General features: G+C 40.9%; 2 protein-coding genes across 3 annotated transcripts; one reads left to right on the top strand and one right to left on the bottom strand.

The window, feature by feature from the left end:
- The first annotated feature begins 26623 nt into the window (after nucleotides 1–26623).
- On the top strand, nucleotides 26624–61144 carry cttnbp2nlb (CTTNBP2 N-terminal like b). 2 transcript variants are annotated; one of them, XM_066643558.1, is made up of 6 exons: nucleotides 26624–26751; nucleotides 36431–36538; nucleotides 53565–53807; nucleotides 55286–55393; nucleotides 57967–58923; nucleotides 59572–61144. In XM_066643558.1, exons 1-6 carry the CDS (start codon nucleotides 26746–26748, stop codon nucleotides 59902–59904), a joined length of 1755 nt encoding a protein of 584 aa, XP_066499655.1. In that variant the 5' UTR covers nucleotides 26624–26745; the 3' UTR covers nucleotides 59905–61144. The 2 variants fall into 2 exon arrangements, with proteins under 2 accessions (XP_066499655.1, XP_066499656.1); XM_066643559.1 differs by lacking the exon at nucleotides 26624–26751 and adding an exon at nucleotides 27800–27868.
- A 1689-nt stretch (nucleotides 61145–62833) lies between these two features.
- Nucleotides 62834–71133, bottom strand: capza1b (capping actin protein of muscle Z-line subunit alpha 1b). The gene is made up of 10 exons (XM_066643560.1): nucleotides 71037–71133; nucleotides 68603–68666; nucleotides 68237–68288; nucleotides 68005–68068; nucleotides 66972–67178; nucleotides 65960–66039; nucleotides 65617–65695; nucleotides 64622–64693; nucleotides 64432–64494; nucleotides 62834–64324 (listed from the first exon to the last, which is right to left on the bottom strand). Exons 1-10 carry the CDS (start codon nucleotides 71073–71075, stop codon nucleotides 64184–64186), a joined length of 861 nt encoding a protein of 286 aa, XP_066499657.1. The 5' UTR covers nucleotides 71076–71133; the 3' UTR covers nucleotides 62834–64183.
- Between the last annotated feature and the right edge of the window lie 956 nt (nucleotides 71134–72089).

Raw genomic sequence — 72089 nt, 5'->3', positions numbered from 1 at the left:
TATGAAGATGCATGTCTTTGTGTCTGTAAGTGTATGTACATGTGTGTCAGTGTCTGAATATGTTGGTGTAAGTGTGTGCATGTGTTGGGGTGTGTAGAGGTACATATTTGTGTATTGGTGTGTTGGTGTCAGTGTGTGTGTTTTGGTAGGCTGGTTGACTCACCACTGGCCTGCTGCTGCTCGCAGTTGAAGCTGAGTGTGTTGGAAGTGTGCAGATGGGAGTTAGTGTGTGTGACTTCAGAGGTGTGGAGCTCAGCTCCTGCAGAGTCACTGCATGCTTCACTGACTCAGCTCATGATGTGCTCTGTAACTCGCTGATGGATTTAATTACAGGCGCTAAAGCGGGTAAACGGCTACACTGAGCCATGTTGTGACTCTGAAGACCTGCGGGCTGACACCAGAACCAGACGTGAATACTCATCAGCAGTGAAGGTGACAGGTCCAGTAACCACATGCCTTGGTGGAATGGTGACTGTCTGTGAGGAGTTTGGTGTGTTCTCCTGTGTCCATGTGGGTTTCCTCTAGGTGCTCTGGTTTCGTTCCGTGGTCCAAAACTCAAGTAGGTAGGTGGATTGGCGACTCAAAAGTGTCCACAGGTGTGAATGTGTGAGTGTATGTTGCTCAGTGAAGGACTGGCGCCCCCTCCAGGGTCAATTCCAGGGAGGCTCTGGACCCACCACGACCCTGAACTGGATAAGCGGTTACAGACAATGAATGAATGAATTAATGAATGTTCCTTGTGTTCCCACTTTGTGTATAAGCTTCTCTTCTTCGTAATTAGAAATGTATCTGTTAGTTCAGATTTTCTATAGTTTTTCCTTCTTTATTAACCAGCTTAACATGCTTTGAGAAGAGTAATGACTGCCAATTCTATTACATTATCTAACAGATTCTAGCTAGCATCACTGTGACAATGGTAGAGGGAGGACAATCCTACCCATCCAGAAAGAGCAAGGCCAGTTATACTCTCTTGGACTAGCAGTCATAGATGACTGTGGCAGTGTATGTTAAAAACATTGTGGATGAGACGTGACCCAAAAATCACAAATTGTTCATAGGGTTTTGTCATTTTTACTGATTTAAACATATTTTGAAATGCTAGCCAAGCAGTTCCAGGTTCATCGGCCTCTCCTCATTTAAGAAGATATGAGCCTGGCCTTGTGTGACAGAATGTTATTAAGACTTTCCACTAGGTAACATTAGGCATCTCTAATGACTTTTTTCTAATTATTATTATCTTCTACTTCTAATGTGTCTTTGAATTCAGTGACAAACTAAAAGAATCTCGGTTTGCTGCCAGGGCTGTTTCACATATATTTGCTTTTTGAATATAGACCTTTACTCCAGTTTAGGCCTTTTGTTAAAAGCAGAGTTCATTACTCCTCTCCTAGGTTCACTCTTTTGCTGTGCTTTTATGACTGATATGTCGCATGTAAATGAGCTCGGTTCTGACTGAAAAAGTGAAATGAAGCACTCTCTGCTGAAATCAGCCTGGGCTGAGAGGCATAGAACTAACCTAAATCCCCAGGAGTGTGCAGTAAAAATAGGGTTGGCGTAGTTATTCAATTGCTTTACTTATCATGTACTGCAGATATCATCTCACTGCTCATTACCTACTCTTAAAAACTCAAGGGAAACCACAAGGGAAAACCCAGAATTCCAGTGCAGCCATCTTAAAGTTTAAAATGTATTAGCCAATCACTGTAAGCATCCTCTAAAAATCACATCAGTATTTCTGACTTTGAACAAGACATAGCCAATTATATTTATGAACTGTAGTCATGAATTTATTTATGAATTATAAACTGCTGACGCTGTTTGCAAAGCAAGATTCACCACTGGAATTGGTCTAAAACTGCTGCCTCACAATTAAAACCCTAATGAGGAAAGTATAATGTAAACAGAGTCAGGCCATTGTATCTCCCTCTTCTTCAGCATGGGAGTCTCTATTTCTCAGTTTGACAGTAATGTGATTGTTCAACCTGTAGTTCATAGAGAACGATGGGTTAAAAACATTAATAATAATTATCATTCTTTTAGAGAACTGAGTAAAGGTAGTTTGTATTAAATCATTAAAGCAGCACTGTGTATCTGGAGACCTCTCAGGTGGAAATGTGTAATTACATGCCATGTAATTTGGATGAATTAGAGAATTGCGAATTAATTTGGGGCGGCACGGTGGCACAGCAGGTGGTGTTGCAGTCACACACCTCCAGGGGCCTGGAGGTTGTGGGTTCGATTCCCGCTCCCGGTGACTGTCTGTGAGGAGTTGGTGTGTTCTCCCTGTGTCCGCGTGGGTTTCCTCCGGGTGCTCCGGTTTCCTCCCACAGTCCAAAAACACACGTCAGTAGGTTGATTGCCGACTCAAAAGTGACTGTAGGTGTGATTGTATTAGTGAATGTGTGAGTGTGTGTGTTGCCCTGTGAAGGACTGGCGCCCCCTCCAGGGTGTATTCCTGCCTTGCGCCCAATGATTCCAGGTAGGCTCTGGATTGGATAAGCGGTTACAGATAATGGATGGAATTAATTTGATGTCTAAGGATAATTCTGTTAAAATGAGGTAAAAGACATGAATTCTGTGCATCTATGTGAACTTTCCCATTTTGCCTTTATTTAATTATAATGATGATATCGTATTTCAGATGTAATAAATCCATCTGTACCCAGACTATAGGAACAAATCTGATTTCTTCTTCTTCTTTTGCTTTGTCAAATTCAGTTTTTTCCGGTTTTACAGATGACTCAGCCGCACAGGCATTACATTTTAATCTGTGTTTTTATTTCTTATACCATATTTTAACATTTTCTAGTGAATATTAATTGTAAAATAATTACAATAATTTTAATAAATGTAATGTTATGTGACTTTGTTATAGAAGTTAGTGTAATGTAGTTATGTTTCTTCCAACACTGGAACCACACTCCTTATGACTTCAGTGAAATGCTGGGTAAACTTCTGTATATAAAATATAAATATCTATTTTGTTCTCCTATGGTATAAGAGCATCACAAACGTTGGAACTTCAGTTGAATCCTCCAGACTCCAAGAACCATGTTCTTATTTCTCATACAGTGAGTACAGTCACACAGTAAACACTTATATTTAACAACTGCAAACAAAGTAAATAGTCTTCATCTCCTCTGTGCCAGCTTCAGTTTCTCCCTTTCCCTCAGCAGTGCGCTCAGACTGGTCAGTGTTAATGAAAGCCAGGCCCCTATTGGCAGTAGATGACGGCTCTGTTAGAGCATTTGATTGTCTTTGCAAGATAATGTCAATAAGACTCTGGGAAAAATGCCAACACATGGCTGAGCTTGTGTTTCATTCAGTTAAGGCTCCTGACAGCAACCTAAGCCTTAGGGTGAACTAAAATTGTCCACACATCCATACAATGCACATATTAATCACATAGAGAATATTATCACTTTGTGGCATAACCTTAAATCTATATATATATTTATTTTCAGCCCAAGTTAAAGGAACTAGTGTGAATTCTACATCACTTTGAACTATTTCTGTTGGCTCTTTCATCTAGAAATGTTAGGACTGTGTTAACTGCAGATGGCAATTTCAAATAATAAAAAGAAAGTAAACATCCGAATGGAGGTACAAGGTTTTGTTCAGAGAATGAAGATGTTTGCTATAGACATTAAAGAACCTCTATCCACCTCTTCTGGAACTGCATTCTCTGGAGAGAAAGAATTCATTCACTACCATTCAATACATTTGTAATGAGGTGCAGTGTTGTTCCAGAATTAATCATCCATCAGCACCTGACCTCAGGCTGAACGCTCTCATGGCTGGATACCACCACATCCTCCATCAACCTCTGATTAGGTCCAGTGAAATAGCTAAAAGTGAGTATCAAGAACCACATGGTGTAGAAATGCAGTAGGTCATCTTCTAAAAGATTAATCTGAAAATACTCCAGAAGGTACAGCTCCATGAATATTTTACCAAAGTACATGAAACTGAGTCAATGGAACCAGTCACTATCCACCTCTGGGTTTAATCACACTCTCAGTGCAGCTCACTGCTTTCTCTGCTATTAACACTATGTGCATTTTAAACAGAGAAGAGGCAGCTCCACACCTGAACACATGCCCTCAGAGTAAAGAGCTCTATCTTCCTGCAGGAGCCTGCCCTTTCACATGCAAATCACATATGAGAGAGAGAGAGAGAGAGAGAGAGAGAGAGAGAGAGAGAGAGAGATTGACTGACGTAATATAAAATTATAGAGCAATAGATGGACATAAAACACATTACCTTATGAACCCGGTGTTTTTAAAGCTTATTTCTACTTGTAGCATAAATCTGGCCTGAAAAAGCCACATAAGAGGTTTTAAAATTTTATTAAAATCTGTTCTCAGAACTCAGTTTGATCAATCGGATCAGATTCCATGTATGTTTTATCGTCATTTTTATTTATATATTTCCATCTTCAGCATAATCAAACCTGATTCATACAGACTGACCATGTTAAATCCAATTTTTTTACCTCCTTCTTCTTCTTTCGGCTGCTCCCTTCAGGGATCGCCACATCGATCTGTCACAGATTTTTAAGCTGGATGCCCTTCCTGACGCAACCCCCCTGTGGCTAGGTACCAAATCCAATTTTTTATAAAAACTGAAATAAAAAAATTGCTTTGCAGGGTGAACAAAGGAACAAATCCCTAATTTATGGTACATCATGTTTTTGATGATTCACAGTGTATATTCATACTAGTGAGTTGATGTGGCAAAATTGGTATTGGGGGAAAAAAAATTCAAAGTAGTGAAAACAGTCAAACCTGATCTAAAAAATCTGATTTAAAGGAAAACAATGTAAGAATTCTTTTTTGTCTCCTGAGCACCCCCTACCTGCTGCTGAGTGTAATTCAGGTTTACAGTACTGTCATGAAATCAAATCTCACACACTCCTCTCGCTCTCCCTCACTTGCTCACACACTTAATTAAACATGACTCATGCACACGCTCTCTGTCTTTCTTACAGACGAAAACACACCTCTGTCACACTCTCATTTACTCACTCACTCATCGAGTGATATTTACAAAAGTAGTGAACAGCTCTGGAGCTCCGGCGGATTTTGAGCTGGGGGAATGTGTGTAATCCAATAAAATAATGTTGACTACATGATAAAACCCATATATCACTCATAATACAAACTGGACCATGTTATTACAGCCATAAAGTGTAACTTTGCTGCTACACTAGCCATTATAACCACAGCAACCAGCAGTAATGCATTTGTTACCAGAATCGATGTCCGATGCTAAAAACGGAGCTAATCCAGCTAAGTAAGTAGGGCTAGCACTCATCTTGGTTCATTAGTAACTCACAGAACTGGATTGTAACACTGCCCTCAACAAAGCTTGGGTTCCACCGACACAAAGTGTAACTTCAGTTATTTAATCCACATAGCAACAGGCGAAAAGCACTTATTACCAAAATCGATCTCTAACACGAAAAATTGAGCTAAACCGTGTAAAGTTAGCAGCGGCAAACCTGGCTCACTGCTCGGTAACACTCAAAAACTGATTATAACACTGTCGTCAACAAAACTATCACTAACTAGCACCACAAAACATGAAAAAAGGGCAACAAATACTTACTACTCCAACTTATGTCCTCCTATTTATTTCAGCTCACTCTACTCTGTAAATTCTGTCAAGTATTAACTCTTGTACGGCCACTCATTCTCTCTGTCTCTCTCTCTCTCTCTCTCTCTCTCTCTCTCTCTCTCTCTCTCTTTCTCTTTCTTCTCCTTGCTCTCTCTGCCATATAATGTCCATACTAGGAATACAGAGCTAGATTCTTCTTGTAGCTAGGCAACTATCCACCTGTGAGCTATGTACCATTAAGTGTTACCCATTTCTCGCGAGAGTCCTCCACCCTGTGATTCAGAAGTTGCTTAGTGCAGTAAACCAGAAGAGAACCTGGCATAGCTGCAGCAGAAGCTCTGTTCTCCATATTACAGCTCTGTGGAACATAACAATCATTTAGAAGCTGTAATTTTAAGCTAGAAATACTACAGTGTTTCTTTAAGTCACATGTGTTTTGACCCTGAACTAGATTACAGTTACAGATAAATTAATGAATTATATGATAAAAAAAACAACAACAAACTGATATAGAAAATGTATGTGGTGGTTCTGCAGAAATAAAAACAAACATCTTTTCACCGTCCCTTCCAAAAGAGATGCCACCTCTTTTGCTATTTTGATTGGAGTGTAAAGTAGAGCATTCCGTCTGTTTACAAGTAAATTTAGATAAATTTGAATGGTTCAATATCAGGAGTAAGTTGATACAATGACTGTGGGACACTTCACTTAGGGGCAGGCCTTTAGCATTCACAATAGTCCTTATTTTCTTTATGTAATAAGACTGGGTACAAACAGGAGTGTGTTCCCACTAACCCAAGGTGATGCTGACCTCCACACACTCCCTGAGGAAAGGTCAGTCCTCACATCTGAATGTCCTTCCCAGGGCATTACCTCTGCTTTGGGCAGTACAGTGGCGTGGCGTGCGATTATCAGGCTGTTTGTATTTCCCCTCACTGTGTAATTCATATTGTATTTCCTCCAGAGGGAGAGAGAGAGAGAGAGAGAGAGAGAGAGAGAGAGAGAGAGAGAGAATATCTAATCAGCAGATCGCAGTCAGAGCAGGAGCTGGCAATTTATATTCAGCCAGCATTTGGTTTCACCAACTCACCTGTACATGTTTGCTACAGAGCTGTCCCTCTAATTAGAGCTCAGCAGCTGTCAGATATTGCATGCAGTGCTGTGTGTTTGTATGTTTGTGTGTTTGTGTGTGTGTGTGTGTGTGTTTGTGTGGGTGTGTGTCATTCTTCCAACTTCCACTTTTTGATGAATTTGGTGAAATGGTTCTAAATCAAATCACTAGTTTGATAGTGTTCTGATAGTGGACCAAGTTTGTCATTGAAACCACACAGTTGAAGACTTTAAAAAGCCTCTGAAAAAATACTAAAAACATCATCTCACAATGAGTTTTTAGTCACAGACTGATTTAGCAGAATCCAGAGGCCTTGAATTATCACTATAGACGGCTCTTTATACAAACACAAAACTGCGCCATTTCTAACCTTTTGGAGCTTAGGCTTGAGTCTATAGTCAGATGCATGAGTTATGCTATGGTTAGGGTTAGGTTTATGGTTAGGGTTATTACTAGGTTTAGTTTGTGGTGAACAACCACAATAATCTTCGTACACATGATGCAATGCACAAGTATATAATTTGTGAATCCTGGGAAAGATATTTCAGATAAACATGTACAAAATCACTTTCGGATTAGCCTGGTGTACGCACACAGTTAGCAAACTATATTTGGTACACGTTTAGTTCACAAGTCCTGGGAATGGTCTTTATATCAAGTAAGTAAAATTCTCCTTGAGACCAGGCAGTTAGAGTTGATCAAACTTGATCAATGCTGAACTGCTGAAAGCACAACAGATTGAAATTACTGTGTACTTGAAAGGGAAGTCTGACAGACGTAGCAACAGTAGCTAGGGGACAAATCTAAACTAAACTACAAATAAAGTATAAGCAGGGAATTGAATATGGGACTGTAAAAGTTTAGAGGGTTAATGATGGAAACACATATTGACCCAGCTCGACTACTCAAAGTGTTTAAGGAAGTAATAGTGTAACGGCAGAATGGCACATCAAACCTCCTCATTTGTAGCGCTCTAATCTGATTCCGGTCTCAAGAAGCACCCAGAGGAAGTGGCTTGCTGCATGTGAACCCACTAAGGGCCTGGAGCACATTTTCATGTATAATAATCCTGCAAAGCAACAAGGTTTTATACCTCCTATGAACGATTATATATCCTCCAGGGGACGGGGGCCAATTATTTGAAGTTCTGCTCTGTTGGTCCTCAATTAAGAAAACGCAACCCTCTGCAGAAAAACAGAGACCATGTCAGTTAAAATGTTTCCAGTACTGATCTCATATTACATATCTAGAAGCAAGAAAACCAGCGATGCGCTGAACTTTAGATGTCTGAGAAAGGGAAGAATAAACACCATGGAGCTTTATTTGGGAGCTGACAGTGTTGCTGAGTGGAACATTTTGGAGAGATTTTGAGCGTTTTCCAGGAATAGCATGAATACTGATACAGGATTTTATTTTGATTATGATGCAGCCTGATTGAAGCCTGGTGCCTCAGAGAGTGTCAGGGGAATACTGCCATATGGAGGATACTTGGTATCTCTTTTCCTCTTTGCAGTCATCAGAACTCATTTTAACGTCTGGTTTTTGCTGATTCATTTGCTACCGAGTTTTGCCACATTTTTACAGATGGGTGGGTCTTAGAAGGTTTTCACTTCAAATCTACATTGGTCAACTGACTAGGTGCGAGTGTGTGTGTGTGTCGCCCTGCAAAGGACTGGTGCTCCCTTCCATGGTGTGTTCCCACCTGGCACCCAATGATTCCAGGTAGGCTTCGGACCAACCACAACCCTGAACTGGACAAGCGCTTACAGACAATGAAGGAATGAATAAACTATGGAAACAGGATGAAGGAGAATGGAGAGAATCCATTAGCAACTGATTGAGCGAAAAATATGTGGGGAAAATGTAAACATGGCTCTGAGAAAAATGAAGCGAGTATCTGATTTTGTGTGAAATTTAGACACTGATTGAATTCAATGCTCTAGGGGTAAAGGGCTCTAAATTGATCTAAGGTGAGTCTTACTCTCTCATTATCCAAAGCTGTAATTTCCAAGACTCATAATAAAGCCGACTTCAGGCTAGCAGTGAATGCCTAGCTTTGGTTTGTTTTTTTTCTCTCCCATCAACACACACAGTGTGTTTGTTTCCCTAGAGCAAAAGTGAATGGGTGTCTCTAATGGAGAAACCATGTTTTCTGCACATTCACTTCTCAGCAGAGCTCTCACTAAAGTTGAGAGAGAGAGGGAGGGAGGGAGAGAGAGAGAGAGAGAGAGAGAGAGAGAGAGAGAGAGAGAGAGAGAGAGAGAGAGAGAGAGAGAGAGAGAGAGAGAGAGAGGATGCAGTAGAGGCCACCTCCTCCACTACACTTTTTCAGGGAGGTAAACAAGAAAAGAGAAGAGAGTATAAGAGTGAGAGAAAAGATTGTAACCTCTCAACTGCATTTACAAAAACACTTAAGAATGGAGGGTAAACAATAGAAGAAAAAAAGAAAGAGAGGGAGAGTGAGAGAGAGAGAGAGAGAGAGAGAGAGAGAGAGAGAGAGAGAGAGAGATGGTGCCCATGGTACCCACTTCCCCACTCCATTAGGATTTCTTTCTTATATGTGAGTCCCACTGGCTGAATGCATTTAAATTCAGTAGCCTACTTATCTCCCAGCCTAACTGCTTTTAAATATTTGAAGCAGCCTCAGCCCTGTACGAGTGAAGCCCTGCACTGAATGCACTGCAGGAGCTAGGACCATGAAACATTTCACAATGTTTTATTTTTCTCTCTGGGGAATATGCATGGTCCGTTGCTTAGACATGCAAAGGCACACTTAAAAAAAGGCTTCTTTAAAGGTTCTGTGAATACAGTTTTATATAGAACATGACTGAAACACCACTTCAATCCTAAAAGGCTTCTTTTTAAGCTCTGGGAAGAAACTGTCTGGTCATTAATCAGTGTGCAAAATATTTCCACGCTTTTGCTTGGATGTTGGCTCTCCCATTTACATTTAATTGACATTGCTTTAGCAGCTTTAAAATACTAAATAAATGATCTCAGCCACAATAGCATAGCAAAATGGAGAGAGACATAGCAGGGGTGTAATTGTCAATAAAAACAATGATTGCATTGTAAATATGTAAAGCCATTTTTTCCATGATCTAGAGCAATGGAGGAATTGTCTCCAGGAACCCCTACATATATCAAAATACCCAGTTCCTAAATTTCCTTATATTAAATGGTATCACGTGCCCAAAGCACATTCTCTCATATATTTTATATGATCAAAAACATTATAATACCCAACTAGAAGCTGTAAATAGATGTTAAACTGTATTGTTTAGGGAAGAATGTCAAGTCTGTACAATATCAGTAGATGCAAGTTGTGAACAACTGACAGTCAAACAATGCTAAAACAACGAGTGCTGCAGAGAGACTGAGGATCTGTGAAATGACAGGAGGCTACAGCACAGTCTGCCTACACATTATTCATTTGCATGGATTCAGCATATTTCTTGGTGCATAGTAAATCTGGAAAAAGTTTTGCTTATTGGAATTCTCTGAATTTTTATATGTTTCTATCCACAGCTGTTTGAACCATGCATATGAAGGTCCAACTTTTTTTTCCCAAAAGTATAAAATGGTTTACTATAGGCTTTTAGATCTTTGAATAAAATTAATAAATATTAATTTTCGGTTTGGTTCTCATTACTGCAGTGCTGGAAACTGGAAACAATGCAAGAAGGCTTTATAATTATTATATATTTATTTATAGTTACACTTATATATTGCCTTTCTAAAGACCCAAGGACACTTTACAATCAGCAGCACACAGAATGCCATTCTATTCAACATTCAATCTCACACACAAACTCACACACACACACACACACACACACACACACACACACACACACACACACACACTCACACTGGTGAGAAACACTGTAAAGTGTACTCTCAACCAGGAACAACCATCCACCTGGAGGACTGCATCTGGCACTTGGATAAAATACCAATCCGTATCTGGGCACACACACATTCACTCATTCACTCACACACCAGGACAGTTATTAGAGAAGCCAGTTCTCCTAACCTCAATGTTTTGGACTGTGGAAGGAAACCGGAAACCCCGGAGAAAACCCATGCAGACACAAGGAGAACATGGAAACTCCACCCAGAGAGGACTTGAACCCAAGATCCCAGCGCTGAGCGGCGAACATGCTAACCACCATATTAGAACCACATATATTAGAAATGTTGGTCTTTATTGGCGTGCTTGAAAAAACTGACTTAACTGGTTGCAAATTGGTTAAAGAAAACATGAAGACAAGGACGCATGGTTTCACCAAAGCAAAATGCTAACCCTTGTGGAGCACTTGGCTAAACGTGAATGTACAACTGTGATTTGCACTTAAAAATCTTAGAGTTTGAGTCTTAGATTGAGTTACATGAACTACTGAGGTTTGTGTTTTGTGGTAACAGCAAAAAGAGCGAAATATGATTCAGACAGAACCAGTCACCATTTATCAATGTAATGTAGCATGAAGTGTCTCTCCAGGTTGACGAGTGCAGACACAGACACCCTAGCTGTTTCTGAAAAATGTATAAGCCAAGGCCATTACAGTGGCTAGGCCCACAATTAAACTTGACTGTATAGAATCATTTGCTTTATTCATGCGAGAAGCTATTAACACTATTGTCCATATTTCTAGTATAATAGAGCTGTAAGGATGAGAAGTGAAGCCATTGATCTTTGTCATGTTCAGTCGTGCTCCATTACAGAAACTAATTGTTGAGGACTTAATTCTCAGCCACAGGGAGCTGCCGCAGGCTCGCTCTACTGTTAAAGAAAAATAATTTCTATAGAGCCTACAATAAGTCGCTTTGATGTTGCCCTTGTCTATAATCACTCACATTTCAAAGGTGTCTGCATTCTCTTTCACATACATGTCTGAGAACAAATAACACGCTTTATCTAAATCTGCCTGTGCCACTGGCCTTGCTTTTGCTGCGGTTTTCGTTTTGAATATAATCCTCTTTGTTCTGTAGAATATTCTATGGTGTCAGAGCTGTTGCGGAGGCCTCTGCGATGGAACAAGACTTTAGATGCACTGTATGTACAACATTATCCACACATCCCTTTTTAGTGAAAATAACTACTAAAGGGGAAATATTCAACCCCTTTTTCCACCAGTTAACACAGTTATGGGCTCTTACTGAAAATCTGTGACCAGATCTGCTTTTTACCAGAGTACCATTCTCTGCTGGTCTAATCAGCCCTGTTCAGAATCAGTTTCTGCCCCTATTCCTTAAATGCGAATGAGCCACAGCTCAGTTCTGTGCCCAGGAGTTAGCTTTGGTTTTTAGTCATTTTGGCTTGGTTGTCTTTCCCCTCAATCCTCATTTCTGACATATAAACACACTACTCTTATTTCTCTGTGCTCATTGTTTGTTTGGCTTTATTTAACCTCATGGCCTGGTATGCTAGACTTCTCTTTCTGCTCACAGCAGTTAAACAGCATTTTGGAGGGTTTTAGACATTAAATAGACCTCCAAACATTGAAAAGCATGAACCAAGATGAGGATATTGCTCTATTGCTGCTCCATTGGTGAGTACTATTGTTTTATTTTTTGCTGTAGATGGAACTGACTCTAAATTCAGATAAACATAGGCCAATGAACAAACAAGCTAAACCTCAGCTACATGGAAACATTTTTTACCAAGCATAACATTCTGCCTTAAAGGATGCAGAGCTTCTGAATGTAAACAAACCAGATAGCAGTGTTTCACCACAAAAACTGAATGGGTGGTTTTGTTTAAGTGTTGTGGGTTGCTTGAAGCGGCAAACCCCCTAATTAATGTGCACATGCACTGAACAAGTGATTTGTCTTTTATTATATATCCATTTAAAGTGCACCCACCCTTTACATTGGCATTCAATGCCACACAAACAGTTGTATCACTTTTATAGGAAATCCTAAAAAGAATGAGATGCTCTGGAGGAGTCGAGTAAAGGTACATGGTCACCATTCCCAATATAAAGTGTTGACTAGAGGGATATAAATAAAAGTCCTTCAGGACTAGCCTGTGGAGCAGTGGAACTGTGTTCTCTGGAATGATGGAGCACCATTCAGTATCTTTGGCATGAGTCAAAATAGCCTTTGTGATCCACAACTTATCATCCAACGTCAATACACACTGTGTACAGTATACTGCCAAAAAAAAAAGTGACAGTGCTGGAGACTTTCACTGAGGAAGCCACAAACAAGACTTTTGGACATTCAGCTACATCACACACTGCTGATCCCACAGCTTTGGGGGCATAGTCCATCAGCTGAAGGACAGGTGCTGTACTGCTGTGATGGACTGACTGACTGACTGACCACTCATTAAATCCCCAGTCTCTCTGTCTGAAGAATACCATGTAAGCTCATCCATCAGCTCTCAGTCTTGCCTTGTTACAGGGAGCTGTGCCATGGATGTGCTCTGGCACAATGAGAGGGCTTAAGTCATTAAGGAAATAACCCTCTGGCTCCTGCTCGCTGATGGTTTGGCATGTTCCATTATCATGTAAAAGAGTTTGGGGGCCACGTGGCAGCACACACTGTAGCGCATGATAATCACTGTCCAAACAAACCTGCATCCTTCCCTCCACCTCCTTATCCTCCTGTTATACTGACCTGTCCACTAACACTGAGTAGCTGAGTGTCACATACTGCACATGGCACACACATTCCCTGTTCTCTGACATCACTGAGCAACAGGACCAAGATAAACAATCCAGAAACATTTAATGGTTGCCAGATTTTTTCCAGCCTTGGTTAACCATGTGTTGTGTTGAAACCCATTTCACTCCTAACCCCTACCACCAAGCCCTACCCCTCCATTTTGCCTAGGGGTAGGGTGTCTCAATTCTTGTTGGGATATAGGGGTAACGCAAATTGTTCTTAGGCTTCATAGCATTTGAGACAGCGATTGTTCTTGTGAATCAACAGCAACACCAGCAAACAACCCCCCCAACCCCCATCCCCAACAACAAATGTAAATTATTTCTTCTTTAAAACACCATTGTATTATCTTAGTTTAATAGTTTTGATGTATTGTGCTGCTTAACATGCATAAAACCTCATTGGTAATATGCTGATGTCTCTGTAGCTACCTAGCAAATTTCCTGTTCCTTGTTAAATAGTGAAGCAATTACATTCTAGCACCTAAGGCCACTGCAGCATCTAAGGTGGAACTGGCAGGTTTGAATAAAAAGCTGCCACAAAAGAAGCTCTATTCAGCTTCATATCACAGAAAAGTGAGGGGTGGGTGATATATGATGGTAAAATGCTTCTAAAGGCTTACGATGCCCTAAATTTAAACTAAAGTCCAACAGCACTCCTCTCATACCACTGCAGACAAGCAGACCTGCCTACAGAGCACCGCTAGTAGCTTGGTAATGAAGCACAGTTCTTCTTTATGTTCTGAAGACATATCAGACTCTTGGGTTGCCCCATTTCGCAGGGGAAGACTTTAACCACTACACCTTCTAATTCAGTTCTAAGCGTGATACTCAAAAACAAGGGTAGTGGTAAAAATAAGAAATGGGATTCACCATTGATCTCACTCTGAACCTGGTTCTGCAGCTGTTTCTCTTCTGAGCTGCTGGGTTCACAGATGTATTCTGGTTGCTTTACTGTTTTGAGGTTAGAAAAACCCTCATTTTTGCTGGATTGCTATGTTATGACTGTTTTGGGAAGACTGTGAAAAGATACAATATACAATATTCTGCCAAAACCTGTGTCTCAGAGTCCCTGAGTTGAGCGCCTTAGTTCTGTGAGGATTTGGGTCTGTTCTCCCTGTGTATGTGTGGGTTTCATTCAGGTGCTCAAGTTTCCTCCCACAGTCCAATAACACATGTTGGTATGTGGCTGTGTAAAAATGGCCATAGGTATGAGTGGATGAGTGACTGGTCGAGTGTTTTATGCCTTGTGACGGGTGGGTATCCTGTCCAGAGTGTTTCTGTGCCTTGTGGCCAATGACTCAGGATAGTATTAGGTCCCACCATGACCTAGGATTGTCAGGTTTCTGAAATCAAATTAAGGATTGCAGGGCCCGGTGTGTGGGAGGGGGGTTGTATTGATGCTCAATGTAGGAACAAGGACCCAGTAATGTACCTGTCAATACTTTTTGACTACAGTCAACGAGATGCTTAATTTTTTCTTGTCAGTTATTTATTCAGCCAATCGACATTAGGACTTGCTTGTCATTCATTCATTCATTCATTCATTCATTATCTGTAAGCGCTTATCCAGTTCAGGGTCGCTGTGGGTCCAGAGCCTACCTGGAATCATTGGGCGCAAGGCAGGAATACACCCTGGAGGGAGCGCCAGTCCTTCACACGGCAATACACACACTCGCACCTACAGACACTTTTGAGTCGCCAATCCACCTACCAACCTGTGTTTTTGGACTGTGGGAGGAAACGGGGCACGCGGAGGAAACCCACGCGGACACAGGGAGAACACACCAAGCTCCTCACAGACAGTCACACGGAGCGGGAATCGAACCCACAACCTCCAGGCCCCTGGAGCTGTGTGACTGCAACACTACAATGCCTTTCTGAACAGCAGAATATGTACATGGATTTGGCAAATACTGATTCATTAATTACAATAAGACCTTGAGAGAAAAAAACTTATGAGTCTAATAGATCTAAAAAAGTCTGCATCCTCATTACATTAACTTATTTAATGTATGTTCAGTCAAAATGTAAACAACAAATTAATAATTAATAAGACACGGTGCTAACATTAGTTCCATCTAAAAGCAGAGCTGTATGTTCCCAAGTGTTTCCCAAACTGGGGTGTGTAATGACCAACGACCAATAAGAAGCACATTCTCTGTTTAGGAGTTTTGGAGCATCTGACCCTCCCTTTGGCTGAGGGAAAGCAGCATGTTTCACAAACAAATCATCCGTCTCGACAGTCTAACGTCAAAAATACCGAACAAAACGCACCCTGTATCGGTTTAATATGGAAGACGCCTTTTAGTGTCCAAACACGGAACGATTCTGTATTTTACAGGACAGTCAGCAACTACCGTGACCTGAACAGGATGAAGTGGTTACAGAAGGTGTATAAATGCTTGAAAGAAATGTCCTCAGAAGAAATATTTGTTCGTGAATTGGATGTCACCAGCATGCGAACAGATTATAAGCCTGTTATATACAAGGACAGTGGCAGAGTCTTTATCTGTGCTCACCATTTTTTAAAGCTGACCTGTGCAACACTCATCTGGGAGCAGAAACACTGAAGGTAATATGTAATAACACTGGTTCTCAGTATGGGGTGAGATAGAGGCTTAAAGGATAAAAGAAAAGGGAACTAATAAAGACTTCCTTTCATCTTTGAGCAGAACAGTAGACACAGGTAAAGGGGCTTTTCTCTCTCTTGTCTTTCTCATTAATTCCTGTGGCTGGGATCTGCCGTCTGTAATGAACTGGGTCGCTGTGGTGACGGCCTGTTCTAGGTATGGGAAAGGAGCCATAGGTGGGCCTAGGGCTACATGTACATATATACACATACAGAGTTACGCATTGGGCCCTTAGTCCATGCCCTATGCCTGATACAATAACATTTAGTGGTTCAGTGCTTAAGTGGGACGTGCACTGGCCAACTTAAAACACACACACACACACACACACACATACATGAATCAGGAGCTAAAGCTCTATCTCAAAACACAGGGACGTCCACATACATGAATCATGAATTCAGTTCTAACCTCATTTCACACATGAGTGCGTAAGTGAATATGCATGAGTTCTCACGAGTAGGAACTGCATACAACGACATGGAGTTCAACCAAAAAAAAGAAACATTCATATATAAAACCATATATAAAAGTCCTGAGGACTCCAGGCATATCTCAAATTCTCAGGCTTGCACTCATGTTTTCTTTTGCCCATTTTCTCAAGGGCCAGACTGTGAGGGTCATAATATTTGGTTCAGGGCATCTTCAGAACAGGACGTCTTATAGGATATTATCTTATGCAGTGGTTAGCACCTTGCAAAATGAAGGACCCGTGGTGAACCTTCGACAGGTTCCTGTGCACCCAAGACTCACAGATGTGCAGTGGGGCTAAGGGGTCAGCGTAGGTACACAGCCCCGTGTGTAGCAAGAGCCAGCATTAACCTTTTCAGATACTCGTTCTACAGAAGCTATTCTGTGGGATCAAAACAGACGGGCTAGCCTTTGTTCCACTTGAGCATCAATGAGCCTTGGGCACCCATTACCCTGTCTGCTGTTCAAAAAGCGTCCTTTCTCAAAAACACGCCTAGAGATGCTCTGGCCAAAACATTAAAGCCAATTCAATTTGGACCTCAGAGTCACTCGGGTTGTTGCGCTTTTTCTCACTGTTCACTTGTCTGACACACCCCAGCCTTTTACTAAAGGCATTCTAATGCGATAATCAGGGTTATTCACTTCACCTGGCATTGGATTTAATTTTGTGGCTGAGGGGTGTGCATTAGTTTAATACATGTACATGAGGCTTAATGCATTTCTTTATAAACAGACGGGGCAACTAACTATTGTCATCACACAGAGCAGAAAAATCATGTCAACTGCAATCTAGTGTGCACCAGTGGTGATCATAATGAGCGCTAATATGAAAATGACTCCTAACGACACGGTTCAAATAAACAATGTATGTTTAAAAACATCTCTAAATTGATAACTTTACTGGAGCCAATAAAAACGTACATAGTGTTTAATGTAGTTTAAAGCAATGAGATTTTAAGTTATTTTGGATTCATTCATTCATTCATTATCTGTAGGAGCTTATCCAGTTCAGGATCACAGTGGGTCCAGAGCCTACCTGGAATCATTGAGCACAAGGCAGGAATACAACCTGGAGGGGGCACCAGTCCTTCACAGGGCAACACAGACACACCTACGAACACTTTTGAGTCTCCAATCCACCTACCAGTGTGTGTTTTTGGACTGTGGGAGGAAACCCATGCGGACACAGGGAGAACACACCACACTCCTCACAGACAGTCACCCGGAGCGGGACTCAAACCCACAACCTCCCAGTCCCTGGAGCTGTGTGACTGTGACACTACCTGCTGCGCCACCGTGCCCCCGTTATTTTGGATTATTATAATACATTCTGCCCCTTCCAGGGTGTATTCCTACCATGTGCCCAGTGTTTCACGGGTAGGCTCTGGACCCACCGTGACCCTGAACTGGATAAGCGGTTACAGACAATGAATGAATAATACATTCTCACAATGTACAGTAAATATGCTGTGCTTGAAAAATACAGGAAAAAATACAACAAAACCTGTTTTTGACAGCAACAATAAGTTTCTGTCACTGTAACTGTGCCACATTGACTCAGACTGTGCTCGAGGGTTTGACACTGTCCTTTGCCTGTGGCCCCTGTCCACATTTCACATTTTGGCCTCTTAAAAAATCAGGGCCTGCGGCTGGCTACATGACATTGGATATTATTGTGCTCTTCTGATGGGTGAGATGGTCCAGTGTGAGGCCATGTTTATTCTCTTGTTGGGTTTAAAGACTGGCTGAAGCATCACAGAGAACCAAACCTTCTATGATGTCCGGATCTGCAGTTACCACCCGGTAGCATCAAAAGCCTATGTCATTTCTTTTCATTAACACCAATGTTTGTCCAGTAGAGCGCAGCAAACACATACAAGGGTGTATGTGTTTAGTTACATATTGTAGCAAACTAACAGGCCCGCTGAACTTTCACACATTCACCAAACTAAATATTAGCATCTTTATAGCTTTCCAAGGGAAATCTAGAGCCGTTTATAGGATACTCAATGCAATAAATCAGATATGTTCCTATTTTAACCATCACAAAAGCTGTTAGTAATGTTATTTTAAAGCATATGCCCCAAATCCTTACATTATTCCTCTTTCTTCTGAAAATGTCCCATTTTTTTAAAGCAAACTCTGTCTGATTTGGGCACTGAAGCATGTCTGTCAACTGCACTTGGTGGTTTATAAATAGGCTTTTTACCACATGTATTTGTTAGTAACCTTAAACTGTCCTTGTTAAGAGATGTATGACACTGTATGACATACTGTTATCTGTAAGGGACAATTTCCAGGTTTCAAGATGGCTACTAAGTGCTTTGCTTCTAGAAAGCCCAAAACTGTCACACTGTGTCCTTGACCACTCAACATGGCTTTGAAGCCAACGTGTTATTATTTAGTCCTGCAATTTTTGATACATGCCATTAGCTCTGTAACAGCCAAGGTTTGCTCACAGTTCTATCTTTTTAGGGCCTGAACTTATGGAATATGTAACTAAACACATACATCATTGTGCTGCCCTCTACTGGGCAAAATGTTATATGACACGTTGCATTTCATGCAGTAGGGGAGCTGCTGGAAAGCTAAACATTGGTGTTAATGACATCACACAAGAAATGACATGGGCTTTAGGAGCTCCTGGGTGGTAACTGCGGATCCGAACTTTATAGATAGTTTTATTCCTTGTGATGCTTCAGCCAGACTTTGAGCCCAATAAGAGAATAAACGTGGCCGCACTCTGGGTGGGCCATCTCGCCCATCTGAGGAGCACAGTGGCTTCACATGTCTTGGAGGAAACATGTGCTTGCCTTCACATTCCCAGGTTAGTGACACTATGATTTGATCAGATGTTCTTCTGATATGGATCATTTAATGTCTGGACCATTTGTAAAAAAAAAAACAAAAAAAAAAAAACAATTTAAACTGTTTCTAATAGTTTGTCATTTTTGTGACCACAGAGAGCATTATTCATTCCTTCAAACTGACCCTTGTCTGTTCTTGGGACAATTACCACACTGAGGTCGGTGTGGTCAGACTGTGACTTCAGACTGTCCCGGCCTTCCCTCTGCAGCTGACCTGTCCATCTCTTTTGTTGTCTTACACACACACACACACACCATGACTCACCACCACTGAAGATCAAGAGACACTACAGAAAAGCAGAAAGGTGACATTCATTAACTGCTCATCTGGCTGTGTTTTCAGGGAATGGACACACACATACACACACAGCAAGCAAAGTGAGCAAGGGCACAATTAACTTTGGAGAACTGTTCTCCTCTGGGGAGGGACACTCACAGATGAAGTAGGAATCAGTTGGTCACATCTCCAGGTGTTCTCTCTCTCACACAGATTTTGGAGCAGCAGGCTTGGTCATTACACTGATTAGCTCTTTCTGTGTGTGTGTGTGTGTGTGTGTGTGTGTGTGTGTGTGTGTGTGTGTGTGTGTGTGTGCGTGTGTGTGTATTTGTACATATCCTGTCTTCCCAGAGGAAGAGTGTATTTTTCAAAAGTGGCATATTGACGGTTCAGGAAACTAAATAAAAATCCTTCTAAAATTCCTCAGAAAGAATTTAAAGGACACATGAAATGCTTCTGCTTTAATAATGGTAGTTATTAACAGCACAGTAACTGAGAAGGTTCTTGGTGTTGGATGAACAACAGTTCTGTCTTGAGACAGTCTTTAGCTCAGTATCAAATAAATATAATCACAATTATTACTCTCTCAGCAAATCCAAGCCCAGTGTGAGACTGCTCTGCTCATTTCTTAGGAGACATCTGAGAATAATCCTCAGCTAAAGTCTCCATTTTGTTCCCCCATATGATCCTAGTGTTTTCTAACACAAACTACTGAGATGTTATAGTGATGAAATGTATTGTCCCTTTACTATAAATTAAGTCATCAGTGCAGGTTGACTGCAGGTTGCTTTCTGTACTGTTTCCTAATGTTGGACACAAAACACACACCTGGCTTATATCCAAGGGACTTTTATTTTGTTCAGTACTTAAACAGCTATACATCTGCCATTTGGAGAATACCCTCTTACCTCAGAGACAGCTGATTAATCAAGCTGCGACCGGTGTAATGTTTGTTTTCTGTTTTAGGCTAATTAATATAGCTAACATAGTGTAAGAGCAAGGAATTTTTTTAATGTGACAAAGGTACACTACAGATTACAGTAGCAGCAATCTTGGAGCACTGGGGTGGACATGCTAAACCGGTGCTTATAATTACAGCACTAACTTAATGGCTGTAATTACAATACTAACCTGATGGTTACAATTACAATGCTAACACGCTGGCTAAAACTAGCTCTAACCTGGGAGCTATATTTAATATAGTAGCAAAAAAATGCAATGAAAAATAAATAAAAGATGTTTGACCAATGGTTCTGTAGCTGAATCCAGAAGCCAAGCAGAGGCCAGTCAGTATGTGTAACATTACATATGCTATTATTTTCCAAGATTACTTGTACATTGCAAAAGATACTGAGCCTTGTTTTCTTGTCCAGTGTGCCCAATGTTATTACTAAATCCAACATGGGCCTAAACATTGTTCAAGAAAGAACATGCATCACAAATTAAAGTCGGGATATGTGTACATTCATGCTCTACAGTCACAGCATTCATTTCAGAATTACTCTGTTTATTTGGCACATTTCTGCAAATTAGCATCCATCTTTTCACAGTATTTATCACAGCTGTAAGGCTATGTTCGCTAGCACACATTTGGTTTGTCTATCACTAATTTGTAAATCTTGAGAAATCCTCATTTAAGTTTTTATTTTGTTGACTTGCTACTACAGATCCAGAGGGTATTAATTTAACCCCAATCAATGTATTTCTGTGCTGTAAGCAAGAGCTCCTAACATTTTCTGCCTCAGGGACCAATTGTTTCCTACGGGAGTGCATGAAGGCCCACGGAAAAACCAAACAAAACTCTGAGAATTAATTTATCATTTATTCATTTTTTTAATTTTGGGCTTTTTCATTTCTGTGATGTTTTGCTTCTGTAATAAAGTACAAATATCATTAAACGTAAGCCATTAACAGCTGAAGCTAGCGGTTTGGTTTTAACGGGGTCTCCAGGGATTAAGGCCATAGTGAAAAAAAAGAAAGAAACTTTCCATTGATATATTGTGTTTGTACTGTACTATATTTTATTTATCCGTGTGGATAGTCTCTGCTCTTACACCGCTACATCTCTGTCTTATTCAGATCCAGCTGCTTTATTTCTGCAGTACATGGACCAGTAGGGTCTTGCTTTGAAGACAACCCAGGCTTTGTAGTTCTAAAGCTGAACGTTTTTTTATGAAGAAACAATGTCAGTAGAATATATGTTCTTTTGGCTTTGTGCAATTCCCAAACAGCAACAATAAAAGAGTTTTAGCTGTTCTGTGTTGTATTTATTCTATTTCCTGTATGAACTTAATAGATAATGTTGTATAGAATTGTTGATAATATTTTTAACCCACTGTAACAATGAAATTAATTTCTTAGTTTTGTGGACACCTTTGCATCCTACATTTTCTACTGGTGTTTTTGTGGGTGCTTGGTGTCCTTTGCTACAGTACAAGGTTCTACCTCTCTGGGATAGCCACAGTATAGGCTACTGATATTAGATGATTAGTTACCCATAGGTATGATGTATGCTCCATCACCCCAAAGAACATGGCTACACTAACGGACCACCACTAGGTGGCTTTTCACTTCCCATTGAGCTCATGTGTGGCTGCTCCAAAGCACCCCATTGCATTCCATGCTTTTCCAAGAGACTATACTAACTGCTGCATGGCAAAGAAGGTGGAATCACTAACTGCAGGAGATTACAACAGTGAATAGACAGTAGACAAACATAAAACCAGGGCTGAATTGCACAGTAAATATGAATTCTGAACTGCCTTTGTTGTCTATAATGGTTTCACACCAGACAAGCAACTCTAAAAAAGAATTACTAGCTTCGCAAGCCACTTGGACACTTGAGAGAGTGTTTTTGTCCCTTAGATGAAGCGAATGAGAGGGAGAGAGTATATGTATGTGTCTGTCTGGTGGAGAAGGAGCATGAGAAGAATGTATTAGTGAAAATCTCGAAGGGCAACAACCATCAGACGGCAAATTGGAGGTCAATAGAAGCCACCGCAGAGACCACTTCTGGGTTTTTTCGTCTTGTTTATTCTTACAGAGCCACAACATGGCCTTCTTTCAACTGCTCTCTGTCTTTGTTGCTTTCAGCCCATGTCTGCACAAAAAAAGATATATTATCCAGCTTAGTTCTAGACATTTACATTGTTTAGTTGACTTTATAGTCACACAGACTTATTCCATTGGGATAGGGAAGTGCCCTCACACACACACAATTAAAAAAAGGGGACAGTTTTGCACAGCAAGTCAACCTAAAAACATATGGTTTTGGATTGAGGAAGAAATCAGAAGCACCCTGAGGAAATCCACACAGACTCAATGAGAACACATCAAACTCCTCACAGACAGTGACTCAAGGGGCGGATTGATCTAACAATCTCAGGACCCTCGAGCTGTGTGTCACAGACAGTACCTACAGAGCCACCCTAGGAATATAAGATCTACTGGCCAAATTTAAGATGTTCTCACTTCAGAAGATATCATTTTTTGTATTTTTTTTTTTGGTGTGACAAATCAAAAGAAGTCACATGGCTGAGTGCACAGGGGAGTGAGTTCTGAAGTCCAACACAAAGGGAAAATAATAATAATCCTCATTAAAAGTAAGGAATAAAGTGTCTGTGCCTGGTGAAGTGTGTAGTTACAATAAGAAAAAATGAAAAATAAAAAAGCTCCACTCTAAAAGCCCATCGGCAGCTCCATAATGAACTACACTTCTGAGACCACCAACCCAGGCCACTAGAGAGAGAAGGGACCGGGTTACACACACACACACGTCACACAATGAGGGTGTGTGCAGTTGAGCAGCAGCAGGTCACCTTATTAAAATCAATATTTCCTCTGATTCACTCTGTGACTCACAGCTGGGCCAAGAGAAATGAACACCCTAAAACTTCTGCTTAAAAGAAAGTATCTAATCTTGCTCAACGTGGCCAACACACAACCATTCAGTTATATATCACATTAAACACACATCTGGGGACCAGGAGCACCTACACTTTAAATTACAGCTCGCTAATTACTGGGTAAATACAGGGTAAGTACCTCTTAAGTAAGCTGTAAAATAAAGTAAGTACTGAGTAAATAAAGGGTATGATACTAGAGATACTAGAAATATGTGGTTATTACTGGGTAACTTACAAACATTTTACAAACAAGTACATTTTACAAAGTAATGTTCTGAATACATTGTACTTCTGAGCATAATTATAGATTACAAAATTGAATTGAATTTTGTATTTGATTCAGCAAACCCCGCTACGTCAGAGAGAGCACGCCAATCTTCCCCTGATCCGAAAAAGACAGACCGGCAAACACTGGTAAGCCATATCAAATATTTATCAACAATTATGTCTTTTAGTAATGCACAGATCCTCATAGAGGCTTAGAGTCATTTTGCAACCAGGGTTAGGGTGTGCATAATCTGCTGGGTGGGCGGGGCTTAACTTTAGCAGCCAATGACTGTCTAGATCCCGACCCCCGTCAAAAGCCAAAAGCGAGAAACTTCTGTAAGCTAACACGAGACTGAGAGAAGCGCAGCTGAGAAAAAGTGGAATGAAAGCGAAAACGGAGTCTTCAAGAATATTAAACTTAAATTAGACGATTATATACGGAAATATTCTGTTTACAAACCTGTTTTTATAACTCTCAGTATTAATGACAGTTTTCTCAATTATTAAATGACATTGGATTCTGTTTTTTGGTTCTCAGAAATTTAGAACCTATTATGACGTCATACATACCCAGTAGTAACCACATATTTCTAGTACCATACCCTTTACTTACTCAGTACTTACTTTATCTTACGGCTTACTTAACAGGTACCTTCTCTGTACTTACCCAGTAATTAGCGAGCTGTAATTTAAAGTGTTACCAAAAAAAGCTACTCTACTCTTTATGGACTTCCTAACTCAGAAACTTGGAATGGTCAAGACGTTATGATTTTTCTCTGCTTGGGACAAAATAATAGTGTTGTACAAACCTCTTGTCTAAGCATCCTCAATCACTGTGCTGGACCCATCATTACATGGGGGTTCAAATATTACAAAAAATTTAATAAAACACTTTTTAAAACATAAAAGTACAGGGAAATAAAACTACAGAAACAACAGAAGAAAGTGCGAAGCAAAAATAATTGAACACAAAAGATTCTGCCCCTCTCTCCTCAGTGCTCTGTCTTTAGTTTGGTGTAAATAGTGGCTCTTTATAATTTAAAGGACCAGGCACTGAAACCAGTTTTTCTGTACAAGGCTGTTGATGACCCTTGGATGACTCTGTGTTGTTTGATCCTTGTGTAATTTGGCCACAGCATGTCAAAAATGTATTTAACACACCAGAACTAGATTAACTTGTGGAAAAGGGGTCTAGAATGTCCCCTTTAATGCTTTGAGTTCCATTCCACCCTTTAAAATGTGTGTGGGGTGTCTGTGTGTGTTCACTGCCCTGGACAGTGTACATGCAGAGACACAGGTTTGTTGTGCTGCTGTACAGTTACATTAAAGAGCATGTTTAAACTTTATTTTCTGGGTGCTTTCTGATATTCCTGTCTCTGCTGTGAAGCTCTCAAGGAGGTACTGATATTTGAAGTGTATGCTCATTGTGGATGGATACACTTCAGCTGTGGATGGAAAAGTGTCAAAAAATCAAAGAGCTCCAGCTCTTTAATGCCTATGGTGTGGTTTACTGGTAATTTATGTAAACATTCCTTCATTGAGAGCCACACATTGGAGACCCCATTGGCTGCCAGGGAATACTTTGGTTTGGTTTTGGTTGGATAGAGCATTCCTAATGAGTTTTGAGTGGACTTTAGTTTGGTGTCCAGCTGGCTGATTTGTAGTGCTGGACCTCAGCTTATGTGCAGGGGCCTCTACTGTTTCTGTGCCAGTAACTTGGCCTTCCTCTTGGCTGGTTAAACCTAGAGGATTACAGCTCAATTAGCTGCTACTGTTTAATGTTTAATGGCTGGTCTTTCATCCATTTTTACATCTGATGTCTGTTTTAGGCTCAGGTCATCTGCTGGCTCCTCATGGCATCTGGACAATGGCCCATTAATAATATTTTCATGTGCATGGATAACGCACATCTCTACATCACTCATCCATACATGACCATGTCATACTTTTCAGGGTCTTGGTGAGTCCAGAGCCCACATGGAGGAATTGGGAGCAAGGCAGAAACACACTGAAGCCAGGAACTAGTTACATTTGCTCAGGTACAGGTACATGTCTTAAGTAAATATTTTTAATACATATTTAATAGAATACAATATTTTTATTTAATACATCTATCTATCTATCTATCTATCTATCTATCTATCTATCTATCTATCTATCTATCTATCTATCTATCTATTACACCATCTTGAGGGACAGACCCATACAAATCTCAGTTCCTCTGCTGGTAGATGTGGCGTGTGATTACGTCACGGCGTCTGTAACCACCTTGCAACACAGTTATTGTCCACTAGGTGGCGCCAGTATAAAAGATATGTCAAAAGTCCGGTCCGGAGCAAATATTTCACTTAATGTGCTTTGTGAGATACACCGAAAAACAATGGCATATGCGTCCTGTTTCTAGAATATTCTGTATTTCAGTTAATCCTAATAAGAAATGACCTGTCTGCCTATGAGGGCGCTGATTTAGTGTACTAATGACAATATCAGTGTTTTATGTGTATTGTAGTCTACTTTAATAATTAACTAAGTGTATGTCAAAATGAAAAGATTTCCAGAACGTTCTAAAATACGAAACAGAAAATACCTGCCTCGTGTCTGCTGAAAACAAACAGACCTAAATACTAACGAGAATAAACAGGTGAAGAATTGGTTGGAAATCACTTTATCAATCAGAACGCCAGAGAGACACCGCAGACAAAGAGACCTACCACTCAGACCAGAAGCCACGCCCTCAACCGCTAAGACCCTGCTCTGATTGGTTAACGCCCGTTAATTCCCCTCTTTCTATTGGCGGGGGACTTTGTCAACGACTGTAGACCATTTTTCCACAGGGAACGCTGCACGCGCACTTCTTAAGTGGACATTAACGGCTCGGCAAAAGTGGACACACAGTGGGAATTGATGCGAACCTTTCGGGACGTATGAAGGTGAGTAAGAGGATTTGTGTCCATATTAGTCGTTTTTGGGACAGTAGAGAGAGAGAGAGAGAGAGCCAAAGAGAGAGAGAGCGTGGTGTTATTATTTTCGTAGATCATTGCTGTACATAGATAAACCTGATAATACGCTGCCTGAAACTTTTCAGTATTAAACAACCGGATATAAATATTATGATTACATGTATTCTGAGACAGTATGAGCATTATTTTTAGTTCTATTTAATAAGCTCGGATAAGCACATGGGATGCAAATGCACTGATTACAGCTTTCAAAGTTGCTGTCTGTAATCTCCTATTACCATTTAACACCAAACCCGAAGAGTATAATATTTAATTGCATTTTTCATATTCATTACAGTTGACAGCTACTTAGGTCTATCACATTCTAGTGTGCAAAGATGATCTGAATATCTAAATATGTAGCCCATTGATAAGGTCTGATTACACCTATATGAATGGGATCCAATCTGGTTTTTATTTGTATTCATTAAGGTATTTCTTAGGCTAAACAGCTCTTTCTTGCTTTACGTTTTGCCTACCTGGGTTATAAGTGAGCTATAATTTGTAATTACCGGTTTTATAGTTCATAAAGTACTACTTGCACAGTTATAAACACTTTATTTATGGTAATAACTACTACATAAGCAGTTAACAGATATAGTCATGGGTGACAAATTCTGCTATGTATGTATACCCCTGACCAACTCTGATTAAGTGTGGTTTTATCTGAAAATTTGGTACTTTCATAAATGTACACAGGCTTTGATTAGACACCATTTTTACTCAGAGGTAAATACCTGCACATTAATAGTCACTTTAATCAGTGTTATAAATATTCAGTGTTCCAATATTCAGTGAGAAACCCTGTGTTCTTGCTGTCATTTCTGTCATTTGTTTTTCTTCTGTTCTGATTTGATGTGCTGATAAGGTACGACTCTGTGGTGTTGTGTGAAGACTAAGAATGCAGTCAGAGCTGTAAGTTCACTTTTAGACAGCACAGTAAGAGATAGAAGAAGTGTTCTTGCAGCAGAGTTTCTGATCTTAATTATGGACTTGGTGCCTGGTGTCAACTTGGCTGTTGTGGCAGAGTGAGTGAAACCATTGCTTTGTAAGTAGACAACCAGGGTTCAGTTCTGTGTTCAGGTAGCCACACTGTGCTATTAGGAATACAACAGTATTTAAATTCATGTGTATTTCATTGGATTGTGTGTGGGATTCAGCGTGAAGGGGATAAATGATCTGATTTTTTTGGCAACTTTAGCTATTTTGTGCTCTCTGGGAATTACTGCACTCTCAGAGCATTACTGGAGATCCACAAATATTGTGCTATGATGGGAATACAGTGTATATCCGTTTATATTTTGTGAAGTTGGACATGTGAAATCTAACATTTTCTTATATTATATTAGACATTTTATTCTCAGTATAAATAACAGCCATTCACATCACAGAATACATGCTGTATGCTGAAAGACAACTTATACAAACCATTTATAATCCGTGAAACCTGGTTCTCTGGAGTGAAGGAGCACCATCCAGTATCTTTAGGAGAAGTTGAAGTGGTGTTTGTGCAAACATTTACTTGTCCCGGACAAACCATCCAACATTAATATCCTCACTAATTAAAATCCTCATGGCTGAGCACAAACAAATCCTCACAGAAACCGTTCAACGTCATGTGTGAAGCTTTTGACATCAGCTGAGCCTGTGCAGAAGAGCTGAGACTGCTTTTAAAGATCAGTGAGGTGAGGAAAGCCTGCGAGTGGTCAACGTCTGGCCTCTTCCATTGGCCAGACATAAGAGAGTAGAGTCTGATTTAGTTAATATTTGATGTGTGTGGTTGGGTGTGAATTCCTGAGATTCCTGTAACTATCAGTAAGCCGTATACTATTTCTCTCTCTCTCTCTCTCTCTCTCTCTCTCTCTCTCTCTCTCTCTCTCTCTCTCGCTCCCTCCCCCTCCCCACTATTGTCCTCTCAGTATATGGTAATTTTTCATGTGCCAGAAAAGCATGTTCAGCATCTCCTATGTGAAATAGTTCTTGCTCACCTTTGCTTTATGGGAACTCCTCATTAGATAAAGCAGTGAAAAATATGTGATGCACATGCAAACTACCTATTAATGCCCTTAATTTGAGAAGAAATACCTGATGAGTAGGTGTTCACAAACCTTTGGCCATATTAAATTGAATCACCCACTTTGGCTTTGGCAGTTTGGATACTAGCATCACCTCCAACCCCACCCCACCCCACCCCAGTTCCCATTTTGGTGAAACTGTAGTTAAAATTAAGAACGTAGAGGGCCATTTAACCAGGAGTAGCATCCTTTCATGACCCGGCACCAGCAGGAACAGTGGAACCCCTCTGAGCGTCTGGCCCAATGTGGTGAGGGACGTGGTTCATTAATTAATAATTACCTTCTGCAGTGTGTGTCTCAGTCTAGCTCCAGACGGCATGGAGAGCAGAAGTAATTAGCCTCAGCTGCCCCACCATTGTACTGCTTTGATACACAGCGTCACTAAACAAGCATAAGCCCTGCCCACAGGGAGAGGGTGAGACCATTTAAACTTTAATGTAGTGGATCATATAACACAGGCGTGACTAAAAGCAGACAGACAGATATTATGTGTGTGTGTGTGTGTGTGTGCTTATGGGTGTGGATGCTGGCGTGCATATGTTCTAGTCCTCTACATTACATAATCACACTGTTTGATCTGATTGAGCTGACTGGTTATTGTTTTCCACAATGGTTATGTATACAGGTAACATGTTTACACTGTAACAAACTGACTATGAAAACGCTGCCCTGAAACCTATGTATTTTAGTTCAGCTGTGCGTGGCTCATTCTCATTTAAAGGAACAGGCGCTGAAAGGGTCATTCTGTACAGGGCTGTTACACACGTGAAGAAAAGCACTTCTTTAGCTTACATAAGTTAAGAGCATCTTTTCTTTTCCCAATACAGTGAAACCTTGACTTATGAGTGAATCAACTTACGAATTTTCTGAGATTCGAGCCGTCGCTCGGTCGATTTTTATTCTTTACGATGCGAGCCGAGATCTGAGTTACGAGGAAGCGAGCTTACACCACCCACAACTATGGAGCCCAGCCAGTGTTCATGTATCTTGGCTATCTTGTCGTATCACTGTTTTTTGTAGCATTGTAGCTTTAAGTGTGTAGCGAGTAAGTTAATTTAGGTTAAGCGATAGAGCACGAAAAAAAACTCCGCTCAACCTCCTCCTCCACCTCCACCAGCAAATTCATTTGATCTTTGTGGTAAATACACTTAATAGAACCAGTTCTTTACATTCTCTTTTATTATATATTACAATTTATACATTATTATTGTTATTTATAAAGTCATTATTTTGTATTTAAAAAGGTAACACACAACAAAAAAACTATTTTTTGGGCTGGAAAGGATTAATAGCATTTTAGTTCATTTTAATGGGGAAGTGTAAATTGAGTTACGTGCTCGGTCACACAACGAATTAAAGGTAAGTCAAGGTATTACTGTTTTAATATTGCAACCTTGAATATTGACACGACGTGAATGGAAACAGTTCCAGGTTGGAATTTTAATGATCAGTATGTGTTTTGTATCTTTTTTTGCCTCTGATGTCTGACCTAGCCTCACATGTACATGTGTTTCACATCCAGAATGTATCTGGAGAAACTTTGGTTCAGTTCCAGTTATACATCTCCAGTGTGACCCGATTGTGATCCAATAATATTTCCTTGTGTAAACAGCACACAGGCACATGGATCCTTTCCATTTTACTTCCCGAATACTCCTGTAAACACGGATTCTCATAGGCTATTAACGGTGTATGATACAGTGTTAAAGAAGGACAGAAACGCTCTACAACAGGCACGGAAGCATCTGCTCTGGCACAGGAGAAGGCGTTGTTTGGCAGCTGCTATAATTTCTGCAGTGCTCAGTGCTATTCTCCAGAGTGCGTTTTGGACAGGAGAGAGAAGTCAGAACGTGTGGAGGAGAATTTTGACAGGTTTCAATGATGAAGAATGAATGTAATTTTTTTACTACGATGCTAGAAATTGAACTTAATTTGTGAGAAAATGTGTCTGTTCAGCGGACTTGAGAAAATGACCCACACAGGTGGGATATAGAGTCACTGTAACTGTGGTGTCTCACTATAGACACACCTTGTCCCACATTCTTGGTCTAAGTAAAGCAGCAGTGTCATATGTACATTACATTACCAAAGGGCACTGGCTGTATGAGATTGTAGGCAGTTTCCAGGTCACCTGGGGTTTCCCATGGAGTCATCTCTGACCGTCCCTAATGTGGTTTGAGTCTGATCAGTGATTTTTGGCCTGGTTTACTCCTGGCTTTTTTATTGCATCAAAAGAAATTTGAAAGTAAATATCAATAAAAACAGGTTAATGTTTAATACCAGTACCCAAGATCAGATCAACACCATCTCTGTTACTTTCCCTGTTCATGAGTTCAAATAGCTTTAATCCCTGTATGTCCCGACAGGTCAGCACACACCTCCTGACCATGCAGCATTTTGCAGAGATTCAACGGTTCTGCCCTCAGGGAAGAGCTGCTAGTTTTTCTAGTGTGTTTTTAGGAGCCTCCTTTGACGCACTATAATTTATTTCTCAGTGCGGTTCCTTTCTAACTTACAGGCAGCACACAGTAAAAATGCGGCTGGTTGGGATTAGTTGACGTTTTTGGCATATCAAGTTTAATAAAGTTTTGTATGAAATGGGATACGAATGCTTTGTGTGTGTGTGTGTGTGTGTGTGTGTGTTTGCATGTGTGTGTTGGTGTCTGTGTGTGTGTGACTTTATCTGTTAAAGTAGTGGCATTTAAATAATGTGGTCTGATCAAGAAACACAGAGCATATTCCTATGAGCTTCCACAATCTACAGGCTGAGATTTTCTGTGTGTGTGTGTGTGTGTGTGTGTGTGTGTGTGTGTGTGTGTGTGCTTTTAAAGCATATTTTATAAATGGTTACACCACAAATTATAGCAAATGTGCTGTCAAAGCCTTTGAGTTATGATGTCATAAAAATAAGCATAACATTGAAACACAGGACGTAGGGAAAATTCCCTGAGAAAGAGGGAGATAGAGGATGAAAATACTACAGAGAGATGAGGACAGAGCAAGATAAACAGGGACATAAGAGAGAAAGGACGAAGAGATGAGAACAGAATTGGAGTGAGAGACAGGAAGTGTCAGAAAGAATGAAGAGAGAGAGAGAGAGAGAGAGAGAGAGAGAGGGAAATCAAGACCTGCTAAATGAGGCATAGACCCAGTGACCGATACAGAGAGGTAAAGATGTACTAGAACACTCACAACGAGAGTGAAATATATGAAGAAATATAGAGCGGGAGATAAAGACAGGGAGGGTGCTGTGTTTTTCATTATTAGTCTGTGTATCTATGGTCTCATTGTAAATATGTAATGCATTGTTACAACAGCGTGTGTTTGAGTAGCAGATCCTTTCAGCTTGCTGTGTTTGCTTTGAGATATGAGCCGGGTTTCTCTCTCTCTGTATCTCTCTCAAACACACACACACACACACACACACACACACACACATATGCATGTGGCATGTAAGAATGAAACCCATGGATTTACCAAGTTGGATTCCACAGGAAATGCTTGTATAAGTGACTATGAAACTGAATGAGAAAACATTGCAAAGACTTTTAATGAGTCCAGGCTTTAGAGGCCAGTCTGGTCAGAAAATGACTGTGGTGAAATATTTGGGGGTCTCTTTGGAGCCAAAATGACTCCATGGCAGTGACTTTTTGAAAGTGAACTGTTACAGACTGCATCTGAGTTTTCAGTTCACACTGCGTCCACTCATCGATGGCAATAAAGCTGAACAACTAACTGAAGATCTTTAAGAAGAACATCTTGTGTGTGTGTGTGTGTGTGTGTGTGTGTGTGAGTGGGATCCAGATGCTGATATCACAGAGCTGTGGAAAGTCTAGTTATTCCCGCACTGTCTCTCCTATACACACACACACACATCTGACTCAACACGGCTCCTTAGTGGTGAGAAAACAGTGAGAACCAGTGCTTCTGAAAAGATCCCAGTTGTGTTATTATCACATTCAGTCTATATTTAGTCTGAGCGCTGTAGAGGGGATGATGCAAGGCAGAGTCAGACTTGTAATGGCTGAGAGACATAGAACGTCTAAACATTCTGAAGCAAGTGCGTAAGTGTTAAATGTTGAGTGAGTGAGGTGTGTATCTGCTTGTCGGTCCGGGATAAGAAGGCTGGTGTGTTTAGACTGTAGGAGAGATTTTTCATGACAGACAGAGACTTGACCCTGTGAGAGTCTGGGACCTGTTCACTGTGGCTGTACAGTTTAATTGGGCTGTGATTCAAAGACATGCTCAATGTGAGAGTGAAGTTAAAGGAGCCACAAACCTGGAACTGTGGTGAAGTTTAACAGGGCTGTCGGCTTTAGACTTGCTCTCTGTGGTGGATGAATTGGAGTGGCCAATGCAAATGTGTCTGAACCAAATCTGGCTCACTTTTGGGACTTATAGCTCAGTTATGGCACTGACACCTTCTGCATGTTCCAAAGTGGGTTTAATGTCTGGAGCTGAGCTTGAGCTGAGTTATGGCATGTGTTGCGTGGGCCAGGCATGGGACAAATCTGGATTTGGCACAGATATGTTCCACAACACACCTGATATCTGACAAATATAAGGGAATTGTGGCTGAGTAGAAGTAGCCAGGGCCATGCTTAGTCAGTGCCATTATTCAAGGCCAGATGTGGGCTGTAAGATAAGTGCAGATGTGCCACATTTAGGTCAAACACACATTGCAATTTGGGGAGGAAATTTCCTAACTTTTGAGATGGACAAATTGAACCAAACATTAAATAACACGTTGTAAACCTGCATCCGAATATTATACAGTACTTGTACACTAGAACCAACCCTGTATAATCTAGGCTCTTTTGTCCCTGGTGTATTGGACAAGAATTAAGCCTAGTACTGGACTACAAAGGTTTTTGAATTGCTCATTAAATGGAAAATAAAGTCTTTGATATGGTTTCATCTTTGTGAGGGAAACCACTCCCAAATGTTCTAGCAGCTGTATGTCAATCTGTTTTAAAAATGGAGTACTAAAGATTTTTTGGACTGTTTTGGTCAAGACTGTTCTACTTCAGGCCTCAATATTGACTGTCAAATGTGGACGGTGTGTGTGTGTGTGAGAGAGAGAGAGACATCAGAGTGTGTGTCTCAGACTCTGGGTTAGAGCTGACTGAAGCAATTGCTAGTTATCCCAGTACTCTGCATTCTCCAAAGCCTCAGTAAAGCTATGCGGTCATTTTGCAACTTTTACAAACACACAACTCTAGAGCTATGAAATGCTCAGTTTTGGGAAAATCACAGTGAAATGGCTGTAAACAGTCTGATTACACACAAGTGAATTGTTAGGCCTAAGTAAATAGAGTGGCCAGTTTATTAAGGACACCTACTTTAAAGTTAAACGCTGTACATGCTATTTTCTCCAGTACACTCCCCATTTTACAGTAGATCTTTGATTTAAGCTATTTCTAGCTCTTAAAGGCAATGTAAATAATTCTGGGCAGCTAGTGTTCTCACAGGGGAAAAAAAACTCAGGTTTGTGTTCATTCAGAAGCCCAGGATCTTTTAATGTGGAACAGAAGATTTGAGTAAGAAGCCGAATTCATTTGTAACTCCGCATGTTCAGTTTTGTAGCACTTTCAGTCTGTGTTTACATGAATGCACTTAGCAGTCTCCCGAATTTGGAGTCAGTTCCACCTTTAGTAATGTAACTGTAATGGCAAAAATAAGTCATTTTTACCCACCTATGGAACAGGAATAGAATGATATCCTCAACTCATTTTGTGTTTTTCAACAATCTGAGATCTCTCCACCATCCAAACTCCTCCAGATACAGTTTCTCAGCTGTGTCTGAGCAGGCAACGGAGCGAGAGAGCTCCTGAGCTGGTTTGGACAGAGGATTAGTTTGTTACCCATTTCCTGAGCTAGGGCTTCATACAAACACTGTACCTTTTTCCAGAGCACAAATGGTAAGGGAACATTTTTTTCATTATTTTTACAAAAAAGATTTAAAAACTAAATATTAGGTCATAATCTTTGGTATATTACGCCGGAAAAAACGTAGGGAAAGCTTGCATAGCTTTCCATAGGCTGGGACTTTCTGGAGAGGCCTAGGGTCATCATGTTCAATGCCAAGTTTTAGCTACAGTTTATAAATCCCCCCAGCACTGGGCTGTGCAGCAGTGGAACTAAATTTTATAGAGTGATGAAACACCACCCAATGCCTTACTGATCCTTAACTAACCATCCAGAAAACCTGACCTCACTATAGTTCAAATACAATCAAATCCTTACATCTAGGGTCAAGCCTTCCCAGAAAAGTAGAAGCTGTAACTGCAGCAGTTGAAGGACAAACTAGCTATAACTACAGGTGATTTCAGAGTAATACTGAAGGAACCGCTGACCACTGATTATAAGTGCAAGGCAGGTACTTGGCAACTGGAGCCAGTGCCATTGGAGAACTAGTAATCTGCCACTTACTGCTACAGCCAAATCTCTTTTCTCTCGATCATCCATAAGGCAAACAAACAAAAAACAAGCCAAACCATCTGGCTCAGCATGGAGCTGGGCACTGTGGAGCATTGAACAGAGGCCAGTACTTCTCTGCTGGATGAAGGATGGTTGTGGCCACTAGATTTGGACCATAACACATTCCATTTGCAGAAAACAGAGAAGGATACAGTGCCAGTGTCAGTAAACACTAATGTAGACTCATATTCAAATAGAATTTGATACATCACAATATCATTGGTTGAAATAGCACAGTGGATAACACTGTTGCTCTTCATGAGGCAAACTGGGGTTTAGTTGCTCAGGTAAGCACACTATGCTTGAGCAAGACAAAAAAATAAATCATAAGCGCTCCTGATGGGTGTCTGCCAAAAGCTGTAAATATAAATGTAAAACACAGCAGTATATTACTGTGTGTATTCATGTGGCTGGGTGGGAGTAGACTCCCACCATCTTGATATGCTAATAGCTTCCTGTATTTCTGCGGTCTGAAAGCTGGCCAGGCCACAGACCTCAGACAGTGAATACCACTCTGTTTAAGTGTGTGTGTGTGTGTATCTACAGAAGCAGGTAGTGCTCTACTTTTGAGTGTATTTCTCAGTGCTCATTGTTCATGCTTAATATTCGACATGAAAATGTCAGTCCTCATTGCGAGTAAGAGGTCATTCATGGCCATCAACACTGAAGCTGCATGAGGTCACAGTATGAGCCACAGTTACAGTGTTCCAATACTGTCACTGGGTTTGGGAGCGTAAGAATTGATTTGATGGCATGTATCTGTGGGCTAACCCCATTTCCACATCCTGAATAAGTCAATATAATCATATAATAGTTTATGTTACCACTGTGTTAGCATTCTTCAAGGTTTTAGAGGCTAAGATTTTAAAAATATAACATCAACGTAGTTTACAGGACGAAGTGGACACTTGTTTATTCATTTTCTATTGTAATGAAGGGTATTTGTTGCAAGTTTAGTTTCACGCTCTGTGCTGTAGTAACAGCCTCTACTCATTTACATTTCAAATATATATAAATTGACTTATCATTTTGGTGTGTGTGTGTGTGTGTTTTAGGCAGGCAGGATGAATGTGGAGACTCTGAGTAAGGCGGAGCTGCTGATGCTGCTCAGTATCCTGGAGGGAGAACTGGAGGCTCAGGACCTTGTCATACACACACTCAGGGTAAGAACTGCACTCACTCATAGACACAATACTACACACAGTACAGAGGTACTGCTGAGCGTATCTTGCCACGTTATAAACAAAGGCATTCCAGTTGGAGCTTTAAATGTGTCTGATCCTGAACTGAATACAGCCCAGATGTTGTGTCTGGTCTGATTCACAGAAAAAAGCAGGTTTTGTGTTCACTTGAACTGAATTACCTACCAAACCATGCTATTAAAATCTGTGAGACACGGGAAGAAAACTGAATGTGAAATTTGAAACCAGACAGAAGCCAATCGTTATCTTAGAAATGATGTACAAACATGTCCCATTGGTTTTGGACAAATAACTAATGTTCAACAACGTCAGTTTTCCTACTCAGGAAGACACCAATGCAATCACAGCGTAAACAAAAACCTTGGCTGGTGATGACTGTGGTAGATTGGGAAAATCAATAAGCACTTTTACGTTACATTAATTACTTTTTCCCACTGGGAAAACTGAAATGTGTTTTTCTGTTCACTGCTCTCTGCTCTGAAACAAAGGGCCAGTTTGGATGGTTTTTGGTACCTGCTCTAGAACATTAGCAATGAGACCTTATGCTATTTGATGGTGTTATCTTTTGGTTGATGGTAATACACCTTGCAAATTGGACAGACCGTGTTAGCTTGTTTGTGGTATTGTGGTGAGGTTGCCTGTGTTATTATGTGAATGCTGTATGCAGCATATTTTGACACAACAGAAACCTGGTCCTGGAATTCATACATGGACATGACTCACAACTTTAGTGGTCTGTGGCTGTTTTATTTACAGCCCTTGTCATCAGTAAGCATGATTACAGAATGTAGTTGTGACAAAAAAGAAAAGAACAAGTTCATATTACTGTGTACCGTTGCTATCAGGGATCAACTGTATGTGTGTAACTCAGGAAATAAGCAAAAGAGAGAACAATGATCTGCTAATAGGGCTATTCCTCTACACACACACACACAAACCCGACACAGCAAAACAGTTTCAACTCCGTCATCAGGCCTTTCTCTCAGCTCTGAGGCAGGAAGCTGCTGTAAGCAGATCAGAGAGAGCTGAGCTCCAGCCAGAAATTTACACTGACCACTGCATTAACACTTGGCTCCCATCACCATCCCGACACGTGCTAAAATCCCAAACCCTGATTTACAGACAACACACAAACAAACACTCAGACTTACACTCCCCACTGCTGTGCAGCAAAACACACAGCCCAAATTAACAACACTGAGACATGCGTCATACACACTACACAGCCAGAGGTTTGTGGTTTATGAACACACTCTCATCTGATATTTCTTCTGAAATGCTGTCTCCCTTTGGCTGCCATAACAAGTTCTACTTTCCTGACACATACCTCAATCTTATTTAGAATATAATAAAGAATTTAAGCATATCATCAATGTCCAAATAAAAACAGTAACTTTATAGAAGGGACTATCTTTTTTAACTTCCAATGGAAGTCATTGTAAAATGATTTAAATTTAAGTAAAATTCTCTTTGTCCATTCATTCATTCATCTGTAAGTGCTTATACAGTTCAGGGTCGCGGTGGGTCCAGAGCCCCGAAATACACCCTGGAGGGGGCGCCAGTCCTTCACAGGGCAACACACACACTCACACATTCACTCACACATTCACACCTACGGACACTTTCGAGTCGCCAATCCACCTACCAACGTGTGTTTTTGGACCGTGGGAGGAAACCGGAGGACCTGGAGGAAACCCACACTGACACAGGGAGAACACACCAAACTCCTCACAGACAGTCACCCGGAGCGGGAATCGAACCCACAACCTCCATGCCCCTGGAGCTGTGTGACTGCGACACTAATGATGTAGTAAAATAAAAATTGGCAAAAATGAGGATATGTGTTTTTAATTGGACAGCATTAGCAGCTTACTTTGTATATATGGACTATATCTACTGCACAGGTGGTGCACGTTGAAACTTTAAAAATGTTTAAACACCCCATCTCTTTTCTTCTGTGTTAAAAAAGCAAGGAGTGCGCCCATTGTTTTTACTCAGAAAAGGCCTGAGTTAAAAGCATGTGTAGCTTGTTCAGTGGTTTTGTTCTGACAACCACTGCATGAAAAATGTAGCCTCTGGTTTATTGTTTGACAAGTCCTGATGTTTCCTTTTCGCTTGATGCTTTGTCATAAACACAAATGAAATCACAGCTGTTTAACTGACTCTACAGAGCTGTAGAAAATGCGCCGTTGTGCACATGCAAATTCAACCCCTGAGGGACCACTGCTCACCACTGGTTAGTGTGTGTTTATGAGATTAGGAGTAAGTGATGCAGTGGGAGGGTTAAGGCAGCAGTAATGACAGAGCAGGAGGATCAGAGATGAGAGCAGGGTTCATGCTCTGAGAAGCCCCCCCCACCCTGTCTGCTTCATGGTTGCATGCTTATCAAAGCCCAGGGCATGGGATTCTGGCTTTACACACTCAGTGAGGATAACCGCTGTTCAGTTTTGAATAATATACTTTTTAGATACGTACGGGAAAAATGCCAAACAATATATAACCTGTTAATAGTTATCGTGATATTTCATTTTTGCAGAACATACAATATGCAAATGAGAAACACAGTGAATATATGAACCAAACCTTCTAGTCAAAATGTCTGTGTTTTGATGAATTGTGATTATGATGAATAATTTAAAATATTGTAAATTATCTAAGTATTATAATTCATTCATTTATTCATTATCTGTAAGCGCTTATCAAATTCACGGTCACGGTGGGTCCAGAGCCTACCTGGAATCATTGGGCGCAAGGCGGGAATACACCCTGGAGGGGGCGCCAGTCCTTCACAGAGCAACACACACTCACACACATTCACTCACACACTCACACCTACGGACACTTTTTGAATCCCCAATCCACCTACCAACGTGTGTTTTTGGACTGTGGGAGGAAACCGGAGCACCCGGAGGAAACCCACGCAGACACAGGGAGAACACACCAACTCCTCACAGATTATTATAATTATTATTTTTTATTTTTATATTTTTTTAAAATGAGCATATAAACTATTTCAATTGTTTAGCCTTTTATTTGCAAGATTTTAATTATTAATATATAAACTAGGGGGTCACATCATGCTGTAGGTCACTGCAACACAGGCCAAGGTTCAAGTCATGCCATGGGTCACTGTCGATGAAGAGCTGTGTGGGTTCTCCCTGTGTCTGCATATGTTTCCTCAAGGTGTTTTGTTTTTTTGCTTCTTTGTTCATTTGTTTTTGTTTTTCTCCTTCATTCATTTAAGTGAGTTTGTACTCACACTTCTTAAAGCTGATTGGCTCAATTCTGGACTTTTATGCAACAGAATTAAGACGGAAATCTTACATCACAGGCACATAGACTTAGACTGTGGACTGGTCTGACATCTGGGATTAAAGCTTCTGTTTCTACAGCGTCTTGCCTGCATCTGGTTAGGATCTGATATTATGTCTTTGGGTGGTTATAAAAGGTATTAATGATTTAGTATATACAGGCACTCAGGTGTTACACTCTCTGCTCGGCAGGCTTTACTTTAAAACATTTATGAGATCAAGATGATGAATGATTAGTTTTGATTGCAAACACCACTCCGATTTTATGGTGCTCCGTAACGTCAGAGAACACTGTCCCAATGTTGCAGATGGTGGGCTTAATAATCCTTTATTTCTTGCTTGGCATTGGGGATAGTGAGCTTGGTCTCATGTACATCTGCTTCAGAGCTTCCCATTAAGTTTTATTCTTTTGTATGGAATATATACAATACTGAATATTCAGCTATGGACATATGTGCACCTTAAAATAGTGGAAATCACTAGTTCTAATGGGGGTCCTGTAAAGAGAGTCAGACACACGGGGTCAAAGAGATGTCTCATTGGTGTGTAATGAACAGTTGTTCTAAAGGCCTTTTACAAACAAAACAGAGGGTCATTTGAGTATGTTTGATGGTTATTGATGAGAAATTGATTTACACAGACACATACACACACACACACTGAGAAACAGAGAGCCGACAGCTGAGGGAGTTCTCTCTAATGCACTGGCACAGTTTCACTGGCTTTATTAGTGTGTGTGTGTGTGTGTGTGTGTATGTGTGTCTTGTCACTTTGAATGGAGAGATTTGCCTTCAGGCCCCCAGTCACAATGCACTTCTGCCATTTCCACACACACACACACACACACACACACACACACACACAGAGGCCTTTATTATGATTGACTGGCAGTGCTAGCATGCTGCTGTGGGATTAGCGTTATACACTGAGGGGTTTTTCTCTGACACTGGAGGCCGTACTTTACCCTTCGTAGCCCCTTTAAGCCCTACTTTTACCACCCTGCCCCAGGCAAGAATGTTTGTATGAGAGAGAGAGAGAGAGAGAGAGAGAGAGAGAGTTCTTTATTGTCTGACTCTGTGCTGGTCTTAAAGGGCACTTTTCACAGTGGAGACATTCAGAGGCCCTGAAAACTCTTGGGACCTTTGGGTTCTGATGGAGTTTGGTGTGTGTGTGTGTATGTGTGTGTGTGTGTGTGTCCACTGGTCCATGCTGTCCTCTGTTTCCTGTTAGGCATGGTTTCCTCCCTTTCACCTCCCTATGTGGCATTCTGGGAATTTTTTTTTGCTTGCTAGTGGCCAGCGGAAGGAAATAGTGTGTGACCTGACCTTAACATCACAGAGTCCCCAAGCCATCCCCTATGTCCCTATCACCCACACTCACACTCTCACAGATACTAAACAGAGGTGTGAATACACAACACTTCATCTTTATACATAAATCGAGAGGTTGTGGTTCTTTCAGTGCATTGAGTTGTACTGAAGGGTAAGATTCAGATAATCAGAACAAGGAAGAATCAATGAAGAGGTCTCCTCCATGTCTCTGTAGTTTCTCCTGGACAACAATGTGTCAGAAGGAAAGACAAAGGCGTCTTCTGCTGCTCAGATATTACAGCCTAGGAAAACGAGCTCAGGAATTTCACATGTCTCCTCTTGAATTTTAGTGGAGATCTCAGTCAGGTCTCACACTGGGCTTAGATTTGCTGAGATAATAACCCTTTTGTTTATCTGATGCTGAGCTAAGGACGTTGACCATTTCTCATCTAAATTCAAAAACCTTCTAGGTTTTGAAGCTGTAGATTTTTTTTGGGAACAGAAACATCTCACATATCATTTTAGTCTAATGCTATTTCTCCTGTGGATAATCACTATTATGAGCCCGGAGCCATTTATAAGTAACTTTTAAACAAGTTACTATCTTTCCTCTGGGAAAGATAACCCAGTGAGCACAAAAACATTAAGCAGACATCTTTGGACAGGTCCAAGACATATAAACTTCAGCCAGAATAAATGTTTTTATTAGGTCTTTTCAAGGGGACTTCTGCTGTTGTGTATAAAGAAGCCTTTTTAGAACATGGAAATTCCCTTTTTTAGTTGTTACAGATAATGCATATTTGATCAACACTGGAAAGTCGACTAATGGCAGTGTACTTTTTAATGCACGAATGAAAATATTGTCAGGATGTCATAATCAATGTTTTTGGACGTCTCTGGTCCATCCCTCACTGGGAATGTTCAGTAGAGATGTAGAAAATACATCTTGTAACAAGTAGCTTGCTTGTGGAAAGACTGTCATCATGGGGGCTATTACTTTGTTTTCTTGGCCATTAGATGGGGATAGTATAAAGCAGGGATGCGCAATACCGCTTTTCCCTTCCGATACGATACTGATATTTCATGTTCATGCCGATACCGAGTACCGATACCAACTCTATCTTAACTACTAGAGAGATGCCTATAAAGATATTTATATCTTTATAACACTTGCACTGGCAAGTGTTGGGTGGGCCTGACGTTGGCCTAGATTTTGTACATAACACACCTGACATCTGGCCCGTATCAGGTGGATATTGAGTTGAAGCAGCCAGACTCACGCAGAGTCAGTGATGGCAAATGTGGACCGTAAGAGAACTTTGTGCTTTGCTCATAAACATATAAATCACATATTAACCGCCTTATCTTTTCAGTATTAAAAATTATTTTAGTCGAGTGAATTTTATTAATCAGTTCACCCCTAATAATAAATCATAGCCATGTAATCATAAGCAGTGGGTAATAAAATGTTTTCTTTTGATCAAACTACTTTCTCCAGTCACATGTCTGTAAGTGGGTCCTATCATTGCTGCTTCAGTTCCTGGGAATGCCACATTCATCTGAGGCCAGGGGTCAGCTACAGAAAAATTGGCCTCACTTTCTCTGACTGTGTAAGAATGTCCGTCTTCTTCTCTCATTACAACCATAGTTGTAGCCAGTGTGGGTGTTTGTTAGCTGACCTAACATGTCAGGTGTTTTAGTTTTGTCTTCCAAGCGTGGTTAGTCGCCCCGTGCCACTCTGTTAGGAGCAATAAGATAAAAGGAGGTAGGTGGAGTCAGAGGTCTCTGAGAGAGCATGAGCTTGCTCCCAGGTTGGAAGCATTGTGTGTGAACCCAGAAAATTGGGTAAAAATAATGATCCAAAAGGAATTTTCTTCTCCAGTAGCTATCAACTCCTAGCCAGCACTCAGCCCTTACTGCTGCGGCTGGCAAAATTCATGTTCAAACATATAGATCTGTTAGTCCAACATGACTCATTCATTCTCTGGTTATTTCAGATCTGAAATAGACGTCAGACCTGTTTTAAGGGGCTGAATTTGTGAGAGGCTTGCATTGTTAGAGATGTGTGCTGAAGACAGATTGCCTTAAAAGGCCAGTCACTGTCCAGTTGAGTGAAATAAAAATGTCCAATGCTGTTTTAGGCTTTTAGCAAGAAGAGCTGATAATAGCTTCTAATCATCATTTTTGAATCAGAGTGAGAGAGAGGAAGTGAAAGAGAGAAAGTGGAAGCAGGAAGGGAAGAGGAATGCAAGGGAGAGGGAGAGAGAGAGAGAGAGAGAGAGAATCTAGATAGAAGGAAGACATGAAGTCATGAGAGAGACACGGAGAGAGACTAAAAGTAAGAAAAACAAGAAGAGAAGAATGCTCTCCAGAGAGAGAGAGATAGTTGATAGCGAGAGGGAGTAAGAGGCTGTTGAGAGAGGGAAAGAAAACGTTCAAAAGGCCTGGAGACAGAGAGAGAGAGAGAGAGAGAGAAAGTTGCAAGCCCCATGTTTGGTTATGGTGGCAGTGTATATCTCCTTGCCTTTGGCATGGCACACCCTGAGGGCAAATTGGGTATTTCTCTTCTCTGAAAGGCCTGGAATGTGTTTGTCTGTTTGTGTGTGTGTGGTTCTCAGAGTGTTGACATGATTCCAGGAATGTGCCAGAAGCCGCTTTGTCTCCTATGGCAACAGCTCTCCCAGTTTTCCCAGTAACTGCTCTGTCACCAACACCGACTGGTCAAAGAACTCCCATAACTCTCATTTTACTAAAACACAACACTATAATTTTCATACGCTAGCTCCAGACATATGACTTCATATCTTTTAAAACTGAAATATGACATGGTGGCATGGTGTTTTAGTGGGTTGTGTCACTGCTACTGCTCCAGGGTCCTGGGGTTGTGGGCTCAATCACTGCCTCTGATCGCTGTCTGTGAAAATTGTGTGTGTACTTCTTGTTTCTCCGGGAGCTCTTGGTTTTCCCCCACAGTCTAAAAACACTTGCTGGTACATGAACTGTGCCAAAGTGTCCATAGATGTGAGTGTGTAATGACATTATTTTCCTTACATAGTGCTGAAATATATGAGTATAACCGGACAGTCTTATCTTATGTTTATTTATGAAACTGTACACAGCAGGCAGTGGAAATATTTGAATCAGTGCAGTCTACTCCCAACAGAGGCATGTTATCTCTGGTGGTTTTTGTGGGGATTCATTGTCTGGTGGGTTTTTTTTTTCTTTTAAAGACAATGACTTGTTAACTTGTCTGGTTGAGTTTGAGAACATCGCTCATCACAGTAATTGTGTGTTTGTGAATGAGGATTTGAGACTTTACATTTCTGTGATGTTTAAGTAAGTAAAAAAAGCTCTATATTGCTCTGTGCTATATTATAGTTGGTCCAGTGTTTGGAGGCTATTTAGAAAGGGTTCAAAGGAAAGCAGCTGTGTTTCAGTACTGACTCATAAACGTAGTCACATCATTGTGGTGAGGTGTGTGTTACTGGGTGACATCATAGTGGAAGTAGCAAAGAGCACTTTCACAGAGTCGCTGGACCTTCCATATACACTAGTGACTCATTTGCCAGCTCAGATAAATAACCAAAGCTTCATTTACTGAAATTTCTACAGAAGCTTTGTATTTTAAGTACTGAGTTTTTTTTAGGAAACAGCACCTATCTATTGTAATTAAATACATTCAATCTAGTGTGGGTTTATGTCAAGTCATACCAATAAATCTCAAATAGATTTGAGTTGGGACCCTGCCCTGTAGCCTCGGTTATAAAGTGGTGAATGAGATTAGAGTATACACTGTTGGCTGAGGCTGGAACTGGGTGAATGAACTGGGTGTGGCTCAGATTGGATGATGGCGGTTTATAGTCTCAGACCACCAAAAGACAGCTGTTTATTTTCTTAAGCTGAGCGTCAAGCGTTACTCCACATCATTACAGCAAATTACTGAAGAACTGCTACTCTGGGGGATAGAGCTATTATCTCTCTCTCTCTCTCTCTCTCTCTCTCTCTCTCTCTCTGGTCCAGTCATACTGTTTTTGTAGCAACTTATCATAAGGTCACAGAGAGAGCAAAAAGCGGGAGGAAGAGAAAGAGGCAGCAGGAAACTTACCTGTCTTATGGAAAATTTTGGATCTTTCAGTTCTCTTGTACATGTGTGAGACAGAGTCAGAAACAGTGGCACGAACTAAACTGGGATGTTCTGATCCTTGGGCATTAAATATGACTGGACAAACAAAGGCATATATCCTTTTTTTGTGAGAACTGGGGAATTTGTTTGTTGTCACATTGTTTGTGAGGGGTTTCCTCCCGCAGTCGACACATTCTGGTTGATTGGCTATTCAAACGTGTCCATGGGTGTGAGTGTATGTGTGAATGTGTGAGTGTGTGGTACCCTCAGATGGACTGGGACTCTTAGCTTATGTTTATAGAAGTGGGCTTGGGACCAGAAGGAGAGATGTGCCTTTGAGCAAGGCACCTAACCCCTAAGGTGCTCTCCGGGTGCCAAGGGGGGCTGCCTGCTACTCCACGTAAAATGCATGGGTAAAATGCAGATATCTGTCTGTTGTACTATTGTACATTGAACATAAAGTGGTTACAGATCATGAAAGAAATAATGATTGAAGACTGAAGTACATTATTCAACTTTTGTAGCTTCCCATGAGTCGGGGGAAATCAGCAATACAGGGGCTCTAATGAAGATGTTAGGGTAATCACCACAGACCCCTCAGACTGGTCTGAAACTGAAGTGAAGGAGGGCACTGATGATGTAATTAAAGAGAAACAGAGTGGACAAGTACAGACTAGAACAACTCCCACAGATTGATACACACAAACATCATTACACAGCATGTGACACAAACACCCATCTGGGGTAATGTGTTTGATTCCTGAGAGACTGCATCAACCCTGTTAGAAGAATTTTATGAATTTTAGGTTTGTGCGTATGAGCGTTATGCAAATCCAGCAGCCACAAATGCCAATGATTCTTTTAGAGTAAATGTTTACAACCATAAATGCCAATGATTCTTTGAGGGTATGCCTTTACCCAAAGACGCCTGTGATAATTGGAGTTTGTAATTCTTTAAAGGAGCAATAGGTAATACTGACACTAAGCGTTTAAAATCTGAACTATAATACAGAGAGAGTATTATCAAAACACACAGTATTTCAAAACAGTGGAACTGTGAAAGTGAACATTCAGCCGCCATTTCCCTGCGTGTACAAGCCTTTACTGTCCAAATCCACCTGAAATATTTCGACTTGACAAGGCTGGTGTTATTTATCAATTTTTCTTTCCACCAAAAAATGTCATTTAGGAGGCAGATCTTATCTAATTTTCGTAGTCAAACATTTCGTTCCACGTTACATGTGTCTGTTTATGAGTCCTTGGTTCTTGAAGTCTCTGTTCCACCTTAAGAGCTGAAACTAGCGCTCTAGCTTTTTAAACATTTTAAAGCAACTGTTTTTCCAGTTTATCCATTTAAAACACACAAACCAAACGTATTATTCAACCAATTATTCACAATTTTCATATTCAAGCATTTCTTATTTGCGTTTTTGTCCAGCTTCTTATTGAATACTCATTTCCACCTTAAACAGCTAAGCTAGTGCTAGTCGAGTCTTTATAAATAAAACTTGTTTTGAAACACATATTTCCCATTTTATTCATTTAAAACACACAACCAAGTGCACATCATGTCACTAAAACATCTCGTGTAGGACAAGGTGGGGTCCCTCTTTTCAGACTGCTTTGTCTGGATCAGCATAAAGAAACCTGCAGCTGTAACCAAACACGAGGCTTAAGTCCACCTTCTTGTGCATCCTATGTTCATGAAAACCTGTGACTGTAGCCCACTTGTTCAAATACAGCCTTCAATTGATCGGACCTGCAGTACTCTCAGAAGACTGCACAGTATTTAACATAGAACCATGGATACATCAGAAAGCTGCTGGATAACAAAAACTAACAAGTGGGAAATTCTAGTTCACTTTGTAGTTACCAGGGTAATGAAAGTCCAGGAGCTTTTTGAACAAGAGTGAATAAAGAAACTACATGCCCCCCCAAGCAGCCCACTCTTCCCATAACACAAACACAGTACTGACCAGTATAGGCATCTGATGTGACGGATCTGGGAAGTTGCCATTCTACAAAAGTGTCCAGTGATATTGCATTAGCTGCAGTGGCTGGCTTTACATGTTTCAGGGGAAGCAAGTGCTTATCTTCACCCTCCTACAGTCAACATAGTGTGCTTTGGATGTGGTGACAACTACGTTTTTAGAAACAGTGTAGGTGTGTTGGTCAAAGTCCTAAATGTCAATCCAATACAACGCTCACCTTGACATCACTCCTTCAGAAATGTATAGAACAACAACTTACATGTTTGTAAATGAAACTGTATAACTCCCCACAGGCAGGTGTGTGTCAGTGTGTGTTGCTGGCCACTTTCCCAGCCTTTCCTTGACATAAGTGTAAATATTGTTGTTGGTGATCCCAAATCAACTCTGCACCTGCAGTGTCCAGCAGCTGAAATCTGAGAGAGAGAGAGAGAGAGAGAGAGAGAGAGAGAGAGAGAGAGAGAGAGAGAGAGAGAGCTGATTGGACTGATCTGATCACAGGAAGTGGCCTGAATTAGCTGGGCCACTAGTGTCTTTGGCCATAGGCATCTACTCAAACTCTCCTAATAGTTTTAGTGTGCACTGTTTAGCCTTTGATCAGTCTGAGAACTCTGGCCTTAAACTACTGACTCACACTATGTGATGTGGAAGTATAACAGTATAACTCATAGTGTATATCTCAAAGGCTTAACAGTGAACACTAAAACTATACAGAGTTTTTATGGTTAATTAATGACAGTAATGGTGTTTCAGGGTTGTAGTACGTTTCAGTCCAGTCACTGCTGTTACGTCTTGGAAAGTGTCCAGTACAACATGCATATGCAATAAAATCATAACAGGAAAATACTGATTCAGAAGACACATGAAATCTGATTTTATTAGAACCTTTGTTTGGATCTTTGTGGGACAAATGTTTGGAAATAAATAATCTAATGTTATTAAGTCTATTTGAAAAATCAGGAAATATTCCAGTTGAAGAAGTTTGCAGAAGCATAGAAAACTTATCATACAAGTCTTCTCCATTTTATACTGACACCTAGTGGCTTGGATGTATCATAGATTCTGTTGAGGTGATTTTAAACACGGCTTTTCCCATCAGTGGGGCCCACTTTTTGGAGAAATAACTGAATCATTCATGGACTACAAAATAATTCTTCAGCTCAGGTTCAATTATGAAAAACTCCTTTATAACTATTAATTAATTTGCTATCATTTGGTAATAAATACAAAAATGTAGGACCTTAGGTGCTTAAGAAAATCATTGATAGGCCCCCTTCATCCAGTCTGTGCATTCTCCATGAATCGTTTTCTGTGTGTCTGAGTGTTGGAGTTTTGTAGAGGGTTGGGGGTAGGGTTCCGTGTTCTTTATCCCTGTACTTAGTGAGCAGATCTCTCTCTTTCTCTCTCTCTCTCTCTCATACACACACACACACACACACACACACACACACACATTAACTCAGCCTGTAATCAGTGTTCGTATCTCTGTGGCCTCAGTATCCCACACTGCAGATGTTTTTCCTAGTCCATGGCTAGGACGCTTTAGGTCATTCCCAAAGACACTCCACCCACTGAATGAAGACATTCCATAGAGAGAGCGAGAGGGAGAGAGAGAAGAAAGAAGAGTGCAAAAAAAAGGCTTGTAACTGGACTCTGCACTCACCTGGTTGCCATGGTTACAGCTGCAGGTTTCTTTATGCTGATCCAGACAAGGCAGTCTGAAAAGAGGGACCCCACCTTGTCCTACACATGAGTTTGTGTGTGTGTGTGGGTGCGTGTGTGTGAGTCGGGGAAAGAGTAAACAGAAATATTAAGTGTTTTATTAATACTTTAGATATTGGGTAATGTGAAAGTCATCACTTTTGTTTTGAGGCACAATTCAGAAGTAATATCACATTTGATGTATTATGTATAATTATATATTAAAGTATTACAAAATGGCAGCTTTTTAGGAAAAGACAAATGCGTTCTTTAAATCTTTACAGATTTAAAGGGTCACAGTGGGTCCGAAGCCAACCCGGAATCACTGGGCATAAGGCAGGATCACACCCTGGAGGGGGGCGCTAATCCTTCACAGGGCGACACATTCACTTACACACTCACACTTACGGACACTTTTTGAATCGCCAATTCACCTACCAACCTGTGTTTTTGGACCGTGTGAGAGCACAGGGAGAGCACACCAAACGTGAACCCACAACCTCCAGGTCCCTGGAGATATGTGACTGCGACACTACCTGCTGCACCACACTCTCAACACACTCTCTGGCCATAAATACTGTGTTCCCAAGACTGGTGTATTCAGTTTTAATAGTTTCTCTCTCTCTCTCTCTCTCTCTCTCTCTCTCTCTCTCTCTCTCTCTCTGACACACACACACTTCTCTCTGGATGTGTCCTGTAATCTCTGAATTTCTGAAAGGCTTATGCTTTTTGTTTGCAGAGCTCAAGGAGTGTCAGAGAGAGAGAGAATGGGGAGAAAGTGGGAGGTCAGAGAGAGAAGAGAGAGAGAGAGCTGGAGAATACAGAGAGGAGAGAGAAATAGAGGATAGGAAAGAAAAAGAGGGGGAGAGATTTAGAGAGGAAAAGGGGGAATACGTGTGTGTGTGTGTCTGTGTGTGTGTGTGTGTGTGTGTGTGTGTTAGAGGGAGAGGGGGAGATTGAGAGAGTGGTGTGGTGGTTGGGGGGGGGGGTCAGCTGAAGAAAGAGTGATTGGAGCAGTCGGCCTATTTGTGTTTTTGTTTGAAGGAGAGATGTGAGCAGGAAAGAATGTGCCAGAAAAGGAGAAAGAATGTGCGGAAGAGGAATGGCATTAAGAAAGCATGAAGGAATGAGGGCATCTCTCACCACACGCTTCATCCCACACTCTCTATGGAAAACAAATAATAATAAGTAATAATAATTATGAATAAATATAAAAATACAGTACTAAAAGTATTGAGTAATTTCTAGAAGTGCAGCGAACTTTGTAATACATCCACCATCATCCAGTAGAGGGACTGGGGTCTCAGGGACTCAGGATGTCTCCTGTGGATCCTTTTGATCTGAAATGAAATGCTAAAGCGCATGAGTCAGAGCTGTGACCAATCGCAGGGCAACAAATCAATCACAGAACAGTTTCTGCTCGTTTTCATTTGGCAATTTTTCAACCAGAAAGTAATTTATATTCACTCTCACCTACCATGTGATCATAAAGACCCTGTGTGTGTGTGTGTGTGTGTGTGTGTGCATGTTCTCCATCTCTCCTGTGTGTTTCCATCTGCCAAATCATTCAGTATGGACACCCCATCTTGCCCTCCCCAATTAGTCACAATGTCCCCAGTCCACACACACACACACACTCCAGCCTTCGCCAGCTGCTCCTTTTGTGCTCCTTCTGTGTTGGTGACCCTCTCTCCCCCAGGGAGGGTTTAACACCTGCCTGTGTGTGTTTGGGGGCAGGGAGATGGCTAGTGTGTGCGTGTGTGTAATTAAGTTGCAGGGGGGGTATTATTCGGGTAACAGGACCTGATAGAGGCCAGGCTGCATGGTGCTGATTTCAGTTTGTGTGTGTGTTTTGAGGTAAAGAATGTATGTGGAGGTCCAAAGCTTGTGTGAAAGTACAGTGTGTTTGTCTGTGTATGGGAGTACAGAATGTGTGTGTGTGTGTGTGTTCATCAGCACCTGGTTTGAGTTAAGAGAGTGTGAAGATGCGTGTTGATTTTGGCAGGGGCTGTGGAAGGCCATCTTGTCCCTCCTTCTTCCTCTCTGTCTTTCATCCTGTCACTTTCCTTATTTTCTTTCTCTCTCTCTCTCTCTCTCTCTCTCTCGCTCTCTCTCTCTCTCACACTGCTGGGTTCTGGCCTCATGAAGGGCTGCTTCACTTCAAAATCTGACCCTATCCAGAAGTTCACTGGCTGTTGCTGATGTGGTCTGTAAGGAAAACAGAATGGTATCTAGTTACATACACTTATAAAAAACTACCATATCTGTCCATTTATTTTCAATAGAGTGTCAGGGATATTTTTACATGAACTCTTTACATATTGTAGCCACAGGGCTCATTCCCTACACCTCATTAGACCTTCAGGAAGTGAGCAAAAGACTTCCATTTTCAGAGGCAGTAAGTTTGAGTGGCATTATAACCTGGTTTCAGGCTGTTGTTCTTTACAGACTTTCAGTTCATGGGTCTATGACGACGATAAGGAGATGGTCCCTGGTGAAAGTCCATGAAACACAATTGTATTTGAGTGGGTACATGCTCCCAGTCCCACAGAGTCAGTGCAGGTCAGCGCAGTTGTCTTTTAGATGACATGATAACATGTCAGCTATGTGTGTGAAAAGTCATTTCTTTCTGTGTGGTCAGGGCAAAGTGAGAAGCAGTCAGTAGGGAATGTGGATTGAGATTTAATTTATAATTAATTTATCATTTATATCAGAATACACACAGTGTAAGACTTAATATTGATTCATTTCAGCAGAACAAAGGTGACTGACTTGTGAATTAAGCATATATGGTTGCTTACCCAAACAAATTATTTATTACACATTATTTACATATTAAAAGAAATACAGTGGAATCAAGAAACCATGATATTACTGGCAAGGAGTGGATTAAAAGCCAAAAGCCAACATTATGGACTAAGCCAAAGGTGCCCAACTCCAGTCTTGGAGGGCCGGTATCCAGCAAATTTTGGTTATACCTCTGCTCACACACAGCTGAGTCAACTCATTTGTCAGGTTTAAGGGGTGTGTTTTAGCAGAGTAATCACCAAACTTTGCTGGATACCAGGCCTCCAGGACTGGAGTTGGGCACCCCTGGACTAAGCATTAAAGTCAACAGATTACATACACTCACACCTATGGACAATTTGAGTCGCCAATCCACCTGTTATTTTTGGACCGTGGGAGGAAACCCACACGAATACAGGGAGAACACACAAAGCTCCTCACAGACAGTCACCTGGATTCATACATTCACTCACACACATTTAACAAAATGCTTCATAATGGATACTATTCTGTGCTTTATTTTAGTGACACACTCTAGCATCATTATTGTATCTTCAAAACACTTTAAGGATGAAATAGTCATGCGCCACATTGCCCTGCCAAAGCAGTAAATGCTGTCATGGTGACAACTTTTACATCTCGACAAGACAAATCAGCTTTATCGACTTGTGTTTATATGTTCATATAACAGTATATTTTGTGTTTGCCAAAACTGAAGGTGTAAACATTTTAATTGGATTCTTTTATGAGGTACAGAATAATGATTTTCCAACACTAACTTATGAACACAGGAAAAGAGTGCTGGTGCTAAATCTGATATCCCTCTGAATTGTGAGATAGATAGAGAGAGAGAGAGAGAGAGAGAGAGAGAGAGAGAGAGAGAGACGCAGCAGCGCGTCACTGACGCAGCAGCGCTGGTTGCAACATGAAATTGGTTCCAGGGCAAAATTAAGTCAAACAGCTATTTCACAGTCAGAAAAACAGCAGAAGGTGACACACACACACACACACACACAACCTTAGGATAAAACTGCACAAGCCAATTCAGTTTCATAAAGCACAATGCACTCAGTGTCGCTCATGTTCTAATTGCCCTCTTTATTAATGCAAATGTACCCTTAAATGCATTAATTACCATAATCAACTTCCTTTGCACTTTTTATGCACTGACACAGGCTTCAGACCTTCAGGCCGTGCACAACACGCACACACACACACACACACACACACACACACACATATATATATATTCACTGACATTCAGTGTTCTAAACAAGAACTGAATAAGTGAGCTGTTATTAGTGGATAAACTAGTGGTTTAAGCATTAACCCTGACACAGGGCGATTGATTGCTGGTTTGATCTCTGATGATGTGTCAGCTATCTGAGACCGGGAGTGTGCACTAAGTCTTGCTCCCACTCCTCCCCACCCCTCATCACACAAGTTCACTGCCAATCACACAATCTCATTGCTGGCGAGGGCTAGCATCTGTTGCCTCGCATGGCAGATTTGGCCAGTTAATGTTCCCTTCCAGTGTGTTAAAGTCTCTAGTGCCTTTGCATTAGGCCAGCGGTACTGCTGTTCCAAATTAAAAGATTCACACTGAGGCCTTGAACTCACCCTCCCAGATTTCTGTTATTGTGTGTGATTGGGGTTATTAAAACTTATATTAGGCCAACTTCCTGTGCCCAAATCCCTGTTACCCAAAGAGCACTTCAAACTCATCCTACCTGTGGTCTCACCGGTGACCTCTGATGTCTGTTCCAGGCTCAGCACCGCGATGCGTTTGTGCAGGAGCGATACGGTCAGTACGACCTCAGTGACCCATTCCTGGCCCTGCAGAGGGACAGCGAGACGCTGCAGCATGGAGAGGAGGGTCAGCCTCAGGATCGCAGAGCTCAGGTCAGTCCCAACCCTCTGGCTGTGCTGAAGCTGGTGATGGCCCACTGCAAGCGCATGCAGGAGAAGATGATGGCACAGCTGGCAGCTGCGGAGAGCAGGCACAGACGGGTAAGAGATACAGCTGCACCTATATGCAGTATGCAATGTCCAAATATTTGTAGACACCTCTACTTATAAGTGAAATATTTTCAAGTGCAGCCCAATCCCTGTAAAAGTAGACAACAGGCTGTGTTTTTAAAAATCTCTTTCCTTACCGCTCACACAAAAACAATAACAACAAAAATAACCATATATATTTTTCTCTTGATTGCTTTGTACCCAACAAAACCTAATGCTTTTAGAAATAAAACTCCACTGCACAAGTGTCATTCTATCCGTTTAAAACAGAATCAGAAAGATCAAACGAATATATATTTTGGACAGAAAATATTGATTTATATCAAACTATCCTTTCAGTTTCTCACAAAGGAGGATTATTGCCAAACTCTATGATTTTACAGCTGTGTGTGTTTGTGTTTGTGTGTTTAAGCCTTCATCCTCCCCACACAGATGAGTCTTGTGAACTGAAAAGGAACAATGAATAAAAAGGAGTGAGTGAGTGGGAGTGACAGAGTGCATGTGAGAAAGAGAGAGAGAGAGAGATAGAAGAGAGTGTAGATCCACACATATTGTCCCAGTGTACAGTGTTTTGTTCTAAAGCTTCAGTTCCACACAATGGAGCTGTTGTCACACTGACCTTGGGCTTCAAGGGATCCCTCCCTTTTCATTTATTCTGTCCATCATTCTATTCTGTGCCCATTTTCTCATCTTTCTCTCTCTTTCTCTCTCTCTCTCTCTCTCTCTCTCTCTATCTCTCTGAGGTGAGCAGGTTCTTGTGTTGAAGTGCCTTTGATTTATAAGCTTCAGTTGAAACTTGATTAGCCTGAACGATTAGCCTGAAGAAATGTACAGCAAGACTTCTGTATGACCGCAAGGCTGAACTGGAATGTATCGCTCAGTACAGTGCAAAAGTCAGAGACCACCCTTCACTTGTATTTGTGATAAATATAAAATACATAAGATAATCCATGGAGGAGTTCCTTGTTAAAAATGCAGAGAAAATGGAACCATAGACCATCAGAGAGGTCACCATTCGATAAACAGTCACTCTAGTGTTTCTGTCCATCCATCCATCCACTCTGAGAGGACAAAACAATGCTATACAGGTCTGAAAGGTTGGTAACAGCTCTCAGGAAGCTGTTACTGAGTAAAGGAAAGAGACAAAATTATATGCAATATTTGCAAATCAACGAGTAGCTGCTGGTGTTCTTAGAACAATAGACAGGACACTACCATATTTTTATAAAATAATAATTGTGTCTCCTCACATGTCAGTTAAACACTGATGACCACATAGGGAAGTTAATTAAGCATGTATGCACACAGAAACACACCTATCACACATTTACACACCCACATCTCACCCTTTTTGTACACAAACTGCAATCATGGCCGAGATCAATAACAAAGAAGAAGCACATAGCCGTAATAGGCGATATGAATAAATTTATGACTGATATGTTGTTTGTGCGCGTGTTTGTTTTAAGGTCATTGCAGATCTGGAGGAAGAGAAACGGCGCCATGCTCAGGACACGGCCGAGGGCGATGATGTCACGTACATGCTGGAGAAGGAAAGAGAAAGACTACTGCAGCAGGTAACCTAGCAACAGCAGCAAAACACAAACAAACAGCCACCTGTACGCAGCGTAACCTGAATCAATCAGGCTGAGACACTGTAAACAGGATTAACTGATGCGAACGGGTAAAAAAGCTATAATGAATATGTAATTACACACCTTCCGGCATCTACAAGAAAAAGTTTATCCTGGGAGGGTTGTTGTATTTGAATGAATGATGTATTGTTACTCTTGGGTAGTGCTTTTCTGGACATTCAAAGCGCTTTGGAACATTAGGGAGTCCCCTCAACCACTCCCAGTGTGCAGCATCTACCTGAATGATGCAACAACACCCGATCTGTGCCAATACACTCACCACACATCAGGCAATCGGTAGATTATAGGGAAAGATTAGGCCAGTTTTATTTGAAGATAGGGATGATTAGGAGACCAGGGGTGACCACAATTACAGATTTAGCAGGACATCCATGTAACAACCCAACTTTTCGAAGAAAATAATGATATTTCATGACCATAAATGTATGTCTACACAGACAACAGGGATAGCCTTGCTTTTGGAAGGCACCCATGGATGCTGCTTAGTGCCTAAAGAGAGTGATCAGCTTTGGTACTTATCCGTTTGTGGGCTCTGTAATTGATGGGATTTCCTCATCACAAGGCACACTCATCACAATGCTGGCCAGGAAGGAAAGCTGATGTAACAGAATGGGAATTTAGTGTTCACTTCCATGCTTATAGAACTGTTCAATGGCATTCCATTTGCAGTATGTTGACGTTTGGTGGCGCTTCATCTTGGAAGCAGTTCTCGCTAGTCTTCGTTCAGTCATGTGATTGAACACCCTAGTTAAGCCTTGCCAAAATCAGGGAGAGAAACTGTGTCTATGACTCAGTTTGCTCTGCAGTTGTGATATAAAAGCTAAGTCACAAAGAACATATGAAGTGAGTTTTGATGACATCCCACTCCTGATCACAGATGACCAAAGGATAAGACACTCATATAAATGTAGACTTGAACATGGCTAGGAATACATTTCAGAATGGATTGGATCTGAATGGAAGTCAAGGAGAAAACATGAGATTATTCGTCAGGACCTAAAGCAAGAAGGGGTAACAATGCTAAACTGTGTACAGTAGACTACAAAGTTTAAATATCAAACCTGTAGCCTCCAACCTGCTTAATTTACACCTGTGTTATGTTTCCTTATACAGTCCTAGGTTTTCCTGATTTATTTAAAATGGTTTTTGTTTGTTCCTCTTTCTTGTTTAGTTTTCTCATTGGCTTGTGTCCTTCTCAGTGGTTATCTCAGTGTATCTGTGTACCCATTTGCCAGTACATATTTTGCCTTTTCTTAGACTTTAAGTGAGACGCCCTTGTGTTCTGCAAATACATCCATCCGCTTCCAGCTCCACAGTGTTATGGCAGTAAGCGTATCAGCTGTGATCAGGACGCCCCGCTTCTGTCTCAGACTGGGGATAAAAACGGCCTAGGCTTTTAAAGAGCAGCATTGTGTAACACAATGGGGCGTCTGGACTATGTATGTGTGTGTGTGTGTGTGTCTGGCGGGGGTCTTGCAGAATTGTTCTATAGGAAGCCTGCAGAGGAAAAGGCTCATTGTTTTTAGGGCAGTTGCTGCTGTGTGATGTGTGGGTAAAGGAAGAGGTGATAAGGTCAGAGGACAGAACATTGAGAATTACGTAAGAACTGCTTCCTGCCTTCCTGCCCAGCCCAGACACGAGTCACATCATACAGAGCATTATAGCTGGTTCATAGCTCTTTTACAGCTGCATTGAAGCTATCATACACTGCATTATAGCTGCATCACATGGCACTTTTCCACTGCATAGGACCTACACGACTCTACTAGACTCTGCACATAAACGTCTGCACATACGTCTAAAACATAAACGTAAAATAAGGCACGTAAAACACGTAAGGAACACGTAAGGAACGTAAAACAAAAATGTAAAGTAAGGCATCCCACTCCTGACCATGTCGACACCTCCCGTAGTTTCCTCTTCAGCTTCACCCTTCACTGATATTCCCTATGTTTACAGCTTTCCCGTATGATTATTAGGAAAAAACACTCTGGAATGTACAGGAAAAACCCTTTCAGTTCACCCAAAAACACTGGATAAATATCTGCTCTATGAACACATTAGATCTCTGAAGCAGGGGTATTTCATATGGGTCTGAGGGAATCGTTTCTGTGAATTCCCTGTTTTAACAATTCCAACAAACTTGTGAGTAACTGCTGAGCTAAAGCAGGTTGTGTTTGAGCAGGAAAAGCTCGAAATTGTTCCGGACTAACTCAGCAAAATATCCTGGAATGGGTCCAGGTATCCCTGCTCTAGAGAGCAAAGATGAATTTCAGCAACATAAGCACATTTTACTGTACTTTTATACGTGGTATAAATCTTCACAGGTATCATTTATACACAGCTGTTATCTTAAATATATCTCTGTCCTAATGTATCACATTTTCTGCCGAGGACTTGAGGGATAGGTCAAAATCATGAACGTTTTCGCATGTCCAGACGCTGTTTGACACATTCATCTTGTGTTTTCATGTTGTCTCCTGGTTGGTGTGCAGCTGGAGTTTGAGCGTTCGAAGGCGGAGCGTCTGGAACGTGAGCGACAGGCTGCATGTGGTAAGGTGGAGGAGGACCTAGCCCAGCAGCAGCAGCTCTCCTCTGCCCTGGCCAAAGAATGCCAGCGAGCAAGTGCCCGTGCCCAGGAAGAGAGCCAGCGCGTGGCCCAGATGTGTGAGCAACTGGAGGCGGAGCGCCGTACCATTCAGTCCATGCGGGTGGAGCTGGAGGCGGAGCGAACCCGCGCCCTGCAAACAGAGGCCCGGGCGGAGCGGCAGCTGGCGGAGTTCGATACAGAGCAGGAGCAGCTGAAACTAAGGCTAAAGAAAGAGGAGCAGCGAAGTAAGGAACTACAGGACCTGATTGAGAGCCTAAAACGGGAGCTAGAGGAGATAAAGCAGAGGGAGAATGAATGGAGAGCAAAGGAGGAGGAGGTGGCAAAGAAGGCAAAGGAAGCTCCAGCTAAATCCACTGTGGCATCTATAGACTGTCAAACGGAAACGGATGGAAAATCGTTGGCCGTGGAGACGTCCCAGAGGCCGAGGCTCAACGGCTACCTCCTGCGTAAAGAGAGCGAATCTTCACTGGATGAGAAGAGCGCTGAAAACGGAGGCCTGGAGAACGGGGGAGGCACGGTGAGCTCTCCTGTCCAGCCACAGCAGTCTCTGTCCCCAAGTGGGACAGCCTGCTCATCCCTCTCGTCTTCACCCTGTTCCTCGCCGGTGCTGGCCAAGCGACTTGCCTCTTTGGGCTCCTGCAGCCCCACGTACCCTTCGTCCTACCAAGCCAGCGTCAACCAGCGCTTCCAAGCCGCACGCCACAAGTTCCAGCAACAGGCGGAGCAAGAGCAGCAGCATCAGCAGCCACATTCGCCCCGAGACCTGTCACCAACCACCACCCCTACACCTCCACACGAGAACTCCACGGCCAAGCAGATCGCCCGCAACACCGTCACCCAGGTGAGGGCTCATAATATAATTAAAAGAATAATAATAAAACATTTTAGGGAACAGAACTGGACTTTAAAACCATTGTGTCATTAAAAGGTACATTTACTCTGTTGACAATGATGTACCTCTACTGTACTGTTCTTCTGAGAGTGTACCACATAAAACTATATTTGTGATAATATCTGAATAGCTTCAAAATCATTGTGGTGCTTCGCTGACCTGCCTCTGTCACTGCTACTCTTTGCTCAGCACTGCAGAAAGTGCACCATGTAAATTTTGGAGGAGAGTAGGACCCACCTCAATACAGTACTGTAAAAATGAATTACAATACGGAGCGCCCCAGAAGCACAAAATCTAAATCTTACGTAGCATTTTACATTATCACCCAAACCCCCTGTGCATCCAGTGCATCCAGCTCTTCACTCCTCATAACCTCATATTTACTCTTCAAGACCCTACATGCCATCTCTGCACTGGGACAACACTGAGAATGTTTTAAACCCTGGTTTGCATTGGATTATGCCATAATCCATTGCTGGAAGTCCCCAGATGTTTATTCCTTTGTGAGATCATGTCTGGTCCTGCAAGACTAGACCATTTCTGATTCGATTCTGACTAATCTCTGAGCATCTTTGAACTGTGTTCCTCTATTCCCAGGTGCTGTCGCGATTTACCAGCCAGCAGGCGGCAGGTAAACTTCCCATTCCCAACAGCTCTCCGTTTGGAACGGACTACCGCACCTTGGCATCTTCTTCTTCTCCTACGGGGAAAGGGCCTGGTCCCCTGTCGCCCGGTATTCGCTCGCCCATCATCCCCAGGAGCCACCCACCTCCCGTACCACCCAAGAAAGCTAGTATGAATCAGACTCCTGGATCTCCTGTCCCCTCCTCCCGTGCCAGCCACTTTCCAGAGCTGTCTGGCAGCTGTGGCCTCACCAGCTCACAGGAGGGAGCTAAGGAGTTGGACCTGGTCGTGTCTTCCTCCAGCTAACCACCAACAACTGCATCCAGTTCATGACCAGCACAAATTTGACTAAATGGTCTTTTCCATATACTGCAGTCGCCCTTTGCCTCTCTCTCATGGCCTTGACCATAACCCCTCCCACAAAGGCAGAATTACAAAGCACTGAATGGGTGATGAATTGCTGGATGATGCCATTTCCTTTGCTCAGCACACCCAAGCATGTATAGGCTAATCATTTACAAGGCTTCAGAGGAGGCTGTTGGTGGACATTAAGAAACTCAAGTCTACCACTGGGCTTCTCTGTGAAACGGATGACACTTATAATGATTTTTTGTTTGTTTTTTAATCTATTGTTGTCTTATTTTACCTCTTAAAAAGATATTTTATTTATCCCTAAATGTAGGCAGTCTTATTGTGCCATGCTTCATGTCCAGAATGGTTAAAAAAGATTTTTTTTTCTCTATCAAAAAGTGTTTTTTAAAATGAACAGCAATAATTCATTCTCAGGTAACTGATCAACTGATGGAAACCTTTAGCGCAGGACCTCGGCATGTCCCTCACCTAGAAACATTTTTGCAACATTTTTGCAGTTCCAGTACAACAAATGAGACTTTTATCAAGTTTTCAATGTAATTTAAGTCCAGCATGTTCCTAAATCACTTTAAACCGTCAAAGAAACTGATATATAGGGTGACCAGACGTCCTCTTTTATCCGGACATCCTCTTTTTTAGACTTAAAAAATGTCCGGCCGGAATTTCACAAACGTCCGGGATTTTGTTTTTCTAGAGCTTACATAGAACTTCGAGAAGTTTCGTTCACAAACTAGTCCCGCCCTCCCCTACTCCGATTGGTTCGCTTCAGTGAGAAGGGGGCGTGTTGAAGTAGCCTAAAATCTTCTGATTGGACGGTCTGACTGCAGAGCTACCGTTATTGGTCGATAACCTTCTCTGTAAACATTTAATTGGTCAGTCTGCACGTCAGTAGTCCTCGTTTACGTCAGGCAAATCTCAAGTACCTACCCTCATCTCGAGCAGCTATGCCGAAACGTCAAAAAGTTCTCGGATGAGTTAAAAAAGAAATTCCCATGTTTTGTGTAGCAAATAAAGGTGTAAAGGACCTAAAAGCACACATAGGTTCAGCTAAGCATACAACGGTAGCGAGGGGCGTGACCTCGAGTCCTCTTTTTCACCATCTCAGATCTGGTCACCCTAGATATAGGTTTGAGGACAACTGAGAAATCGTGTTTTATACTAACCTGAATTCAAATCATGCCCAAAGTACCTCCGAGACTAGAATCATTTAACTTGAAGGTCTCTGTAAATCGAAATTAGGTATAATCTGCGTCTTGAACTCTCTTTCAGTGCACAAAATATGTCCAATTCGTTTGTGATGAAAAGCTGCTTCATCTGGTGAAGAAGAACAAATGAGCACAGCGCCCTCTTGTGTTAACAAGGTGAAAAGCTTTATCGCCGGGTCCATTTAAGGCATTAAAACACAAAGGTTTAGACAAAGGTCTAAAGGTATTTAAAAACGCTTTACATTAATATGCACTTATTGAAAACACAGGTTTTAAATTGTGTGCACACACATTATAATATCCACAGAAAAGCAATGCTAATGGACAATGGAATGGGTTCCTCTCTAGTGTCTTTAGAATTAGCTGAAGCTTGACCCCACTTTGGTCAGCAAACTATTAAATTATAACAATGTAAACAATTTCAGAGGAGTTACCATAGAAACTAAGATTATATACACTATAATCTTATATGAACTAGGCCTTTTCCAACTTGAACTGGCACATGAAAACTCATTCTTTGCTTGTGATATACAGGGCAGTTAAGACCGGGGTGCAGGGTTTGTGGTTTGAAATAAGCTGCCAATAAGTCTGCTAAGTGCTAAGCATGTTATAAATGATGCAAAAAGTTACTGCATGCTTTTTTTTCTACATGCTGATGTGAAGTTGAAAACACTGGCTTTGTGAATGCAGATTCAGATCCTTGTGTGTACAGAATATTAGTCACATTTATGTTGTCTTATAATTTTAACAACTGTAGTCGAAACCATTCACTGCAGTCTCACGGAGTTGTGTGTAATTTGTAATAGTAGCTAGCCCAGCAGCAATGTAGGAACTAGATATAATTATTACAAAAATGAAAGCACAAATAAGGTTAAGTCACTTAAATATTTAATGTTTCCTCAGTTTGCTAGATTTAAAAACATTTTTTATGTAAGCCCATGGATCACATTACTGGCTGTATAGGAATGGATGTTTTTAAATGCTTTCCAGTGTGTGTACCCAGCTTGTTTCTACTTTTTCTGACACTTTGTATGTAAATCTAAATTGTTTAACCTAAAAAATGACCAAAAGGTGGATGGTGCTCAATAGATACATTATTCTTGTTAATGGATAGCTACATTCAGTACCTTTTTTTTTTGTACTTGTTAAATGCCTCTGCGCTGTCCCCTAGTGATCACTTACTGTACTTTTACTGGACTTGAACTGCCCCAGCATGGGCTTATACTACTGTCTTTTTGAAGATGATATATTTTACCTGACATTCAACACACTAGAGTGAAAATTCCATTGTTTTACACATCGACAAAATAAAATTTTTGGAGCTCACCACGTGTTGCATTTGTTCTAAATATAAAATCAGGATATGTTCAACATCAGATTGTGTTTGAGGATGTATAGTGAAGGCAAAGGCTTGGTCTGTACAAAAGGAGCTCAACGGCAGTGGCTCTGAAAATGGATAGAAATTAGTTTTCATCAAACACTAATGAAAGCATTAATAGTGAAAACCCTGCCAGTTGCACAATTGAGAACATTACCTGGTTTTATTCATGTTATAATCTGCAAACTATGACTGTGTTATGTGATGGTGTATTGATTTCAGTTGATACTACGGTCATACAAATATTACGACTATTTCTGGGCCTGAAACTGGAGTTTAAAATGCTCCTTGGTTCTGGACTTCAGAAACCTGCCACATTTTTGCTGCAAGACATTACTTCATCAAAGGAAATTGAGGTTATTTTCATGACTTAGGGACTGGTGATGTTTTTTTTTGAAAGAATGAGACTACAGACAAAACTGAATCTGGGCAAAAATCTTCATAAGTTTTTCAGTCATTGGTTTGGTGCCAATTCTTTTATTACCTGTGAGTAGCATATACTTTGCTAAAATCAGCATAAGAGCCATGTTACAGGACAGAGAAAGAGAGAGAGACAGAGCGAGAGAAAAAGAGTGATATAACACAGTCTGACAATGCTTCTGTGTTCAGGGTGAATTTACAGTGTGGGAGGGGGAAGGGGGGGAAGCACCCAACAGTACCATGACATGAACATGCGACAGCAACACTGGCGGCTCCCCGTTCTGCTCCGGGACAGGAGAGTGCATAGAACAACTCAGATTCCCTATTTGCATCATAAGACTTGTTTGATTCAGCACACTCCAAAGCGCACACGATGTCTGTAACAAAGGAGTGCTAGGATGGTATTTTAAGGACTGCTTAGTAAAATATAACATCTGTATGTATAAATATGAAACTCAAGACTTAATTTGGACTTCTTTGCCATGGGAAAGAGGACTATTGGTTTCTTTGTTTTTATTGATTTGTGGGTTGACTTCAAATGTCTGCAGTTAGGAAGAATTTTAAGATACAGGTGGAGGGAGATACTGAGAGGGGGGAGTTAAGACAAAGACGTATTCCAAACCCATAAACAAACCCCCTCCCTGCATATATGCTCTGCAAGAATCAGTTTGGGGGCCAAGACAAAAAAGAAGAAGAGAAAGAAAGAGAGGAGGTTTGTTCTGAGTATTGGACTGAAGACAGTAGTTACTGAGTGAGACAGCAGTTCTCTGTGCCATCTTTACAATTAAACCGTACTCACAAGCATCCAATCCATTGCAGCTCACAACAACGACAACAAAAAAAAACTATGATTTACACTCTCAGAGAATTTTGGACAGACTGAACAGATGAATTTATGCTTATGCAAGAATAGCATCAGATTTACTGATAATTTCGATCCAAACTCCCTCAAAGCTCTCGTCTGACCCTCCAATAGCTGAGACCGGACTGAGTCCTTTAACAAACCAGAAACCAAATGGAATCACATCCTCTTTGTAACAAACTGTAGAGTAGGTTCCTTGTATTTTTTTTTTGTTTGTTTGTATTTTGATTGATTTTTTTTTTTCCTGGGGATTCTCCCTCTGGTTAGCGAACAGCGTGTAGTTTTCATCTTGACCGGTTCTGCGTTGAGAGAGAGAGAGAGAAAGAGAGAGGTGGAACCAGCCAGGTTCTAGGCGTTCTGCATCTCTTTGCCAATCTTGTAGCTGAGGATCTTGTTCCAGTCAATCTTGGTGCGGGTAACGGGAAGCTGCCTGCGCAGAGCCTTGAATGTCGTATCTGACATCGTCTGGTAGTTCTCACTGATGGCCGTCTAGGGAGAGAAACGTGACGTGATCATTAATGTTTTGAATCTCAATATGGTCCATCTTTTTAAATAATGGGCAATGTTTAAAAAGGCTGTCCTTTAAATGCATTTACCTGGTAATCGTTTTCCGCATTTTCAATAATTTTTACAAATTCCTTGGCAGTCGTCTCTTCATCCTAAAGATGAGAAAAGAAATTAACCATTTGCTTTGTTGTAGAATACCACACTAGTGTTTGTGGATCTTCTGCCAGATCTTTTTAATAAAAGCACACAAAGAGTAAGAACCAATGTACATCCACTCACAGATACTATGATGGACTCCTCCACTTCTTTATGACTGACCAGCTGAACATTACCATCCTCATAATAATGCACCTGCCACAAAAACACACTCATTACGTAAGTAATGAGATCATTCATACAGTACCTACTAATGGTGCTCTTCCACCGCATGTTCCAGCTCCACTCGACTCGACACGCTTAAAGCTTGTTGCTTTTCCACTCGCAGGGCGCCCCCGCAAAATGGAGCCGAAGACATCGCAAACCCCGCCTCTAACAGGAATCGCTGGCTTTGAAAACCACAACACTAAAGTAAAGTGTTAAAGTGGTAACGTAAAGTTTGGCGCTGTTTACTAAACACAGTTCTGCAGCCCAGTTCTCGCAGATCAGTTTTACTTGTTGCATGTTGGGCTTTCACGGGATATTTGTCGGCCATTGGCCCAAGAAGCATATAAACCTCCTCAAAACACCTTGAGGGAAAGGTACGAGCGGCCGTTGTGAGTCAGCTAAAAATAAATATGAAAGCTACTGTAACTTAAGAGACTGTACAAGCATCAGGTTTGTGCTGGATTTGAATGATCTCTGCATTTTTTGGTAATTGATATGGCTCTGGCCAATCAGTGCTCTACAGGGTTAACACGTCACCATTTAGTACCTACTCTGCACAGTTGGAACTCCCGGTTCCAGGGACCAGATTTGGCCGGTGGAAAAGCAAAAAAGCCGTGCCGAGTCGAGTAGATTCGTGTAGGTTCCAGGCAGCGGAAAATCGCCATAAGACAAATTCAAGGAAATGTTTGATGATGAAGAGACTACAGATAATGATGTGGAAATGAAGAAATGAAATATTACACCAGAAAATATAATTTTGTAAAAATCTTTTAAATAAGTTTTAAATCACCTTGAACTGGTTAAAAAAATTCATGAATCAAGTCAATGCTAGACTTGTATAACCATGCCACTTCAAATCTCAGAACTAAATACTTTAAGTTCTCTTTTCTACACAGGACTAGTGGACTCACCTGAATCTTCAACACTCCGACCACCTGAGAGGAGGACTGGCTGATGGTGAACTTCCATTCTGACCTGCACCGACCGTTCCTGTGTATACACACGCAAACAAACATTCCATTTATGCAATTTATAAGGACACTAGTCATTAGGACTGGAATTAAATAACATGATCGTTCATCTGAGACAAAGCTGAATTTTATGTCATGATTGAATGATTTTAGTTGAGGAGTAGTTTAAATACAAAGCAGCTGTACAATTGAGAAACTGGATTGATGCAGTCCTCTAGTGTTCATTCACTGAAAACAAAGAACACAGACCATAACTGATAAAGGCTTGGGCTCGAACACTGACCAGAAGTTTTTAGGCTGAAACTGGTGACCCTCAATGCAAGCAATAATGGTCTTCTGACCGTCCACTGTTTTTCCATATACCTGTAGAGAAAATGGAATTTTTCACACCATTGTGGCTTCAAGCTAAATTAAATATATTACTTGAACACAATCAATGTATTGTAGTAGGTGTCCTGATTATTGTAACAAATCCTGTTAACGTTATTTGAGTAGTTTATATTGGACAGGTATACCACAGATGTCAAATCTCTATCAGTATTCACTCATTGTGTATAATACACTGGCCTTGACGAATGGTAAAAAAAAAAATATTATTATTAGGCTCTGGACCCAGTGTGACCCTGAACTAGTTAAGCATTTGCAGAAAAATAATGATATTTGGCTTAGCTAAAGCTTACAGAAAAAGCAGAAAATACCTGTCCTTCTCTGATACTGACCCTCAAAGCATAAACAGGTTGATGCCAATACAATAGGATGTTTCTTTTAAATAAACAGTTTGTATTTAATTAAAATATTAAACATTAAATTATCATCTAGAAGTAGGTACACTTGTCACCACAGGCTAAAATGCATAGATAACAACATGGCAACACACAGTGTGAGTGTGTGCTGATTCCGGCTAGATTTTTAACACGATTAGATGAGATTTATTCATTTTCCCTACAGTATTTTTTGTATATATTGTCCTAATAACGAAGCAGATTTATCTGTTGATAATCATAAATCACAACCTGACAAACCCATTTTGCTGCTGTTGTCTGGTAAGTTTAGATTTTTCAATCCTGCACTTGTGTAGTTAAGCATAGTGTGAACTTGTTTTATAATGCATAAAAGTAAAAAAATGGTTAACATGAAAAATGACAAACATGACAGTTATCTGCTAATAAATTTACACCAGTGCATCCCTAATGTATTCAAATTCAGTGTAAATGTGCGGAATCTAGTGTCAGTGCACATGCTTATCAAACTTACAATAGTAGTGGATGGGAATATATGTTTATGTATGTTTATACCGTGCACACTCCAGTTGGGTAATGCTCTTTGACATAGGCACGAAGTGCATTGTCACAGGCATCTCTCCAGGAGTGCAGGGCGGTCTCTCCTTGGTAGGGCTGAGGGTCACTGGCTTCTTTACGCAGGTGATCAAAACGGAATGACTTGCGGCTCCGTGGGTCAAAGTATCGTCCCTGACCCAGGTCACCATGCTCCGTAATTAGAACCTACAGAAAGCATAGCAGGAAGTAGAAAAAGCAAACATTTATGCATACATGAACATCTACCGTTTTTAAAGGGTTCGTTTTCATAATACAGTAAGACGATTAATTATTCTGCTTTAAAAAACATAATAACAATTCATAGTGGGTTTTTTAAGAGTATAGAAGATTTCCCATTCCCATTAAGAAACTTTATATTACCTGCAACTCGTTTCTCTTTTTTTCCCTTTTAAACTCCATACATTGTTAAGCCCAAATAAAGTTTCTTGGGACACTTTCATTGTATAAAACTGCAGGCTCAGGCCCCAAATGGATTTGTGAAATTGTGGGAAACATTTGAAAACCAATTGATAAAGATGTCTAACGATTATATGACAACAAAATTGGCTGAATTAACAGTAAAGTATCTTTGCTCACTACTTTTTCCATCCTCTTTACAACTGAATGTTACACAACTGACATTTTCTAGTTCATGGTATCAGTTCTGTAATAGCAATTTTGACTAATATTGAATACAGGCTCAGAGCCGGAACCAATCAGACCAGGACCCTGGAATCGACGATGAGTAGCAGATAACATACTTCACAAGGAAGTTCACAGAAGGAAATCTCTGAGTAAATAAGCCTTATAGCTTTGCAGAACTGAATCATTTCCAAACCATAAAGAAATATTTAACTACTGAGACTAGCCTTTTACATCACAATGTTTTACTGAAACAGTTCCACATAAATGAGCACTACTCAGGGGGGAAGATGTTTTGTATTGAAAAAGAAACTTCACAGTACTACAAAACAAGCAAAAGTTTGATTGTGTTTTTTATGAAGACTCTTACCGACTCCTCTGAATTTTCCAGCTTCACGGGGGTGAACTGATCCATGTTATACTGGGCAAAGGCACTGAGAAAACAAGATGAATAAAGCAGGATAAGAAAAGAAATCTACATTTTTGATGGCATGCATTCAACTCGTCATTATCACTGTCCCTGGACTCATTGAAATTTCTGAGTTCACTGGACAGTTCTAAAAGTGACCCACTACAGGCTTTAATAAACAAAAAACACTTACTGTGCTGCCCCCTCCCTGAGGAGGTTATCGTTGTTGAGGAGAAGCCGCACATCTAAAGAAAGGACAAGTGTTATATTCTGTACATACACATCTCACACACTTAAGAATAAACAATAAAATCTGAATAACTCATTCATGAACAGGTACAGAACACTTTGCACACAATTACAAGTTTGTGCAATAACTACACAATAACTAGACTAGTTGCCATATTTTATGTATAATCTATTTCTGCACACATCAAGTGTAGCATTCGTCTAAAATTACACATACTCAGTGGGAGCTCTTATTGTTCAGCAGCAAGAACAAGATCAAGTTTGTTCCACATGTCATTGGTTTGCCCATGTGTTACAAATCTAAACGCACCGTTGAAGACTTCGTTGAACTCGCCAGGCGGAGCATGGGTGACAAAGTTAGCTGCTATGCGGACCTGCACAAAAGCATCAGAAAATAAGTTAGGTCTTGTGTTACAGTAGACGGAAGGGATTTCCTTACAGTACTAAAAAGACTCATCTAACAGTATTGTTTATTTAGGGCCATTTATTTATTTAGGGTGATTCCCACGGTCTTAGTAGAATCACAAACTTTTTGGCACAATGCCTCATTGTTGGTTTTAAGTTATTTGGAGAGGGAGTTAAATCAATATAGTCTAATATATTCAAACAAAGCAGCAATATCTGCAGTGTTTTTTTTTTTATTAAATAAATGGTACAATGTTCCTACGCAATTACAAAATAAATTTTACAATTCCTCAATTTTTTTCTGCCCCAATAAATCTTTGCAGCAACAAGCCTGAATTAGACAATGAAACAAGATTAAATCTAGACATAATGAAGGTAATTTTAGACATTTAAAATATTTTTTTAATAAAAAAAAAAGTATTTAATTTTTTTGTTTTTAAAAAAAGGGGCATGCTTGAAAACACTGAGCTTTCAGTTCATGGGACAAATAATTGACCAACTATGAAGTGAGAATCATGAAGATCCAGTAGCACTTCCCCTCTATAATCTGTACAGTTATAAAAGATTCATTAAGTATTCACTCTAAACAATAGATCAAAGCACGAGAGCTTCTGGATAAACATTCACACACATCTTTACAGAACATGAGTGAGCCAGCAAAAAGTCGTTTGTGAAAACAGGTTGTACAAGTAAAAACGATACAAATCAGTCTGCTCATGGTGTATGCTTTGGTTCCATATGTTAATGGAAATTTAAAATCTGTGTTTAAATTATTTAGGCCTAAGTAGAGTCAGAAGGAAAAAGCGGTAAATCAAAAATAAAGCTGGTCAAGATCTGTGATAATTATAAAATTAAGAATTAGTAGGAGTAAAAGAGGCAGAATTGAGATTAACAATGCAACAGTCTTTTTGTAGATGTATGCCATACTGTATGGCATCTCAAATTATTTTTACATTATCAGCAACATTAGATCCCCTCCCAAAAAAATTGCACACTGCTTGCACGATTGTGAAAACTGGGGAAAAACATGTTGCTTAAATAACTGCAGTAAGCCCCATCTGCCATTATTAGGTGGTGTAAAAACTGCAAAAGACAAAGTTGGAAAACATCATGATATCTTACACAAGGTTTTAAGAGCTATCAGTTTAATATCCATATGTAATGGCTGTAAGGATTATGCTTTATTTTCCTTGTAGTTTCGCCCATTGTATGCATTTAAAAATTGACAGTACTAACAAAAAACTGTACTATCATAATGCATGTTCTCTTAAGGTGCACCATGTGCAAATGTTACAGACCGACAATTTATCAGTATGTGATGGGTTTGATTTCCACTGTGTATTTTAGCATATCTGCTGCAAATCTTGTTTTATGACCAGCGTTCAGGCATTAAACACAGTACTACAAGTTTGTTTTCCTCCATTTGACTACCGTTAAGTTTCCAGTAACACTTTCTAACTGAAACTGTAAAAGTGCAAGGCACTGAGGTGAGACTTCGTGCCAAATCAGATGCAAGTTATTTCAGTTCAAACGGGCGATCACAGAACTGGTGAAGGGAAGGAACTGAAAAAAGTCATTTTATTTGCTGATCATAGACTTCGTTAGTTTGCGAGAGGAACATAAATTACAGTGGGTTTTAGTTTACTGTGGTTATTTTTGGCAATATGTAAAAATCAGTGAATCGGAATGCTCTATTTTTGGTAGGCGGGTATGTGTCGGCACTGCTACTTCCTGTACTGTTAGTCATTTTTGACAAGTAACATTAGGCGAGCTAACGCCCGGGTCAGACAAAACGGCGCTTAAACGCCTTTCTGAGCCCATGAACAAAACTATATCGACCAACCGGTATCGGTGGGTAACTCTGCTGCAAGTCCCGCCGTCTAAAGGCGAGTTCTAAAGAAAGATTACTAAGTGCTTCGCTAGCAGAAGAGGGAATGTTTACTAGCGGCTGCCATTCCCTAAACGGGCAGCTCCTCCTCGGCTTCCTCTATAACAACGAGCCGAACTTCGCCACACATTTGGCAGTTTCTGACCCCTAATTTCCGTTCCTCTTTAAATGCACGACAGTCACAAACTCGCATATAACCAACCGCTGCACCATTTAAGGCGGAACGGGAAACTGGAATAAACAGCGGGCGAATAAAGAGCCCAGTTCCAGCCTCGTCTGTACGAGCTAAAGCTACGCTAGCTAACAATCTGCCAACAGACTACCGACGCTCAAATGTCGGCCGTTCGAGGCCGCAGTTAAGGCCCGAGTCCTTGTAGCGCTTTATCATCGACCCGCAGCCCGAATACGAGCACGTTTTGCTCAGAGGAATGTGAAAGAAAGCGGCTCGTACCTTCTCCTCGTCGGAGAGCGGCTCCTCAAAGTCGGTCATTTTAGCTCCAGCAGTCCAGCCTCAACGCGCACAGCATCATGGGTACGGCGCTGTCACGCTCATAACCATAATAGGTCAGAAGAATGTGATTGGTCCAAATCGAGCAGAAAGACAGTTCAGCTCAATCCGACACCCAGCACTCACAACGACAGAGAGAGAGAGGGAGAGAGAGAGAGAGTATTACAAAAATACATGTTTAGCAAACAGTAAACTACAATACATACCAGTCATTGACTATGTTGCCTATTAAAGACCTGCTCATGAATATGCAAAAACAAACAGTCGAAGCCATTTCTGCTTTAAAAGAGCATTCTACCAAAGACAGCCCATGACGTGCAGATTTATACAGATATGGTTTTCTATGTCACAAACCTAAAGAACCTATCCTAAGATGCAGACTAGTGACACGGGTGTGGCTGGAGATGGACGAAGAGACTAAATGCAAGTCATAAAGCCATGTAAGGCCTAGATTTACCTTAAACGTATTACTGCATTTAAACGTATACTTTTATAAATAGAGATGAGCTTTTAAGGTTTTCGTCAATGATATGATTTGAATTTCAAACAGACCTTTTTTCCCCCACTCTAATCATCAAAATATTAGGACCTTACACATAAACAACCAGGCCAACGGGTAAATTAAATGAAGAGTAAAGAAACGAGCAATTATAATAGTTAAATTAATTACAGAAAACGGAGCAAAAAAGGACTTAATGAGTAGAAAATATTCACACTAACTTTTTCTGTGACATGTTAAATATTATTCTTGTACGGGGCAGAATGCTGAGTTGTGGCAGTGTTTATACGGTATGTTTATAATTGTTTTTGAATTGGATATTAATTCACAGTGTTCCATACTTTTACAATGGAGTTGATTTGGAGGGGCAGTTACTATTGGGTATTTTAGTCCTTGATGGAAGCAAAAATTCCATACATTTATGATTGATGAGTACATTTTTCCAGTGAGATATAGTAATAATTTTGGTATTTATTTATTTGAATGTTAATTTATTT

Source organism: Hoplias malabaricus, chromosome 14 (assembly GCF_029633855.1).
Source record: "Hoplias malabaricus isolate fHopMal1 chromosome 14, fHopMal1.hap1, whole genome shotgun sequence".
In the NCBI taxonomy this organism is placed as follows: Eukaryota; Metazoa; Chordata; class Actinopteri; order Characiformes; family Erythrinidae; genus Hoplias; species Hoplias malabaricus.
Note: the sequence above shows the minus strand (reverse complement) of the source record. Positions and strands in the feature narration are given on the sequence as shown.

What these genes read in the sequence shown, in the direction of transcription:
- capza1b (XM_066643560.1), bottom strand. Translation starts at nt 71,075, where the DNA reads ATGACCGACTTTGAGGAGCCGCTCTCCGACGAGGAGAAG. An exon ending in AGGAGTCCATCATAGTATCT is followed by an intron (nt 64,495 to 64,621) that starts GTGAGTGGATGT and finishes TCTCATCTTTAG; the next exon opens with GATGAAGAGACGACTGCCAA. An exon ending in ATGCGGAAAACGATTACCAG is followed by an intron (nt 64,325 to 64,431) that starts GTAAATGCATTT and finishes TTCTCTCCCTAG; the next exon opens with ACGGCCATCAGTGAGAACTA.
- cttnbp2nlb (XM_066643558.1), top strand. An exon ending in GAGAAAGACTACTGCAGCAG is followed by an intron (nt 55,394 to 57,966) that starts GTAACCTAGCAA and finishes GTTGGTGTGCAG; the next exon opens with CTGGAGTTTGAGCGTTCGAA. An exon ending in CCCGCAACACCGTCACCCAG is followed by an intron (nt 58,924 to 59,571) that starts GTGAGGGCTCAT and finishes CTCTATTCCCAG; the next exon opens with GTGCTGTCGCGATTTACCAG.